General features: G+C 52.5%; 3 protein-coding genes across 9 annotated transcripts in view; 1 reads left to right on the top strand and 2 right to left on the bottom strand.

Moving 5' to 3' along the window:
- The window catches only part of KCNQ4 (potassium voltage-gated channel subfamily Q member 4), a 17661-nt gene extending 14048 nt beyond the window's left edge, over nucleotides 1–3613 (bottom strand). For both annotated transcript variants that reach the window (XM_038160562.1, XM_038160563.1), the window contains exon 1: nucleotides 3236–3613. In XM_038160562.1, the coding sequence (XP_038016490.1) occupies nucleotides 3236–3501 (266 nt within the window). In that variant the 5' untranslated portion in view covers nucleotides 3502–3613. The remainder of the gene's footprint in view (nucleotides 1–3235) is intronic.
- Nucleotides 3614–9861: 6248 nt separating this feature from the next.
- Nucleotides 9862–46487, bottom strand: NFYC (nuclear transcription factor Y subunit gamma). 3 transcript variants are annotated; one of them, XM_038160569.1, is made up of 10 exons: nucleotides 46274–46487; nucleotides 32673–32785; nucleotides 26089–26160; nucleotides 22808–22921; nucleotides 21556–21651; nucleotides 16222–16395; nucleotides 15249–15407; nucleotides 12020–12127; nucleotides 11260–11319; nucleotides 9862–10699 (listed from the first exon to the last, which is right to left on the bottom strand). In XM_038160569.1, exons 2-10 carry the CDS (start codon nucleotides 32775–32777, stop codon nucleotides 10580–10582), a joined length of 1008 nt encoding a protein of 335 aa, XP_038016497.1. In that variant the 5' UTR covers nucleotides 32778–32785; nucleotides 46274–46487; the 3' UTR covers nucleotides 9862–10579. The 3 variants fall into 3 exon arrangements, with proteins under 3 accessions (XP_038016497.1, XP_038016495.1, XP_038016496.1); XM_038160567.1 differs by lacking the exon at nucleotides 46274–46487 and adding an exon at nucleotides 38312–38466; XM_038160568.1 differs by lacking the exons at nucleotides 12020–12127; nucleotides 46274–46487 and adding an exon at nucleotides 38312–38466.
- Nucleotides 46488–51913: 5426 nt separating this feature from the next.
- The window catches only part of RIMS3 (regulating synaptic membrane exocytosis 3), a 17660-nt gene continuing 277 nt past the window's right edge, over nucleotides 51914–69296 (top strand). Inside the window, exons 1-7 of one of the 4 annotated variants that reach the window (XM_038160576.1) lie at nucleotides 51914–52571; nucleotides 63649–63923; nucleotides 65695–65836; nucleotides 65911–66023; nucleotides 67167–67268; nucleotides 67363–67502; nucleotides 68202–69296. The exon at nucleotides 68202–69296 is cut by the window's right edge and continues 277 nt beyond it. In XM_038160576.1, coding sequence (XP_038016504.1) covers nucleotides 63698–63923; nucleotides 65695–65836; nucleotides 65911–66023; nucleotides 67167–67268; nucleotides 67363–67502; nucleotides 68202–68414 — 936 coding nt within the window. In that variant the 5' untranslated portion in view covers nucleotides 51914–52571; nucleotides 63649–63697 and the 3' untranslated portion in view covers nucleotides 68415–69296. Of the gene's footprint in view, nucleotides 52572–53950; nucleotides 54010–60365; nucleotides 60544–60606; nucleotides 60818–63648; nucleotides 63924–65694; nucleotides 65837–65910; nucleotides 66024–67166; nucleotides 67269–67362; nucleotides 67503–68201 lie in introns of those variants that run through there. The other 3 variants (XM_038160575.1, XM_038160572.1, XM_038160573.1) reach the window with 3 other exon arrangements.

Raw genomic sequence — 69296 nt, 5'->3', positions numbered from 1 at the left:
ACACATCCCACTGCCACCATCCCAAACCAGCCGGGATTTCCCTCCGGAGGCCAATCCTGAGCAGGGACAGCCCGTGCCTGGCGTGCCTCGCCCAGCGCCAGGCCTGCCCTGCCACTCTGCCGGGAGCTGCCACCCCTCTGTCCCCACAAGGACACCAGACACCCAGCAGGGACAAGGCTCCCGTCCGTCCCCTCAGGAGAATTCCTCTCCCAGATGGGAAATAAACCCCAACAGCCGCACAGGGAGCTGGGCCTGGCACGGGGGACGCTGCTCCGGGCGGGGGAATGCGGCTGTTCCTGGTGCTGCTGGCTCAGGCTTCCCTAATTTGCTCCAGGTGAAACTGTTGCGGATGGAAACGCTCCTCCAGGAGCGGCAAAAGTGCTGAGCCGAGCTGCTGGTGCACCCAGCAGCCGTTTCGTAACCATCGGCACCAGCACAGCCCGGGAGCCGCCGGGAATTTGGGGGGCCTGGAGGGTGGGCAGGGACAAGCCGCCATGGGGATAGCTGGACTTGGACACCTGGAAAACCTCGTGGAGCAGCTCCAGGCTGCAGAAACCCCCTGGCAGGGCAGCCCCTGCCCTCGGGCACGCAGCCGTGCCCGTGCCAAGCCCGCAGCAGCTTTGCCGGGAGCAGGGAAGAGCCTTCCCGCCCGCTAGCGAGGAGGAGATTGGAAAAAGGAAGTTCTCATTTTGCCTCCTGGCTCTAAAGCCTCTGGCTTAATGCTCCGGGCTCCCTCCCGGATTTGCTCCCTAAGCTCCAGGGCTGGGAATTCTCATTCCAAGCGGGCGAGGCGCGGCTTGGTGAGGCCGGCCAGCGCCTCCCTGCACGGGCAGCGCGGGGCTGGAGGGGCTGGGGACACCTCGGAACCTCGGATTTCCACCGGCACGGGCTGCCAGGTCCTCAGCACCCCCTTCCCGGAGCGTGGGGGACTTTGGGGACATCCGTCAGACCCCAAAAGCGGCTCCGAGCCCTCCCAGCCCCCCGGGCAGAGCTGCCAGCAGGCTGGGGAGATGCAGAAATGATGCAAAACAAAGCGCTGAGCCCAGAGCAGGTGCTGGGCTAAGATTTGGGATCAACGGGATCGATTCGCCGGCAGAATGGGGCTGAAGTCGGTCAAGAAACGCGACGGGCTCGGCCCCGCGGAGGGAAGCGCGTCACTTCTCAGCGGGTATTTCCATTTTAGCAGTTCGCAGCCCTGTCTCGGAGCCAGCCCGCTCGGGGGAGGCAGCGCAGGGGACCCGTTTGTGTCACCAGCGCTGCCCCGACCTCGGGCCGGGGGCTCCGTCCCCTCCCACGCCTCGGGGGGGTGAAGGGGAGAGGGTAACACCTTCCTCCTCTTTTGTTAAAACCCAGGGATTGCGGCACGCAAATCATCCCCGACAACTTCAGAGCCGCTGCAACAGCTTCGCAGCTCCCATCTGCTGCGAGAGAGAGAAAAAAAAAACAACAAAAAACTTGGAAGAAGCCAGAAATGAGCAACGTTACGGGAGAGGCTTCACAGAACAGATGTCTGCACCTTGCACCCACTGCGGCGTCTTCCCACAGGATTCGGGGGGTCCCTGGCAGGACTCTGCCCTGCAGCTGCCTCAGCCCTAAAATTAAGCGAGCAAGTGAACAAAAAACCTCCCCAGCAAAGGCTGGAGACGTTTGGCTGCTGCTGCCGGCGGCTGCACATCTTGTGGAACAAAGCCCAGCGCCCGGGAGCTGCGGGCCAGGCACGCCGGGGTGGCAGGGGAGGGACTGGGGGGGCTTGGGGGGGCTCTGCGAATGGGGCCGCTTGTGCCGTGCGGGTGTTTTTGGGGTAAACCAGGCTCAAACCGCTGGAGGATGCTCAGGGGGGGATATCCCAGCTGGGAGATGGGCAGGGGCACGGCTTTTCCACATCCATGGGTGTGTAAATCCATCAATGCATCCCGGCTACCTGGCCTGGCAGGGGCTTTGGCTGCCTTTTCCCTGCTGGAGAAGCTCTTCCCAGGGTGGGATTTTCCACGCAGGGATTCTGGCTCTGGGAATCCGCTGTGGAGGCGCGGTTACAAATGGGCCCCGGGCTCGTGTCCCGGCTCCCTGGGGAGCTCAGGTGCCCTTTCCTCCAGTGACAAATTCCTGCTGCCAGCTCGATGTGCTAACTTAGGCAAGACCCATTTTCCTGCCTCTTAACGAGCTCCGGCTCCCGCACCCCAGGAACGACGCAGCCCCGCGGCACCGCTCCAGGCGAGAGGGAAGGAGGCAAAATTTTGGCTCATGCCCTCACAGGAGGTCCGTGCCCACACCTGGCACACGCCGGGCAAAGAGGGAAAACGCGTCCTGCCCCACGGCTGCAGCTGTGCTGTCCCGGCGGTGTCCCCAGCAGTGTCCCCAGCAGTGCCACCGGCTCCCGGCTTGGGACAATCCTAAGAATGGAGCCCCCTCTGTCCGTGCAGCCTCCAGGAGTGTTGGGGACCCCCCAGCTCCCTGTCACAGCCCCCCCGAGGCAGCAAGCCCGAGGGGGTGAAGCTGTTCTGAGCCCTGAGCCGAGCCCGCGTGCCAGGAGCCGTGGGATGCTCAGATCCAGCGAGGGAAGCTGGAGCAGAGCTTGGGAAAGCAGCCGGAGCAGGGAAAGGAGCAGGTGTGCTCCGGGAACAGCCCTCTGGCCCTGGAGAGGGATTTCCACTGCCGGGCATCGACCGTGACCCAGCAATGGGCGCAGCTCTCGGGGCGCAGCAGGGACAAGATCACCCCCGCTGTCCCCATCCCAGCCGGACACGGCTCTGGGGTGGCACCTGTGCCTTGTCCCAGCAGCGCTACAGGTACAGCACAGCAGAGGGTCCCCGCTGCCACCCGGAGCTGCCACCCCCGCGGGTGCCCTGCCTTTGAGGGTCCCCCCACGCTCAGAGACCCCGGCCAGGGACGGCGGCAGAGCGGGCCGGTGACGCGGTGCCAGCGGGAAGGGGCTCTGGGCCACCCCGGGCATTGAGTCCCACCCCCGGGGACGCGCTCATCTCCTCGTCCCGGACCCTCCGCCACGGACCCCCGCCCCGGCTGGCGGATCCCGGGACCGGCGGCAGGAGCGGCACCGGCGCGTCCCCCCGCCGAACGCAGCGGAGAAACTTCCCGGTGGAGCCCGGGGGGGCTCGCTGGGAGCCCCGCGGCTCTCCCGGTACCCCCGGCGCTCCTTCGCCGGCAGCGCCCGTTCCCCGCCGGGCAGCCCCGGTGGGGTGCGGGTCCCTGCGGCTCCCCCCCGGTGCCCGGTACTCACATGAAGGCGTGGTAGATGAAAGCCCAGCCGCGGGGCCGCTCCAGCACGTTGTACAGGCAGTTCTGGAGGCGGCGGCGGCAGCACCGCGGGGCCCCGGCGGGGCGGGGGGCGGCCCCGGGGCGCGGCCCCGCCAGCAGCCCCCGGCGGCGGGGCGGGGGCGGCGGAGGGGGGGTCCCGCTGCCGGAGCCGGGGGTCCCCGCGCCCTCGGTCCGCACCGCCGTCAGCGCCGCCCGCCGCTCCCCGCCCGCCGCCGCCGCCCCGGCCATGGCCGCCCCGCTCAGGCCGCCGCCCGCCGCATGGCCCCGGCCGCCGCGGGACCCCCGAGCCAGCCCGGGGCAGCTCCCGGGGCCACCTGCCTTTAGCTGCCCGCCGCCGCCAACGGGCCCTCCCCCGCCGCCGCCCCGCCGGGCCGGCCCGCCCCGCCGTACCTGGCCCCCGCCCCCGGGGCTCCGCGGGACGGGGCGGGCGGGGAAAGCGCCGCGCGGGGCGTGGAGGGGACGGGGCGGCGGGTGGGCTGCCGTCACCCCCGGTCTGGGGACGGGACCGTGCTGGGGACGGGGAGAGCGCTGGGGCATCCTGGGGCACCGCATCCCAATCCGCGTCCGGCACCGCGTCCCAGCTGCGTCCCACAGCTCAGCCCAAACTGCGCCCTGCGCAGCATCCCGAGCCGAGTCTCATCCCAAACCACATCCCAGCCTCATCCCACACCTCATCCCAAATCGAATCGCGTCCCAAACCACGTCACTGCCTCCTAAACCGCATCCCGAATTGCATCCCAGACTGGATCCCACAGCACACCCCAAACAGAGGATGTGGAGCGTCCTGGAGCGAGAGTGAGCCCCCCAGTCCCCACGGGATGGAGCATCCCCGGAGGAGATGGAGCATCCCTGGAGGAGATGGAGCATCCCCGGAGGAGATGGAGGATCCCCGGAGGAGATGGAGGATCCCCAGAGGAGATGGAGGATCCCCAGAGGAGATGGAGCATCCCCGGAGGAGATGGAGCATCCCCAGAGGAGATGGAGGATCCCCAGAGGAGATGGAGCATCCCCGGAGGAGATGGAGCATCCCTGGAGGAGATGGAGCATCCCTGGAGGAAATGGAGCATCCCCGGAGGAGATGGAGCATCCCTGGAGGAGATGGAGCATCCCCGGAGGAGATGGAGCATCCCTGGAGGAAATGGAGCATCCCCGGAGGAGATGGAGCATCCCCGGAGGAGATGGAGCATCCCATCCCCTCCCATCCTCCGCAGACTCAGCCTCGAGCCGGGCTCCAAGTGTTTCCCAAGTGCAGCCCTTTGCTCTTCCACCTCAACCTCCCACCAACACAGCGGGAAACTGAGGCAGGGACAGGGAATTCCCTTTCCGAGCTGGATCCCAGCTGGGTCCGTGTGCTCCCGCACCTTTGGAGAATCCGAGTGCTCCCACCCCACCCCTCCAGCTTCCCCCGGAGCAGAGATGAAGTTCAGGGCTTCGGGCAGTGAATTATTTAGTGGCAGCAGAGATCCTGGCACAGCACGGGGCCCTCGTGAGCACTGCGGGATTTGGGAGGTCTCGGGAATCACACACAATAAATAGACAATTTTATTTACTTGGAGGAAATGATGCTGTTAAACCCACAATCGCCCCCAAGGATGCCACAAAACCCCCACGCAGACGGGGTAAGAGCCGTGGAGGCTGAAACGCTGGGAATCCAAACGAAATTCTCCCCTCCATCCATCTCTAACTCCTGCATCCCCCCAAAAAATGCTTCCCGGAGCATCCCCCCAGCTCGTCTGGCCGCTGCCGGCAGCAGCTCCAGCGGGAGCACCCTGACCTTCATCCCGCTGCCTTTGGAGCGGCGCGTTCCCCTCGCTGGAGGGTTCGGTTTCACCTGGGATTGATTGAAACCTCGGGGCTGCGGAGGGGGCAGGCTTGAGGTGACCTGGAAAGGACTCGGTCGTTCAAGGGGCAGGCGGGAGTTGGGGTCTCCCTGGGGCTGGGGGGTCACCACACGCCGCGGGCAGGTCCCATTCTCACCTTATCACCCGCCCAGACCCTGGGAACCTCCATCGATCTGGGAGCTGGGAGGTTTTGGGATGGAGCCAGGCAGTCTGAATCAACATGGCACCAACCCATCCGTCAGATGGCTGGAGGTTTTGGGAAGGCATCCCAGGATTTGCTGATTTTACCCCACACCTGCCCGGCTTTGGGGGTCCCACAGAGCCGCTCGTGTCCCCAGCCCTGCCGAGACTTTAAAGAGGATTCCAGAGGCCGGGAATGGCGAGGGGGAGGCCTCTGTGCTTGGAGCCTGCTGCCCTCTCGGGATTGCAGCTCGAGTTCCTGGCACGGACCGGCGGCCAGGATTTGCATCCACAGGATTTCCAGTAAGTTTTGCAGGCTTGGAATGCAGCTGCAGGGCTGCGGGGCTGGGGACAGGGGCTGTGGCACCAGGGACAGCCGGGACCCCTCACCGGGACACGGGGACCGGGGCAAAGCCCCAGTTTGGCTCCCTGGGTGGGGGATACTGGGGGGACATCGAGGAGGGGAGGATTCGTCCAGCCCTTGAGAGCGGGGGAGCCTGACTGGGGTGACTGGGATGGGCAGAGCTGGGGACAGCGGCCTCGGGGGTGCCAGGGGTGGCATTGTCGCGGTGTGGGGAGCGCTGGTGACAGCGGTGACAGCGGCGCGGGGAGCGGGGAGGGCAGCGCAGCACCTGCTCCAGCCGGAGGCTTGGCCCCATCCCAGGGCAATTAACTGCTGGCACCGGCGCTGGCACCGCTCGCGGGGACAAAGCAGCGCCTGGGGACAGCCCGGGCTCCTGCGGGATGGGGAACCCCGGGCTGGGGGCTGCTCTGCCCCAAAGCCACCCCACAGCCCGGTCCCGGAGCTGTCCCCGAGCTGGGAGCGACTCCGGCGGCACCGCCCGGAGCTCGGGCACAGCCTCGGCGAGGAGCAGGGAGCGGGACGGGGCAGGGGCTCGGCTCCGCTCCGCAGCTCCGGAGGAGGGGAAGGAAGGGTGGACGAGGACGCCGAGAGCTGCCGGGCTCGCCAGCGCTGGGACCAAACCCCTCCAGTCGTGCCAGGTCCTGCGGAGATGGAGCTGAGCGAAGAGGCAGAGCCGATCCCCGAGGGAAGGGGACCTTGGTGGCGCTGGCTGCAGGTGGTGACTCCAGAGCCCTCACCAGCAGCGCCTTTCCCTGCCCCAGCGTCCCTGGGGGATCCTGGACCCGCAGCGGCAGCGTCACCTCCACCGCAGTGAGTTTTCCTTGGAAAAGGGTGGCCGGAGGTGGCAGCTTTGGGGGTGGACAGCAGCCCTGGAGGGGACAGCAACCCTGGAGGGGACAGCAGCCCTGGAGGGGACAGCAGCCCTGGAAGGGACAGCTGTCAGCAGCCAAGCCCGCAGCAAACCGAGCGTGGCAGTGCCCGATGCCAGCGGCCGGTGCTGAGCTCAGCACCCCGAGGAGAAACGGGATCGCGAACCGCTCCTTGGCAGGGAAGCGCTGCCTCCTCCTCTTCCTCCGCCTCCTCCTCCTCCTCAGCTTCATCCCGGGTCCCCGGGGGTGTGACCAGCTCTGCTCCTGTCGCACTTGCCCGGCAGGGAGGTGGCACTCTCCGCGTCACCCAGAGAAGGGCCGATGTGCCCCCCGCGGGTGCCACGCTCGCCCAGCCTCTCTCTGTTTGCCTCTGTGCCACCCCACGGCAGCCGATCTGTCACCGCGGTCCCCTCGGCGGATCAAAGGAAGCCGTGAGTCCTTGCAGGGAAGGTCTGGCTCCTGTCAGTGCCCGGGGTTCCAGTCCCTGTGACAAACGACGTCCCCAAAGCACCCATCCTGTCCTCTGGGAGAGCAGGCAAAGCTTTACCTCTGCTATCACCGAAATAAAAATAACTTTTGCCCCATTAAGGTTTATTTCAATATTTAAATCCACATCTTGTATATGCTAATGAGGTTAATTAAATACACTCTCACATCCATGATTATTACTCAGCTCTTTGCCCACGTCCGTGTCCGAGGAGAAGATTCCATTCTGAGGCTCTTCCCGTGCCTTCAATAAACCCTATTTTTGTGCATCTGATCGAGAAGGGTTTTATTGAACATGACCACATTTTCCCGCCCAATTCCACACAATCAGGAATTAAAATAATCAGCCCGGCCGCCCCCAGCCCCTCTGATGCCTCAGAACTCAACAGGGTTTATTTCCAGCCGAATTTCATTCACTTCATGCAACAGCTGGAGACGCCCTTGGGGAGCAGCATCTCCCTCCCGTTTTCTGTCCTTTTAGTGATTTATTCCCATTCAAATTTAACCAATTTCCAGCAAACCCGGCTGCTGTGGGTAAAGAGCTTTTCCTCAGCAGCCGGGGGCTGATAAAGGCGAGCAGCGCCTGTTCCGCTCTCCAGCTCTGCCTTCCAGGTCCCTCTCCATCCCCACAAGCGGATTCCCAGCTCTCCAAACCCGAGGGATGCTTTTTGGGGGGCACAGGAGGTCACTCAGCCCCTCTGGCTGCGGGAGCGCGGTGGGGCAGCCCCCGCCGGGTGGGATCAGCTGTTGGGATCGGAGATCCAACCCCCCATCCTGGCTCTCCCATCCCGCTCCAGCCCTTCCCGTGGCAGCCTGGAGCAGACACAGGGATGCGGCTGCCGGGAGAAGGGACCTCCGAGACCTCAAATTCCAGGGAAAGGGATCTCCAAGCCCCCAGTTCCAAGGAAAGGAGGGACCTCTGAGCGCCCAATTGCATGAAGGGTCCTCTGAGCCCATGGCTCCAGGGGAAGGACCTCTGACACCCCAGTTCCAGGGAAGGCACCTCCGAGCCCCCATCTCCGCCTATCCCATCCCCCGTGTCCCAACCCGCCTCTCCCATCCCCGCTGCCCCATCCCGACTGTCCCATCCCCGCTGTCCCATCCCCTCTGTCCCATCCCGCTGTCCCATCCCGGCTGTCCCATCCCGCTGTCCCATCCCCGCTGTCCCATCCCGCTGTCCCATCTCGCTGTCCCATCCCCGCTGTCCCATCCCGGCTGTCCCATCCCGCTGTCCCATCCCCAGTGTCCCATCTCGCTGTCCCATCCCGCTGTCCCATCCCCGCTGCCCCATCCCGCTGTCCCGTCCCGCTGTCCCATCCCGCCTGTCCCATCCCCGGTGTCCCATCCCGGCTGTCCCATCCCCCGTGTCCCATCCCGGCTGTCCCATCCTTTCCCACGGGAGCCCTCTCGTGGCCGATCCCTCGCTCGGAGCTTTCCCGAAAAGATCCTTTTCCACCCCAAATCCATCTTTTCCCAGCCCAGGGGATGCCGCTCCAGCCGGGCACATCCCGGCTCTGCCCCGCACACCGGCGATGCTCCGGGAGCTGCAGCCCTCCCTCCTTCCCTCCCTCCTTCCCTCCCTCCTTCCTTCTCTCCTTCCCTCCCTCCCGCTGTTCCCAGGAATCACGGGGTCTGGAAAACCTCGGGAATCAGGAAAAAATCCGGATGTTTACAAAGCCCAGGAGAGCCGAAGGCTGAGGCAGAGCTTTGCTTCCCGCTGGGCCTGGCAAGGGGCACCGGTGCCAGGGTAAGGGGACATCTGTGATGGGGTAAGGGGGACACCTGAGCCAGGTAAAGCAGGAAAACTGTGGCACAAGGTGGCACCTGTGCCAGGAAAAGGGGGACACCTGTGCCAGGTAAAGGGGGCAAACTGTGGCACAAGGTGGCACCTGTGCTGTGACAAGGGGGACACCTGTGCCAGGTAAAGGGGGCACCTGTGCTGGGACAACAGTGCCAGGAAAAGGGGGTCACCTGTGCCAGGGTAAGGGGACATCTGTGATGGGGTAAGGGGGACACCTGAGCCAGGTAAAGGGGGAAAACTGTGGCACAAGGTGGCACCTGTGCCAAGGGGGACACCTGAGCCAGGTAAAGAGGGAAAACTGTGGCACAAGGGGACACCTGTGCCAGGAAAAGGGGGTTCCTTGTGGCAGGGACACCTGAGCCAGGTAAAGGGGGCACCTGTGCTGGGACAACAGCGCTAGGAAAAGGGGGGCACCTGTGCCAGGGTAAGGGGACATCTGTGATGGGGTAAGGGGGACACCTGAGCCAGGTAAAGAGGGAAAACTGTGGCACAAGGTGGCACCTGTACTAAGGGGGACACCTGTGCCAAGTAAAGGGGGAAAACTGTGGCACAAGGGGACACCTGTGCCAGGAAAAGGGGGTTCCTTGTGGCAGGGACACCTGTGCCAGGTAAAGGGGGAAAACTGTGGCACAAGGGGGCACCTGTGCCGTGACAAGGGGGACACCTGAGCCAGGTAAGGGGGTTCCTTGTGCCAGGGACACCTGTGCCAGGTCAAGGGGGGCACCCCTGCCCAGGCTGGGGGACACCTGAGCTGGGACAAGGGGGACACGTGTGCCACACCAAGGGGGCACGTGTGCCAGGTAAAGGGGGCCCTTCTTTCCAGGCAAGGAGAACTGCACCAGGGGGACGCCTGCGATGGGACAAAGGGGTGTCACAGGATAAGGGGGGGCAACTGTGCCAAATTCCATAAATTTACCCCCAAATCACCTGAGCTCTCAGCCAAGCCCCCGTCCGGGCAGCTGTGGCTGAGTGCCCTGCTCCAGGTGTAACATTTCCAGGGATTCAGGCTGCTCCTGGCCCTGCACCTCACGGACAGCACACACAGCATCTGACAAAAGCAAATTTATTTCCTTTTATGAAGCTTATATTACATGCACGGACCAAAGCCAGGACAACAGGTAACGGCAGGGCTGGGGTTTTGTCCAGATTCCATCAGTTCTTCTGGAATCCAGAGGCCAAATTCGAGGATTTTTTTGGTCTTAAAAAATACAATCATAATATAAGGAATGTTTTTTTTTTTTAAATTTATTTTGTTTCATTTCAATTCCTCCTCCTCCTATTCCCTGCATACAGCAAATGCTCCAAAAAAGGAGGCAGGAGGGAAAAATCTAAACCACACACACTTCCCCCCCCAATCCCTAAAAATTCCCTAAAACCCACTGAGATGGGAGGACCAAACCTAGTTCTATCCAGAGGAAAAAAAATACAAACAGAACATCGGGAACAGAGCTCTGACAGGAGCAGTACCCTCAGGATTTTCCTAGAAATAAAAACATTTCCCACATTTGTTCAATGAGATGCTCCAAATCCCTTCGGATCGCTTCTCTCGGGGTTTGGAAAAGCAGCTGGATACGCAAAGATCGGTTTGGAAAATCAAAATATCGCATTCTTGGCAGAGCCTGCTGGATATTCCAGATACTGCCACGGCCAGCAGAGCGAGGTGGAGATGGCAGAGCCCACAGGCTGCTCTCAGCTGTGCTGCTGCGCCCACGGGGGCTGGCAGAGGCGCTCGGGGTTGATCTGGGGACTTGTCACCAGGTCCCTGTCAGTCCCCTGTCACCTGCGTGGCCTGGGTGTCCGAGCTCTGGTTGGTGGACTGGATGAACATGGGCTGGGTGATGTCCTGGCCCGCGGGCATTGTCACCTGCTGGATCTGGTACAGCTGCTGCAGACACAGAAGGCGACAAAGGAACTTCTGTTAATGCTCAGCACACCCGGAACCCCCCCCCCCAGATTTGGTCCCTCTGGGGTATCCCAAACCCACCATGAGCTGCCACCAAATCTGCTGCTAACTCCCACCAAAGTCCTTCTGGGAATTCCTGATGCCCAGGATCACATCAGGGCCCCTCTGCCCATGGATCTCCCAGAGCAGCTGTCCCAGGATCCCTGGGAAGTTCCAAGGCCAGGCTGGACAGGACTTGGAGCATCCTGGGATAGTGGAAGGTGTCCCTCACATGGTTGGAAGTGGATGAGCTTTAAGGTGCTTCCAACCCAAACCATTCCATGGAACTTCCAGATGTTCAAACCTTTATTCCTGAATTAGGAATTTAGGATTTCACTCGGAGTGCCAGGGACTGGATTAATTCAGAGCAAAGGCAGCAGAACTTTAAAAATCCACTTGAATTTAGAGTGGCACAACATTCCCTTTCCCTTAGCAGTGTTTTATGAGGAGGAACACGTGGATTTAGGACAGTCCCTGCGCCCCCTGTGCCCCCCAGTTCTTACCTGTCCATCCGTGAACTGGCTGAACTGCTGCTGCCCCTGCTGCACCTCTGTCTGCGTTATCTACAGAGATAAGAGCAGCTGATCACTGCCAGCCCTTCCCGGAGGGTCACAACCCCACCAACACCATCCTGCTGCTGCCTGCGGAGAGGTTTTTAACCTCAGCCAACTTTGCCAGCACCCCAACCGCGAGAGGGACGGCAGCCACGGACACCTCCAGAGCAAACACCACCTTCCAGACCAACTCCAGGTCCTTCCAGACCAACACCAGGTCCTTCCAGACCAACACCAGGTCTTTCCAGACCCCAAGTCAGGTCCTTCCAGACCCCAAAACCACGTCCTCTCTGCTTCCCCCGAGGAGAACGTGGCCTCCAGGCAGGGAAGGATCCCTCAGCCTCAGCGCCGCTCCCGACGTTCTGCCTTTCCTGCGCGGCTCCTCCCTCACCCAGGCAAGAAGGAGAAGGAAAGAGAAGGTTGATGAGCCCAAAATGTTACCTGCAAGCAGCTCAGAAGCAGCGGGAGCTTCACCCAGAGCCACACACACACACACAGACAAGCTCTGCATGCACCTCTCACGGACACCTAAAGGAGGTTTCCGCTACGCTCCTTCATTTTTAAATTTTTTTTTGGTAACAAAACCTCTGACAAACAGGAAGAAAAGAAAAGTAGGAATCCTAACCCAAGAGGTGGTTGAAATCCCCTGGGATTCGCAGCTTCAGGAGCTAGGGAAGAAGCCTTGGAGGCAGCTCTGTGGAGTGCATACCTGCTGTGCATTGGTTGCAAGCGTCTGGATCTGCCCCTGGACTACCTGGGTGCCTGACACGGGTTGGGCTAAGCGGATATACTGCAGCTGGCCAGCATTCAACTGGACCTGGAGACAGGTGGAGGGGGGGCAGGGAAAGAAAACGAAACAGGTCACTCTGCACCCTCAACACACAGCAAAATTCCCTGCTCGATTCCACCACGGGAGCTGGAGTTACGGGGGAGCTTTCCCCTGGAGCTCCACGGAATTCTGAGGGGTTCCCAGCAGGAATCACCACGAGGGACCCTAAAGGCAAAACCCCAGGGCACAGAGCTCCTGGATATCCCTGAGGCACCACATTCCTCCTTTTTTTTCCAGGCTGGGAAGGGTCAGTTAGTAGCTCAAGCATATTAATGGCTCGGTTTCTCAGGGATTTGGAAGCAGTTTTGGTTACGAGGATTAAGTTTGACTCCTTTGAGGCAGAATTTCACATCAACTGTTAGGAGCTGGCAGCACCAAATCACACCCTACACCTCTATCATATCCTGCACCCCTACCAATCATATCCCGCACCCCAATCAATCACATCCTGCCAAAAGTTAAGGAATAAACAGGATTTTCCCCCACAAACAAAGCCAGCAGAGATGGCAAACCCCAAAGATATTTTTGGAGGCTTTGAAGGCAGCTCTCTGCCAACACCTGTCAAGTCCCACCTGGCACAAGCTCAGCTTTTTGGTGTCAGTGATTCATGTGAGAGATTCAACCCCAGATTTATTCCCTGAATCCCCTAATTTTGGACGCTTGGGAATGTGGCACATGGAGAAAATACAGTTAATACACACCTGAGAGCAATAAAAATGTCACAGATAGCACTGCTGGATTTTCCTTCTGCTGTTTAACTTTACAACATTGCAATTCACAGCTTTAAGGGTAATTTTATACCAAAAAAATCAGGTTTTTTTTTCCTTTTTAAGAAGGGGAAAGAACACACAGAACACTCTAAAAAACTGCTGACTGATCAAGAAGTGCCTGGAACGTGGTCCTGGCATTTCCACAAAAGCCACCAACTCCCTCATTTGTATCTGAAAGCTCCAAAATTACTTCAAGAGCAAATAAACCTCTCATGAGCAACAAAATTTAAATCAAGAATTGGTTTCTGCCTTGAGATCAGCAGGGAGGTCAAGTTTTCCATGCTGGGGGAATTAGGTTTAATTACATCATTAAATGATGGTGGAAGAGATTTGGGAAAAGTTCTTCCAGCAAGGAGAGGAAGCTCCAAAGAACATGCCCAGAATGAGGTCTGGGTAAGACAAAGATTAAATTAATCATCAAATTCAAACAATTATCACTTCATTGATGGATTCACTTCCAGTTTTTCTCTGCTGAAAATTCACTTTTCTATTTCATTTCTGGAATAAAGAGCAACAGGGAGTGTGCACAGCACCAGGAACACGTGGGAAACCAGGAGTAACCAACACTCCAGAGGCATTTCCAGTTTCAGGAGAGAGTTTCCAACTCTATTTGGGTGATCCAAGATGCTCTGCTGAGCCCTCAGAGCTGTCAGAAGATGGCTCTGACTGTGCCAAAAGAGAAAGGAAATAAAAGGAAAAAAAATCAGACAAGCAAAGCAGAAGAGCAGAACAGAGCAAGGACTGGAATTCTGTGGAGCCAAATCCAAGTTTTTCTCCAAGTTTTATTTTATTTCACTTGGCTGGAAGCTCCTTCAGCACCAAGTGTGGTTCTTCAACAGAAGAATCCTCCTGGTTGCAGCCAAACAGGATCTCTGCTGGGAATTGGGATTATTCCATCCCACATTGCTGGTTTGCAGTCGTGGAGCTGCCAGAGATCCAGGCATTCCCAAAAGGATTCCACACTCCAGCCCCTGAGGAGCAGCCACAGCTCCCTGCTCTCCCACAATCCCAAGAAAGAAGGAGGAAGAAGCAAATTCTTGGTCAAAACCAGACCCTAAAACCCCTGCAGTCTGTCCACAACCACAGGATCACTTCCCAAAGGATTCCCCTGGATTTTCTTCAGGAGGTTTTGGCCCTGAGCAGCTCCTTTGCAAAGAATTCTTTCTCCCAAGGGATCTCCAAGCCCCTTCCTGTAGTTCCAGCATTCTCTGGGGACAAATCTGAGCTGCTCTTTCTTGCTGAAGATTCACTGGAGATCTCCTTCCACAATTCTTTGAGGAACAAATCTCTCAGAGAGATTTTCACAAGGAAAAGAAGAGAAAAAAGAAATGGAAAAGAAAGAAAAAAAAAAAAGAAACGGACAAGAAAATGCAGAGAAGAAAAAGGGTTCCTTGTAGGAAAAAAGACAAATTGGGAATTCCTTCCTTCCTGATCAACATCTCAAGGCAGCAGCAATCAGCTGAAGACTCAAAAGATGAAAAGAGCTGGAAAAATCTGGCAGCTCCCCCCAAGCCAAACCCTTTCCAAGATGCTCTGACCACGAGCAGAGGGAAGCTCAGCAAGGCTGGAAAGGCAAAACCTGTGTGAAAGCTCCAATTTCACAGCAAAACTGAAACCCAAGTGAAAACGCCTGGCCCTGGGTGACCTTTGGGTCCTGGAACACAGAACTGGCTGATTTTTATTTATTTTCTTCCTCTACCAGGTGTGATATTTTCCAGCTGGGAACCAAAAGCCACAGCTTTGTTGTCATTTTAAGTTAATGTGACTTTTTTGACCTCTGTGTTTACTTAGGACACATTTCAGAAAGTTTGGGTGATATTGGGCACCCAAAATGCCATTTTTAAGGCTGATGTAAAAGCGAGGAGGTATCTCCTGGTTCTGCAAAGCCATTCCTCCAACCAGCTCCAAATATTTTGGAGAAATATTTCTTTTAACATCAAAGTTTATTAATAACTCCCAGATGGCAACTTTCCCACTCAGCCTGCCAGGTCACGACTTCAGATTGCAGAGGCACAACCAAGTAAAGGCAAAAGAAATGAATTCTCTTTTATTCAAAGCAGGCTCTGGTGAAGAACTGAGGTTTAGCCAGGAAATATTTGATTTATTGCTTCCTAATCACAACTATTTCACTCAGGGGAAAGTGTTTGGGGTGGGCAACGAGTCTGGACTAAACGAGTTAAGATTTATTTCCCCCTTCATGTTGGTTTTCCTAAGTGCAGGATCCACACCACTCAATCCAAACTTCCTCTGCCAGTTAACGAAGCAAACAGAAACAAGCCTCATGCTCACAAATTTGCTCAGGGGGAGCTTTTCCACCTTTCCTCCTGGCCAAATCTTACCGGGATCTGCTGGATTTCTCCCGTGTTGGTGATGATTTGCTGCATCACTTGCATGGTTTGTCCTGTGCCGCTCTGAGCCTGCTGGCTCTGGCCCTGGGGCTGGGCCTGCACGATCTGGACCTGCTGCCCCTCTCCCACCTGCATTGTCACAGGGGTGGTCTGCACAAAAAAAACAACAGGGATGAGAATCAGGAGGTGGAAAATCCATGAGATGTCAGGATTGGGGCAGACCCAGCCTGTCCTACACCCACTGATCGTTGCTGGGGTTGGGCCAGGCCTGTCCTACACCCATAAATTGTGGGGATTAAACCACCACAGATGGAGCTCGGGCACTGTCCTGGAGGATCCGACCCAGGAACAGGACCAGGAACCACATTTGGCCCAGGAGAGCTGAGGTTGTCCCACAGCAATGTCCAAGGTAAGGCAGGACAAGGATTGGAACAACTTGGGACGGTCCCTGGAACACTTTGGAAGGTCCCTGATCATGGAACAGGTGAGATTTCAGTTCCTTCCCTCCCAACCCATGGATTAAACCCACGATTCCCATGCTGTCACTGATGTTCCTGAGCAATCCATCCCTGAGAACTCTCCTGGCTCCCTCAGGCCTGGCTCAGCTGGTCCTGCTCATTGCTGGGGTTGGGCCAGGCCTGTCCTAGACCCAGATTAAACCACCACAGATGGAGCTCAGAGCCTGGGTGAGGCACTGTCCTGGAGGATCTGACCCAGGAACAGGACCAGGAACAACATTTGGCCCTGAAAAGCTGAAGTTGTCCCACAGAAATGTCCAAGGTAAGGCAGGACAAGCATTGGAACAACTCGGGACACCGGAAGGTTCTTGATTATGGAACAGGGTGAGATTTCAGTTCCTTCCTTCCCTCCCAACCCATCCCAGGGGTTAAACCCATGATTTGCACACTGTCGCTGATGTTCCCGAGCAATCCATCCTGGAGGATTCCCCTCAGGCCTGGCTCACCTGGCCCTGCTGGGGCTGGGCGATGATGATCTGGCCCGGCTGGATGGTGGTGGTGGCCGTGGTGGTCTGCTGGCCCTGCTGCTGGCCCTGCACCTGCACTGCTGCTGGCTGCTGGGCCAGGGTGAAGTAATACTGCACGGGCTCGGCCGGGGTGACAGCCTGGCGCACCTCCTCCTGCAGGGAGACAGCGGGCATGGGCACGGGAACATGGCACCCGCCTGCCCCGCGGCCAAACACAACCCCCAAACACATCCAGGGCTTCAACAGCTCCCTCAGAACACTTCAACGGGTCAGGGTGAGCGGGTAAAAGCTTGGTTGTTCAGGTGGAAATCAGGTGCCTGGTGCACTCCTCCTGCAGAAGGACACCGGGAATGGGAACATGGCACCCGCCCGCCCCACGGCCAAACATCCCCCTCAGACACATCCCCTGGCAAAGGGGATTCAACATCTCCCTCAGAACACTTCAACAAGTCAGGGTGAGCTGGTAAAAGCTTGGTTGTTCAGGTGGAAATCAGGTGCCTGGTGCACTCCTCCTGCAGGGAGACAGCGGGCATGGGAACATGGCACCCGCCTGCCCCATGGCCAAACACAACCCCCAAACACATCCCCTGGCAAAGGGGCTTCAGCAGCTCCCTCAGAACACTTCAACGGGTCAGGGTGAGCTGGTAAAAGCTTGGTTGTTCAGGTCTGTGGAAATCAGGTGCCTGGTGCACTCCTCCTGCAGAAGGACACCGGGCATGGGAACATGGCACCCACCCACCCCATGGCCAAATACAACCCCCAGACACATGCCCTGGCAAAGGGGCTTCAACAGCTCCCTCAGAATACTTCAAATGAGGTAGTGTGAGCTGGTAAAAGCTCCATGGTTCAGCCCTGTGGAAATCAGGTGTCTGGTGCACTCCTCCTGCAGAAAGACACTGGGCATGGGAACATGGCACCCGCCTGCCCCACGGCCAAACATCCCCCTCAGACACATCCCCTGGCAAAGGGGCTTCAGCAGCTCCCTCAGAACACTTCAAGGGGTCAGGGTGAGCTGGTAAAAGCTTGGTTGTTCAGGTGGAAATCAGGTGCCTGGTGCACTCCTCCTGCAGGGAGACAGCGGGCATGGGAACATGGCACCCACCCACCCCATGGCCAAATACAACCCCCAGACACATGCCCTGGCAAAGGGGCTTCAACAGCTCCCTCAGAACACTTCAAATGAGGTAGTGTGAGCTGGTAAAAGCTCCATTGTCCAGCCCTGTGGAAATCAGGAGGGTTCCCAATAAAGTGTGGATAATGTGGAGTCGCTGCTGAGGTGCAGTCATGGTGAGGAGGAGGAGGAGGAGATGAATAAAACCACCAGAGCTGAAAGCCATGGAACCCTCATGGGTGAATTCCAGCACAGGAGCAATTGCCAATGCTCCAGGAAATCTGACAGAGCCTCCTCTGCCACCCAAGCCCTCTCCTGAGCTGTGTTCCCCACCCTCCACCGAGCTCTGGTGTCATGAAGTCAGGATTTGATGCTGGCTGTCGTGCCCGGAGTTGTTCATTTCAATCCAGCTTTTCCAGGCTGACACCCATTCCCTCAGCAGTGGGAAGAACCAGAGGCTCTGCTCTGCCTCCCTGGCAGCAGCAACGCTGCTTTCTTTCATCTCAGCAGAGAAAAGCCCCTCATGATCAAGGATATTCCAGGATTTGCAGAGATGATGGGATGTCAACACTGCAGGATCAGAATTCCCGAGCTGCCCAGAGCAGCTGGACGAGGGCAGGTGCAGCTCCCAGACGTTCACTCCATGGCAGAAGGCGTAAACAATCCTCTCCCAGCCACCTCGAGTTCACAGCTGAGAGTGTAGGATGTTTACACGTGCTACAACATGGGACATTCCCACCTCCGAGAGCCTGCTGGAATCCCTGCTTTTCTCAGGATTCCCCTCCAGTTGATCCAGCTGGGCAGGAAAAGGAAAATTCACATTAAACGGGAGCATGTCTGGGCGAGCAGAGGGCTGGAGCGAGGAGTTTGTTGGCTTAGAAGCTGTTTTTTTGGAGAGCAGAACAACTCAGGAGTTACTCCTGGGAGGTTTCCCAGAGTAAGAATCCCAAAAATTCAACTGATCCCAGCTGGTTGTAAAAAAAAGATCAACTTTGAGCCTGGCTCTCAGGGCAAACATCATCACAACCACACCAAACACAACATTCCCTACTCCCTGTAATTTCCATTCCCCTCATCAATTCCTCTGAAGGAAGGAGTGATAATAGTCAATAAATTCAAATATATTTTCACCAGGGCAGGCCTGCAGTGAACCAGCAACCCCCGAGAGCTGGGGCTGCTCTCAGCCCAGTCCTTAGGTTATTTTTGGAGTGCTCCAATCCCCAATTCCAGCTGAATCCTGAAATAATGGAGGCCACTGAGACCTCCTCCTCTGAGCATCTATTCCAGGAGGCTCAATCCTGTTTGCAGGAATGGCTTTAAATCCAAATCTGCTTCCACTCCCTCCTACCCCTAAAATAAAATATGAAATACAATAAAATCTTAATCCTAAAATAAAATCTTTTCTTTCCAAGCCACAGAGCAACACAACACCAGGATTTCATTCCCAGTTCCTCCAAGAACCAACACTGCCCTGGTCAAAGATAAATTACAGATTGTAACACCAGGCAAAAATAAAAAATATTTTAAAAAAAATCCAGGCACAGGCAGCTTTTCCATAGGATTTTTCCTGTAAATCCTTAACCTACATTCCTACATTCTCCATTCAACTTTTCCCAGTTCCTCCAAGAACCAACACTGCCCTGGTCAAAGATAAATTACAGATTGTAAAACCAGGCAAAAATAAAAAATATTTAAAAAAAAATCCAGGCACAGGCAGCTTTTCCATAGGATTTTCCCTGTAAATCCTTAACCTACATTCCTACATTCTCCATTCAACTTTTCCTGCTGGAAAAAGCATTCCTGGTGATCACAGATGGCTGAGGAACATCTCCCCAGGCTCATTTGCACCCAGAACCCCCCAGGATTTCCTGGCTGGGATGGATCAGCAGTGATCCCCGATGCTGTGACACATTCCTCAAGGGCTCCAGGAGAAATTCCTTGGATTCCAGAGCCTGGATGTTCTGGAATCACAAGGTCCTGATGGGATTCGAGCAAGGAGAAGACACAGGGAATGCTCTCCCCTCCCAAACATGGAGCGCTGCTAAAAATAGAAAGGTAAAGGAATGAGGCACCTCAAGGATTAAAAAAAAAAAGAAAAAAAGTGGATTTCCAACGCCAGAATGGAAATTTGAGTGATTCCAACTGTAAAAGAAGTTAAGGAAGAGCAGCTGTGGGAGCTGTTTTGTCTTTTAATTAACACCAAACTAATGAGTTTGGGAGAAATCGTGAGGATTTATGTAGATATTTCTGTTTTATGTCGAGCTCCCAGCACACCTGGCACGCTGATTTTAACCCCAGGAGCAGCAGGATGGACTCTCCCAGATTTTGGGACATGGAAAAATGTTTTCCTTGTTTCCTAGACCTTCATGAAATCGGGATGGGGAGGTAAAGCCAGCTCAGGGCACCGTCCCAAAGGAAGAGGTGTGGATTCTATTCCCTCCCTTCCCTGTCACTCCGTTGTCACCACCAGGACACTTCCAGGCACAAAACCAGGCAGCAGCCTCCAAACTCCAGCTCCAGATGGGAATGCTGCTCCGCACACTCCGAGCAGACACAATTTTCCATGCTAGCCAGGATTTGGAAGGGAAAAGGGGGAAAAAAAATCAATTTTAGACACAAACTTCCAAGCCAAGACGTTCCCAAATTCCCCATTTTTTTTGGGGACAACTTATCCACACCGCAAACCTTCAGAAAGGTGTTGTTCCAACAATAATTTGAATTTTTTTTTTTTTAAATTGCAGGAGGAAGGAGAGGAATTATCCAAAGAGGGGCGTGAGGGGAACGCAGAGTTTTTATCCAGCAGGGAAACTGGCAGGAGAGGGAAGAGGAATCCCTGCAGCTGAGCTGAGAGCAGCAGCCTGCTGCTGTAAACATCCGACTGAAAGCTCCTTCCAGCACCTTCCAGCTTCCAGTCAAGGATGTTTACAGAGGCACTGACTGCCCCAAAGGATGCAGGAAGGGCATTTTTCAACCCAAAATGCACGTAAATTCTTTTTTTTTTCAAGTTAAATTTTCCCTGCTGGCACCACCCAGGAGTGGGTTTGGTTTGCTGGTCAGACTGCTGTGATGTTCACTCAATTTCTATTTCCACAAAAACCCCGTGGGTTTTGGTTTTATTCAGCAATTTTATTTCTATTGAAGAATTTAAGAAGCTGAAATTAAAGAATTTAAAAAAACCCCATGAAAGTAAAGAGTTTAAAACCATGAAATTTAAGAATTTAAGAAGCTGAAAGTAAAGAATTTAGGAAGCTGAAAGTAAAGAATTTAAAAATATGAAATGAAAGAATTTAAGAACTTGAAATGAAAGAATTTAGAAACATGAAATTAAAGAATTTAAAACTGCAATTAAAGAATTTACAACCATGAAATAAAAGAATTTAAGAACTTGAAAGAACTTAAAAACTTGAAATGAAAGAATTTAGAAACATGAAATGAAAGAATTTAAGAGCCTGAAATAAAAGAATTAAAAACTTGAAATTTAAGAATTTAAGAAGCTGAAAGTAAAGAATTAAAAAATATTAAAGAATTTAAAGATATGAAATGAAAGAATTTAAAGATATGAAATGAAAGAATTTAAAGATATGAAATGAAAGAATTTAAAAATATGAAATGAAAGAATTTAAAACCATGAAATTTAAGAATTTAAAACTGCAATTAAAGAATTTACAACCATGAAATAAAAGAATTTAAGAACTTGAAAGAACTTAAAAACTTGAAATGAAAGAATTTAGAAACATGAAATTAAAGAATTTAGAAACTTGAAATGAAAGAATTTAGAAACTTGAAATGAAAGAATTTAGAAACTTGAAATGAAAGAATTTAGAAACTTGAAATGAAAGAATTTAAGAACATGAAAGAATTTAGAAACTTGAACTGAAGAATTTAGGAACATGAAAGAATTTAAAAACTTGAAATGAAAGAATTTAAAACCATGAAATTTTAAAATTAAAAAACGGAAATTATAGAAGTTAAAACTTGAAATTAAAGAATTTAAAACCATGAAACTTAAGAATTTAAGAACCTAAAATTTAAGAATTTAAGAACTTGAAATTCAAGAATACAAAAACCTGCAAGCCACAGGAAAGACAAGAGCGAAGCACAAACCTCGTGTCTAAATCTGCGTTGCTTGATCACCTCTGTTTCCACCAGAGGCTGAAACCACGCCGAGGAAAGGAGAAAACGTGCAGAATTTTGTGTCTCACCTGCCTTTTCGGAGGCTTCAGCTCATCCCTGGGCACGATATCGATCAGGAAATCAAACTGGTCAAACTTGGTGATCGCCATGGCGATGTCGTTCCTCTGCAAGGACAAAGGGAAAAGCATTCCTCAGCTCCAGGGGGCTTTTGGCACTGGAGAGAGGAAATCAGAGCTGTTTGAAGTGAGGGGGAAAAGAGGAAAATGTCTCCTGCAGCTCCCAGCTGGTGGAAATTCAGTTTTGTGCTGAGCAAAGCCTCCGAGATGCGCAATAAAAAAGGGTTTTTAGCAATTTTAGCAGCTTTAAGGGATACCAGTCATGGGTGCCTGCCCCCAGATCAGCAATTCCTGCCAGGACACAGAGCTGACGTGGGCCTGAAAATCCCAATCTTCCCCTGACCTGAAGGCCTGAATTAATGGTTGGTGCATTGTCCAGTAGTTCTGCTCAAGATGGAAGACCAGAAGTGAAAACCTCCTCTTTTTCCCCATAAAATGACCTTAAGAGTTAGATTTTACTCTTTACTTAAGAGTTATATTTTACTCTTCCAACCATTTAAAATTATTATTATTATTATTATTATTATTATTATTATTATTATTATTATTATTATTATTATTATTATTATTATTATTATCATCATCATTATTATGATTATTATCATTATTATTATTGAGGAAATGGATTCTCTCCAAGAGCCAATAATCTGAATTTTGTTGTAGTTTGATTTTCACCTCCACACTTCCATCACCAACAAACCAAACCTACATATACAAATTAAAATTACCACTAACAACAACAAAAATCAACCAGAAATTCAACAGCTGCAGTTGTTCCAGCAGGTCACAATCAGCCGAGAGATGGAGATTTGTGTTTGGGTAAGTTTATTTTAATTAAATTAACAAAAAAATACCTTTTAACTGGGCAGTTCTGTGCTTTGCTGTGGACAAAACATTATATTTTACTCTTCAACCATTAAAAAAAGGGTATTACTGAGGAAATGGATTCTCTGTGAGACTAAATAATCTGAATTTTGTTGCATTTTGATTTTCACCTCCACACTTCCATCACCACAAACCAAACCTCTCCAACCAAGAACAAAACCAGCCAGAAATTCAACAGGTCACAATCAGCCGAGAGGTGGAGATTTGTGTTTGGGTGGGTTTATTTTAATTAAATTAACAAAAAATCCCTTTAAACTTTGCAGTTCTGTGCCTGGAGTTACGGAAACAAGGAGGAGGAAGGGATTTGGGAGCTCTCTACCTGCAGGGTCCTGCGTTTGTTGTCCTCTGTGTGGATCCAGGCTCGCAGGGTCAGCTCGGTGATGAAAATCTGAGCAGCTTTTGCAAACAGCACGGGGGCTTCTGCACTGATCATCTGGCAGAAAATCAGATTATTGTCAGCTCTGCCCCTCAGTTCCAGCAGCACAGAGAGGAATTGCATCGCCTGAGTGGGTGCTGGGTGGTTAAATGGGAATTTGGGGGAGTTTTCACCTCAGGATTTCCTCGGGTGTGGTTCAGTTGAGATCGTGGAAGAAGAGTTTTGGGTAAAAAACATTCTCTGAAGAGAATTACTTTGTCTTTTTTCCACCAAATTTCCTTAATAAATACCTGGCTCAATTTTAACTCAAATGAAGCAGTTTGGTTCTCAGCTGCCTTGGCATTAATGCTTATTAATTAATCTTGAAATATGAATATTCCAGACAGGCCATTCCCTGCCTTAAAATCTCATTTTCCCCTTTATCAGCACAAATTTGGCTTTTTTTTTTTGGTTCAGACACGGAGTTGGAGAGGTCTGGGATCCTTTTGCAGGGAGTGTGAACACAGAATTTTCAGGATCTCATTTAAATTAAGGGCTGTCCTGACAGGAGGACGGTGTCGCACTGAGGGGAAAATAAAAAAGAAAGAAAAAAAGGACAAAAAAATTCTCTTTTCCCTCAGGAATTAAGTGATAGTTTTCCAAATAAAAACCAGGGATGAGTGAAGCAGCACGGAGTCAAAACCTGCAGGTGATTCCTTTTTCCTTCTTTATGTTTCAGGGAATTTTTCATCAATTTGTGTGTCCTTGTCATCAAAATCCCAAATACTGGGATCAAAGCCAGGTTATCCAGCTGAATGTTGCTTCTTTTTCCATAAAAAAATAAAATAAATGGCACAAATTCATGGGATGGCAATCTATTGGGATCAAACCCACGTTATCCACCTGAATTGTTGCTTGTTTTTCCATAAAAAAATAAAATAAATGGCACAAATTCACGTGATGGCAATCTACTGGGATCAAACCAATGTTATCACCTGATTTGTTGCTTGTTTTTCCATAAAAAATAAAATAAATGGCACAAATTCAAGGGATGGCAATCTACTGGGATCAAAGCCAAGTTATCCACCTGATTTGTTGCTTCTTTTTCCATAAAAAAATAAAATAAATGGCACAAATTCATGGGATGGCAATCTACTGGGATCAAAGCCACATTATCCACCTGATTTGTTGCTTGTTTTTCCATAAAAATAAAATAAATGGCACAAATTCAAGGGATGGCAATCTATTGGGATCAAACCAATGTTATCACCTGAATTGTTGCTTCTTTTTCCATAAAATTAAAATAAATGGCACAAATTCATGGGATGGCAATCTAGTGGGATCAAAGCCAGGTTATCCAGCTGAATGTTGCTTCTTTTTCCATAAAAAAAATAAAATAAATGGCACAAATTCACGTGATGGCAATCTATTGGGATCAAAGCCAGGTTATCCACCTGATTTGTTGCTTCTTTTTCCATAAAAAAAATAAAATAAATGGCACAAATTCATGGGATGGCAATCTATTGGGATCAAACACAGGTTATCCAGCTGAATTGTTGCTTGTTTTTCCATAAAAAATAAAATAAATGGCACAAATTCACGTGATGGCAATCTATTGGGATCAAAGCCAGGTTATCCACCTGATTTGTTGCTTGTTTTTCCATAAAAAATAAAATAAATGGCACAAATTCACGTGATGGCAATCTACTGGGATCAAACCCACGTTATCCACCTGAATTGTTGCTTCTTTTTCCATAAAAAAATAAAATAAATGGCACAAATTCATGGGATGGCAATCTACTGGGATCAAACCAATGTTATCACCTGAATTGTTGCTTGTTTTTCCATAAAAAAATAAAATAAATGGCACAAATTCAAATGATGGCAATCTACTGGGATCAAAGCCAGGTTATCCACCTGAATTGTTGCTTCTTTTTCCATAAAATTAAAATAAATGGCACAAATTCAAGGGATGGCAATCTACTGGGATCAAAACCACGTTATCCACCTGAATTGTTGCTTCTTTTTCCATAAAAAATAAAATAAATGGCACAAATTCAAGGGATGGCAATCTATTGGGATCAAACCAATGTTATCACCTGAATTGTTGCTTCTTTTTCCATAAAATTAAAATAAATGGCACAAATTCAAGGGATGGCAATCTACTGGGATCAAAGCCAAGTTATCCACCTGAATGTTGCTTCTTTTTCCATAAAAAAATAAAATAAATGGCACAAATTCAAATGATGGCAATCTACTGGGATCAAAGCCAGGTTATCCACCTGAATTGTTGCTTCTTTTCCCATAAAAAATAAAATAAATGGCACAAATTCATGGGATGGCAATCTACTGGGATCAAACCCACGTTATCCACCTGAATTGTTGCTTCTTTTTCCATGAAAAAATAAAATAAATGGCACAAATTCATGGAATGGCAATCTACTGGGATCAAGCCCAGGTTATCCAGCTGAATTGTTGCTTCTTTTTCCATAAAAAAAATAAAATAAATGGCACAAATTCAAGGGATGGCAATCTACTGGGATCAAACCAATGTTATCACCTGAATTGTTGCTTGTTTTTCTATAAAAAATAAAATAAATGGCACAAATTCAAGGGATGGCAATCTAGTGGGATCAAAGCCAGGTTATCCACCTGAATTGTTGCTTCTTTTTCCATGAAAAAATAAAATAAATGGCACAAATTCATGGGATGGCAATCTACTGGGATCAAAGCCATGTTATCCACCTGAATTGTTGCTTCTTTTTCCATAAAAAAATAAAATAAATGGCACAAATTCAAGGGATGGCAATCTATTGGGATCAAAGCCAGGTTATCCACCTGAATTGTTGCTTCTTTTTCCATAAAAACGGAATTAGGTGGCACAAAAATCCCTCTAAATCTTTGTGAGAGTGGAGAAAAACAAAGAGGGAGCTTGAGAGGAGACAGTTAAGCACCAGGGAAAACAGGAAATAGCCAGCATTATTTTTGTATTTATTAGAGCCTTCAAGTGGTATTTATCACAAGAAAACAAAACTGCAAAATGCAACCCAAAATCCCAAACGTTTCTGCTTTTCCAGCCCAGTTTAACTACGCAAGGCCAAGGGAATTTTGCTAAAAAAACACTTTAAAAATAAAAAGAATGAGAAGATTCATGAATTTCAAAGAATAATGGGTAACATATCCAGGAAAAGGATCATAAATCCTTTTCCAGGATCATAAATCCCAGGTGAAAATGCTGAATATACCTTCACATCCTCATCCAGCTTCATGATCTTCTTAATCCGAGCCAAGGGCAGCTCCTGAACCCTGAAGTCTTTCTGCAGAGAGATTTGAGAGACTTTTTACTGATATGGAACTCAAAATCAAGGTGAAAAATGTTAAACCAATCAGTGATTTCTAGAATTGAACTGGTTAAAATCAGATTTATTCTCTTTCAGGTGTGGCAGCTCTTCCTGAAGGCTGCAAAATCTCTTTTTTTTTTGGTGTTTTATATTGATTTATTTCTTCTGTCAGATTATTTATATTCATCATTTCACTTCCAAGCTGAAGTTTTCCTGAAGAACAGAATGTTTCTGATGTCACCCATTTATCCATCTATTTATACTGGAAACAAATCCTTCAATTCTGTTTCCTGGGCCCCAGAAACCATTGGAATTTACAAAAAAAATCACAGGAAAAAATGAAGGTGAACAAGAGCTGGATCAAATCCTGGCTTTATTTGTATTTCTCTGTCACCAAATCCCAATTTTGGTGTTAAAAACCTTGCAAGAACCTGGTTTAAAAGACGAGTTTTATGTTTTTGGGTGGATTTTTTCCCTGTTTTCCAGTCAGGAATGGTGGTTTAGGAATGTGGATTATCCCTCTGAGCCCAAATTTGCACCCACACATTCCCTGGAGAGAATTCCTGGGCTCAAGAGGCTTCTCCCTTCCCTGAAGACAAAAAGTGGAATTAAAATAAATAAATTAATTCAGTGTATTCCTGACATGAACCTCTAGAAAAAAGAGAGAAAGGCTGAGGCTACATCCCACTGCATCAGGAATGCAGAATTCACAAAAGACTTCTTAAAAGAAATAAAATAATAATAATAATAATAATCTTCCCTTCTTAACAGAAATGTCACAGGGAAATAATGGGAAAGTCATTTCTCTGGGGAAGAAGCACTGCAGGACGTGTAAGGGAAACAAAAGAGGGGGGAAAATGCTGAAAATGCTGGGTTTTATTCAGAATTTCTCTTCTTCCCAGTAAAGAAAAACGTGGATGTTGTGCATGGCCCAGCCAGCTCTTCAGCAGGGGCATTTAATTTAATTAATACCCAGCACATTTATATACATTTATATACATTTATATACATTTATATACATTTATGTACATTATTTTAATATTTATATAAAATTAAAAAGCATTTTGTGCTTTTCATTCTGCAGAGAAACCCGAGCGTGGTGCTCCTGCTGCAAACCAGAATTCATTTGTCGTGGGGCTGTCCCGTCCTGATGGAAAAAGTGGAATTTTGGAAGGATTTTGGGCAATAAAAGGGCTGGGACCTGTCCTTAACACACACCACACCCAGCACCACATAAACAACTGAAGGGGTGGCTAGGACATGAAAAAATACCCCAAAAGGGTTTTTTTGTTGTTATTCTTTATTTTTTTACTATTTTTCCCCTCACGTTTTTCCTTTTTAAAGGGCCTCGTGAGCTTTGAGCATCACAGAAAGCTGAGGGGAAAATTTTTCATCTGCACCACTTAAGACTTAAATTTAACTTTTATGAACTGTGAGGAGACACAAGCAAAATAATAAAATAATAAATATTAAATACAATAAACATTAAATATAATAAACATTAAACTATATTAAATTAAATATTAAACTAACATTAAAAATCAAATATTAAAATATTTAGATGTACAAAAAAAATTTAAATTAAAAAAAATAATTAAAATGAAAACTTTTTTCTTGCTTTAAGGCAGCCAGGCCACATCCCAGAAATCAGCAGGAGCAGCCCCAAAGCAGCAGGAAAAGCCTCAGCCACCAATTCCTCATCTTTGCTTTTCTCCAAATTTGGCCTCCTTGTCTCCAGAGCCTCTTGTGGAGCTGAAATGCTGAGCTCAGCCTAGGCCTGGCTCTTATTTAGATCTATTTATTTCTATTTTTTTATTTATATATATTTATCCTGCTTCTCCAGGATTCTGCTGCATCCTTCCCCCTTTCTTTAAACAGTTTATTCTTGGTTTTATCCTGAATTTTAGCCATCAAAAAACCCACAGAATCAGGCAGAAATAGCCCCAAAAAAATCAGGGGATCAACACAGCTTTTACACCCATATTAATGGGAACAATTTCAAAAATAAACAGAATAAATTTCAGGATTTGATGATCCCACAGTGCTGGGATCTTTTCCTGTTATTTCTTTTCCCTCCCTGCCCTCAGTCCCCAAAAATCAGGGACCAACACAGGAGCAATTTTAATGATAAACAGAATAAATAAATAAATAAATAAATAAATTTCAGGATTTGATGATCCCACAGTGCTGGGATCTTTTCCTGTTCTCCCTTTTCCTTCCCTGCCCTCAGTCCCCAAAAATCAGGGGAAAATCCACAGCAGCAATTTCAATAATAAACAGAATAAATGTCAGTAAATTGCAAGAAATTGATGATTCCAGTGTTGGGATCTTTTCCTGTTATCCCTTTTCCTGCCTTCCCTCAGTCCCCAAAAATCAGGGTCCAGCAGAGGAGCAATTTTAATGATAAACAGAATAAATAAATAAAATAAAAAAATAAATAAATGAGTGAATTTCAGGATTTGATGATCCCACAGTGCTGGGATCTTTTCCTGTTATTTCTTTTCCTTCCCTGCCCTCAGTCCCCAAAAATCAGGGACCAACACGGGAGCAATTTTAATGATAAACAGAATAAATAAATAAATATAATAAATAAAGAGAATAAATTTCAGGATTTGATGATCCCACAGTGCTGGGATCTTTTCCTGTTATTTCTTTTCCTTCCCTGCCCTCAGTCCCCAAAAATCAGGGGAACATCCACAGAATAATTTCAATGATAAACAGAATAAATAAATACAACAAATAAATAAATTTCAGGATTTGATTATCCCACAGTGCTGGGATCTTTTCCTGTTATCCCTTTTCCTTCCCTGCCCTCAGTCCCCAAAAATCAGGGGAAAATCCACAGCAGCAATTTCAATAACAAACAGAATAAATGTCAGTAAATTCCAATAAAATGATGATTCCAGTGCTGGGATCTTTCCCTGTTATCCCTTCTCCCCCCCTGCACTCAGTTCCCAAAAATCAGGGGAACATCCAAAGGAGCAATTTTAACAATAAACAGAATGAATTTCAGGATTTGATGATCCCACAGTGCTGGGATCTTTTCCTGTTCTCCCTTTTCCTCCCTGCCCTCAGTCCCCAAAAATCAGGGGAACATCCACAGAATAATTTCAATGATAAACAGAATAAATAAATACAACAAATAAATAAATTTCAGGAACTGATGATTCCAGTGCTGGGATGATTTCCTGTTCTCCCTTTTCCTGCCTTCCCTCAGTCCTCAAAAATCAGGGACCAGCACAGCAGCAATTTCAATACCAAACAGAATAAATGTCAGTAAATTGCAAGAAATTGATGATTCCAGTGTTGGGATCTTTTCCTGTTATCCCTTTTCCTGCCTTCCCTCAGTCCCCAAAAATCAGGGTCCAGCAGAGGAGCAATTTTAATGATAAACAGAATAAATAAATAAAATAAAAAAATAAATAAATGAGTGAATTTCAGGATTTGATGATCCCACAGTGCTGGGATCTTTTCCTGTTATCCCTTTTCCTTCCCTGCCCTCAGTCCCCAAAAATCAGGGACCAACACAGGAGCAATTTCAATACCAAACAGAATAAATGTCAGTAAATTCCAATAAATTGATGATTCCAGGGCTGGGATCTTTCCCTGTTCTCCCTTTTCCTGCCTTCCCTCAGTTCCCAAAAATCAGGGGAACATCCAAAGGAGCAATTTTAACAATAAACAGAATGAATTTCAGGATTTGATGATCCCACAGTGCTGGGATGATTTCCTGTTATTTCTTTTCCTCCCTGCCCTCAGTCCCCAAAAATCAGGGACCAACACAGGAGCAATTTCAATACCAAACAGAATAAATGTCAGTAAATTGCAAGAAATTGATGATTCCAGTGCTGGGATCTTTCCCTGTTCTCCCTTTTCCTGCCTTCCCTCAGTCCCCAAAAATCAGGGGAACATCCACAGAATAATTTCAATGATAAACAGAATAAATAAATACAACAAATAAATAAATTTCAGGATTTGATGATCCCACAGTGCTGGGATCTTTTCCTGTTATTTCTTTTCCTCCCTGCCCTCAGTCCCCAAAAATCAGGGACCAACACAGGAGCAATTTCAATAACAATCAGAATAAATGTCAGTAAATTGCAAGAAATTGATGATTGCAGTGCTGGGATCTTTCCCTGTTCTCCCTTTTCCTGCCTTCCCTCAGTTCCCAAAAATCAGGGGAACATCCAAAGGAGCAATTTTAACAATAAACAGAATGAATTTCAGGATTTGATGATCCCACAGTGCTGGGATCTTTTCCTGTTACCCCTTTTCCTGCCTTCCCTCAGTCCCCAAAAATCAGGGGAACATCCACAGAATAGTTTCAATGATAAACAGAATAAATAAATAAATAAATTTCAGGAATTGATGATTCCAGTGCTGGGATGATTTCCTGTTCTCCCTTTTCCTGCCTTCCCTCAGTCCCCAAAAATCAGGGACCAGCACGGGAGCAATTTCAATAACAAACAGAATAAATGTCAGTAAATTCCAATAAAATGATGATTCCAGTGCTGGGATCTTTCCCTGTTATCCCTTCTACCCCCCCTGCACTCAGTTCCCAAAAATCAGGGGAACATCCAAAGGAGCAATTTTAACAATAAACAGAATGAATTTCAGGATTTGATGATCCCACAGTGCTGGGATCTTTTCCTGTTATTTCTTTTCCTCCCTGCCCTCAGTCCCCAAAAATCAGGGACCAGCACAGGAGCAATTTCAATACCAAACAGAATAAATGTCAGTAAATTCCAAGAAATTGATGATTGCAGTGCTGGGATCTTTCCCTTCTCCCTCCCTGCCCTCAGCTCCACTCCCAGTGCCTCCTGAGCTGGCAGAGCAATAAACAGATCCCACTGGCAGTTGAAAATGGAGCTGCCCATCCTTGATAAGCTCCATAATAAACTCCTTTCATGTGGAGATGAAACTCCAGCTCACAAGAATTCTCCGTGCTGCAAGAGGAGAGTAATTAATTCTGGTTATGCATACCAATTTCTACATCTGTTGCTTTAATCAACTATCTGCACACAGAAAGAAAAAAAAAATCAGCTTATCCTGGGCCTGGTGGATTTGGGGATTTTTTAACTTTGAAAAGCCTGGCTTGGACTTGAAGTTCTTTTGTTTTCAGCTGCATTAAAAGCACCAAGAGTGATTTTTGGGTGATAGGAACGCATCAATCTCCCTTTAAAAGTCATTTTTGTTATGTGCCCTCGTTCCCACACCTCTTGAGGGGATGCAAAAAGGAGAAGTTGCTTAGTCCAGCTGTTATTCTCAGCCTAGATGGGATTTTTTAATCCAATGTCTTTAATTATAACACACCTGCTAAGGACACACTTGGAATTTGAGTGAGTTCAGCACTCCAGGGCTGTCAGAGGAGGTGCTCTGGACTAGGGCAGGAGCCTGAACTGAAATTAACTCCCAAAATTGGAATTTAGGGAGGAGGGCAGCGTCTAGGCCGTATTTTGCCAGTAAAACCTTGCTGTGGACAAGGCTCCTCACAGGTTTATGACTCAGAACAGCAGCAGCACAATGTGAGGCTCATCCCAAATCCCCTCCACCTTCTGGAACCTCCAAGAGCTCCTGGCTGCTCCTTTCTCACCCGGGGCTGGTTCAGAACCCCACCTCCTTCCCCTCCCAGGAGAATTCCCCAGCCATGGCATGCCCTGAGCCTGACCAAAGAACTTTTAAATCACCTTTGGGATGTTGTTTTAGCCCAGAAGGAGCTGCAGGTTTGGCTGTTCCACCCCAGAGAGGGAACATTCCCTGGGATGCTCCAGGCCAGGCTGGATGAGGCTTGGAGCCTAATTTTTCTCTAAATCGAAATATTTTAATTGGGATTAGTGGAATTCCCAAGGAAGACTTGGAGTGGGTTCTATTTTAATTCCACGCTTCCCAAGGAATTTAATTCCACGCTTCCCAAGGAATTTAATTCCACACTTCCCAAGGAAGACTTGGAATGGTTCTGTTTTAATTCCCAATTCCTGTGCCCAAAGTACAGGGATAACCCTGAAGATCTTTTCCAAGCTAAACCATTCCATGATTTTATAATTCTGCTACAATTCCATTTCCATTTTTTTTGGAGGTTTATGACTTAAGGATTATTCCTCACTTCCTAAACCACCTTATCCCACAGAAACACCAATTTCCCAGATCCCAGAGCAGGAACAGGTTCAACAGGAGCTTTGACAGGAATTTCTTCTGGGAATATCCCAACCCTGGGGGTGGCTCATGGTTCTATTTTCATTCCCAATTCATTCCCTGTGCCCAAAGGACAGGGATAATCCTGGAAATCTTTTCCAAGCTGAACCATTCCATGATTTATGACTCTGCTACAATTCCATTCCTATCTCCCCTGGCTGAGGGATTATTCCTCACTTCCTAAACCCCCTTATCCCACGGAAACACCGATTTCCCAGATCCCGGAGCAGGAAGCTGAGCTCTGGCAGGGATTCTCCCCGTTTTCCTGGGAATATCCCAGCCCTGGGGACGCTCACCATGGTGAGGTTGCGGATCTCCTCCATCACCCGTGGCCAGAAGCTCTGCAGGCTCTGCTGGGCATCGCTGTTCCCTGCCGTGCCAAAGCCACCATCCGTGGACATGCTGGCACCTGGGAGAGGGAACAAATACAGGAATGAGCAAGGAGGGGAAAAACCAGGAAAAAAACCATAAAAACAGGAAAGAAACAGGATAGGAGCAGGAGAAAAACCAGGAATGGCTTCAAATCGATGGGTTTAGGGTAAAGATTGGGAAGAAATTCCTTCCTCTAAAGGGCTGGGATGGTTTCCCAGAGAAGTTGTGGCTGCCTCATCCTTGGAAGTGTCCAAGGCCTGGTTGGAGTCATGGATCCATGGATCCACCCATTCCTTTGTCCATCCATCTATTCATCCATGGATTGATCTATGGATCCATCCATCCTTCCTTCCCTCTCTTCACCCATCCATGCATCCATCCCTTCCTTTGTCCATCCATCCATCCATGGATCTCTCCATGGATTTATCCATTCCTTTGTCCATCCATTCATGCATCCCTCCATGGATCCATCCATTCCTTTGTCCATCCACCCATGGATCCCTCCATTCTTTTGTCCATCCATCCATCCATGGATCTGCCCATCTCTCCATGGATCCATCTCTCCAATGTCTTCATCCATCCACACATCTGTCCATCTCTCCATGGATCCGTCCATCCATCCCTTTGTCCATCCATCTATGGATCCCTCCATGGATTTATCCATTCCTTTGTCAATCCCTCCATTCCTTTGTCCATCCATCCATCCATGGATCCCTCCATTCCTTTGTCCATCCATCCATCCCTTTGTCCATCCATCCATGGATTTGTCCATTTCTCCATGGATCCAACTCTCCATGGATCCATCTCTCCAATGTCTTCATCCATCCATCCCTTCGTCCATCCAAATATCCATCCATCTCTCCATGGATCCGTCCATCCATGGATCCCTCCATTCCTTTGTCCATCCATCCATGGATTTGTCCATTTCTCCATGGATCCAACTCTCCATGGATCCCTCCATGGATCCATCCATCCCTTTGTCCATCCATCCATGGATCCCTCCATGGATCCATCCATCCCTTTGTCCATCCATCCATGGATCCCTCCATGGATCCATCCATCCCTTTGTCCATCCATCCATGGATCCCTCCATTCCTTTGTCCATCCATCCATCCATGGATCTGCCCATCTCTCCATGGATCCATCTCTCCAATGTCTTCATCCATCCACACATCCGTCCATCTCTCCATGGATCCGTCCATCCATCCATGGATCCCTCCATGGATTTATCCATTCCTTTGTCCATCCGTGGATCCGTCCATCTCTCCATGGATCCATCCATCCCTTTGTCCATCCATCCATGGATCCCTCCATGGATTTATCCATTCCTTCATCCATCCACCCATCCATGGATCCATCCATCCATCCATGCATCCCTCCATGGATTTATCCATTCCTTTGTCCATCCATCCATCCATGGATCCCTCCATGGATTTATCCATTCCTTCATCCATCCACCCATCCATGGATCCGTCCACCCATCCATGGATCCATCTATCCATCCTTCACAAATTCCAGCTCCTTTTTGTACAAAATTCCCAAAGTTCTGGGGAAATCCCGTTTTTTCCTGTGGAAAAAGCAGCAATTCCTGCCCCAATCCCGTGGGGAATCCACCGCCCCGAATCTCTGGAGCCTGAGCGCTCCAGATTTTTTTTTTTCCAAGGAATATTTTGGATTTTTCCACCTTCAAAGTCCCCGCGCTCGCAGGGATTCGGATCCCAGCTCTCAGCTCCTCGTTCCGGGGAAATTCGGGACAAATTAATGATTTTATTCCATGATTTTGATGCCTAAAAATTCATTTATTTCCCTATTTATTGCAAAATATCCTATTATATTTAATATTCTTATTGTTGTCTTGGCTGGGTTTTAGAAATGAAATCGCCTAAATTAAAAATTAATTCTTTTTAGAGAAGTTTTTGTGGGTTTTTTTAGGGAATAAAGCTAAAAAATCCAACTCATCTAGAGAATAAAATTTAAAAAAAAAAAAAATCCGAATTTTAGAAAACAACAATAAAGAAATCCCGGGAGATTTTGGGAGCAGGAGGGCCAAAATTCACTCCTTAAAATGGCACCATCCTACCCCTCCACAGGAAAAATCCAAAATAATTGGAATAATAATAGATAATTTATATAATAAATAATAAATATATCAATATATAATAAATATATAATAATAAATCCAAATGTATTGGTTAAAATAATAAATATATCAATATATATTATATAATAAATCCTAATTTATTGGCTAAAAATAATAAATCTATCAATATATAATAAATAGATCATAAATAATAAATCCTAATTTATTGGTTAAAAATAAATATATAATATATAATAAATAATAAAGCCTAATTTATTGATTAAAATAATAAATATATCAATATATAATAAATATATCATAAATAATAAAGCCTAATTTATTGATTAAAATAATAAATATATCAATATATCAATATATAATAAGTAATAAATCCTAATTTATTGGTTAAAATAATAAATATATAAATATAGAATAAATATATAATAAATAATAAATCCTAATTTATTGGTTAAAATAATAAATAAATCAATATATAATAAAATAAATCCTAATTTATTGGTTTAAAAGAATAGATATATCAATATATAATAAATATATCATAAATAATAAATTATAATTTATTGGTTAAAATAATAAATATATAAATATATAATAAATAATAAATAATAAATAATAAGTCCTAATTTATTGGTTAATAAATCAATTTGCAGATTTCTTGCTGCTCTTGACCTAAAAAAATTCGATTTTTCCCCACAAAAAGGCATCAAAATATCCCAATTTTTGGCTGGAATCAAGATTTCGGGGGGATTTTTATTCGGGTTTTTTTATTCTGCAGGTTGGTCTCGTGTGCTGGCAACACTGAAAAGCCGGATAAATCCTGATTTTTGGGGAAATCAATTATTCTGGGGGAATGATTTCAAGGAAAAATCAATTATTATTAAGGAAATAAATGAAATTATTTCAAGATGCTGGCAATGACCTTCATGCTCACGGGGAATTCTCCAATCCTGGCTCCGGGAGTTCCTCCAACATTCCCTAAATTCTTCAAATGGGATTTTTGGGGATATTTTTTCCTTTTATTCCTTTTTTTACCCAAACCGTGCCGAGGCGAAAGAGCTGAATAACCCCGAGGTGAGGGGCTGGGAGCGGGAACTGGGAATTAAAGCACCCCAAACGACAGCTGGAAAAAAGCTCAAACCCCGAGAGGAGCAAAGCCCAGCTCCAAAGCCCTGCACCCGCATCCCAGAACCATCCCAAGAAGTTTTATTAATTAATTATCAATAATTTCCCAATTAAATTAGGAGTTTTAAGGTCAATCACCCAGCAGAGAAGGGAAAAAGGTGAATTTTCCCCCTGAGGAGCAGGAACAGGAGGCAAAGCTCAGCTCCAAAGCCCTGCACCCGCATCCTAAAACTATTCCAAGAACTTTCACCAATTAATTATCAATAATTTCCCAATTAAATTACACTTTTAAAACTCAACAGTCACCCAGCAGAGAAGGGAAAAAGTGATCTTTTCACCCTGAGGAGCAGGAACAGGAGGCAAAGCCCAGGTGCAAAGCCCTGCACACTCATCCTAAAACAATTCCAAGAAGTTTTACTAATAATTTATCAATAATTTCCCAATTGAATTAGGATTTTTACGGTCAATCACCCAGCAGAGAAGGGAAAAAGGTGAATTTTCACCCTGAGGAGCAGGAACAGGAGGCAAAGCCCTGCACCCTCATCCTAAAACCCTTCCAAGAAGTTTCACCAATGAACTATCAATAATTTCCCAATTAAATTAAGATTTCTAAGGTCAACAATCTAAAACCAGAGAAGGGCAAAAGGTGAATTTTCACCCTGAGGAGCAGGAACAGGAGGCAAAGCTCAGCTCCAAAGCCCTGCACCCGCATCCTAGAACCATTCCCAAGAAGTTTTATTAATTATTTATCAATAATTTCCCAATTAAATTAGGATTTTTACGGTCAATCACCCAGCAGGGAAGGTAAAAAGGTGAATTTTCACCCTGAGGAGCAGGAACAGGAGGCAAAGCCCTGCACCCTCATCCTAAAACCATTCCAAGAAGTTTCACCAATGAATTATCAATAATTTCCCAATTAAATTACACTTTTTAAACGCAACAATCACCCAGCAGAGAAGGGAAAAAGGTGAATTTTCCCCCTGAGGAGCAGGAACAGGAGGCAAAGCCCAGGTGCAAAGCCCTGCACCCGCATCCTAAAACCATTCCAAGAAGTTTCACCAATGAACTATCATTAATTTCCCAATTAAATTAGGATTTTTAAGGTCAACAATCACCCAGCAGAGAAGGGGAAAAGGTGAATTTTCACCCTGAGGAGCAGGAACAGGAGGCAAAGCTCAGCTCCAAAGCCCTGCACCTGCATCCTAAAACCATTCCAAGAAGTTTCACCAATGAATTATCAATAATTTCCAAACTGAATGAAGATTTTTAAGGTCGACAATCACCCAGCAGAGAGGGGAAAAAGGTGAATTTTCACCCTGAGGAGCATCTCGGAGGAGCAGGAACAGGAGGCAAAGCCCTGCACCCTCATCCAAAAACCCTTCCAAGAAGTTTCCCCAATGAATTATCAATAATTTCCAAACTAAATGAAGATTTTTAAGCTCGACAATCACCCAGCAGAGAAGGGAAAAATGACATTTTTCCCCTGAGGAGCACGAACAGGAGGCAAAGCTCAGCTCCAAAGCCCTGCACCCTCCTCCTAAACCCCTTAAGTTTTATCAATCCATTAATTTCCCACTTAAACGAAGCTTTTAAAGCCTAACAATCACCCAGCAGAGAAGAGGAAAAATGACATTTTCCCCCCTGAGGAGCAGCAACACCCCCGGCGCTCCCAAACCCCAAATTACCCCGAACCCCGGACCATCCCCGGTGTCCTTGATGCCCTCGCCTCCGGTTTTTTTTTCCCCTCCTCTTTGATTTTCTCTTTTATTTATTTAATTTTTTTTTTCTTTTCGGTCCAAAGTGCCGCAAACAAACTTTGTCCTTCAGAGCGGCGGCTCGCAGCGCCGGCATCTCAAGGTCACTCGAGCAGGCCCCGCTCCGAGCCGGGCTGCGCCGGGGCCGGGGCCGGTCCCGGAGCCCCGGGACCCCTCAGCTCCGCCAGCCCCCGCTCCCCCCGTGACCTTCGGCGCCGATTTCCCCACAAAAACGACAACAAAGAGCCGCCAGCACCGCCGGGGCTCCGGGGGTGTCGCGGCGCCGCTGTCGCCCCCCGGCCCCGCGGGGTGATGGCGGCCGGGCCAAGGGCACCGCGGAGCCCCCGCCGCGCTCGGGGCACCCCCGCTGCTTTGTCCGCACCCCCCCTCCGCGCTGCCCTCACGGCGTTAGCGGCGCTCGGCGGGGAGCACCGGGGGTTTAACCCCGACCCGCAGCCGGCGCCTCCCGCCGCGCCCCCCCCTTCCCGCACCGGCACGCACGAGCATCCCCAACCGCCGCGGCCTGTCCCCGCCGCACGGGCCGCCCTCCCGCTCCGCCGGCGCGGCGGCGGCGGCCCGGACTCACCGGCGGCCGTGGGCGCGGGCGGGGGTTCCCCGCCATGGCTTTGTCTTTGAGTGACCCCGGGAGCCGCGGGGGCCCCCCCGGGCCGGGCCGTGCCCGCGGCCCCTTTAACGGCGGCGGCCCCGCGCGCCCCGCTGCGCGCGCCCGGCCCGCCCCGCGGCGGCGCCCATTGGCCGCGCGCCCCGCGGCCGAGCTCCCCCATTGGCCGCGCGCCCCGCGGCCCCGCGCTCCCATTGGTCGGCGCCGCGGCGCAGCCTCGCCGGCCGCTTCCTGCTTTAAAGTTACCTTGAGCGGCGGCCGCAGGGGTCAGGCAAGCCCCGCCCCTCAGCCCCGCCCCGATTGGCCGCCTCGCCTCCTATTCAAACGCCTGAAGAGGCCGGCTGGGCCTGCCGCTGATTGGTCGGCGCGGCCGTCAATCACGGCGGTTCCCGCCACACCTTCCCGGCGGGGCGCGGGGCCGCACGTGCGCGAGGCGCGGCGGGAGCGCGCGCGGCCCGAGCCGCCGAAATCCCGGGATTTTGGGAACTTTTGGAGATGAAGCCGCCCCCAACCCCCTGGCAAGGCAGGGACACCCCGAGCAGGTGACACGGGTGGCGTCGGGAGGTCCCCGCAGCTGCTGCAGGGCCCTGGCAGCCCCTGGGGTGAAGCGCTCCCTCAGCGTGAGGGGAGCCCGCTGAGGTGTTTGATTTGTGCTCCTCGTCCTGGCCCTGGGCAGAGCCCGGCTCCATCCTCACACCCTTCGGGGGCTTTTTAGTGTTGGGTTTTAGTGTAGGGCCCCCAAAATGAATTCGGGGTTCTTATCTCCCCACAAATAAACCCTTTATTGCAGAACTCCCCAAAATTAATTTGGGGTTTTTACCCCTGCACAAATAGACCCTTTAGTGTAGGGCCTCCCAAAATGAATTTGGGGTTCTTATCTCCCCACAAATAAACCCTTTATTGCAGAACTCCCCAAAATTAATTTGGGATTTTTCCCCTCACAAATAAACCCTTTATTGTAGAACTTCCCACAATTAATTTGAGGATTTTTGCCCCCACAAATAATCCCTTTACTGTAGAACCTCTCAAAATTAATTTGAGGATTCTTCCCCTCACAAATAAACACTTTATTGCAGAAATTCCCAAAATTAATTTGGGGGTTTTATCCCTCCACAAATAGACCCTCTAGGGTAGGGCCTCCCAAAATGAATTTGGGGTTCTTATCTCCCCACAAATAAACCCTCTATTGCAGAAATTCCCAAAATTAATTTGGGGTTTTTACCCCGCACAAATAGACCCTTTTGTGTAGGGCCTCCCAAAATGAATTTGGGGTTTTCATCCCCCCATAAATAAACCCTTTACTGGTTTTTTCCCCCCACAAATAATCCCTATACTGTAGAACCTCTCAAAATTAATTTGGGTTTTTTCCCCTCACAAATAAACCCATTATTGCAGAACTTCCCAAAATTAATTGGGGTTTTTTTCCCCTCACAAATAAACCCATTATTGCAGAACTTCCCAAGCTCTGATTTCCTACTGACAGGATTATCCAGGGGAAAAATATTGGGAAGCACAGCCAAGTGATCAAATCACTCTGAATCTGATCATGAGGAGAGATTAATTTAAAAATAGATATTCCTGATGATTTGGGGGAATAGAATTGGTTAAATAGAATTTGGGAATGTTGTGGGTAAAGAATGGGAGTGGCCCAGAATAAAAAAATTGTGGAAATCAGGGGATGTTTGAACCTCTAGATGCAGAAATCCCAGTTTTATCAACAGCACCACACTGAATTCGAGCTGTAATTCCAAACTATGACAGGATTATCCTGGGGGAAAAATATTGGGAAGCACAGCCAAGTGATCAAATCACTCTGAATCTGATAATGAGGAGAGATTAATTTAAAAATAAATCTTCCAGATTATTTAGGGGAATAAAATTGGTTAAACAGAATTTGGGAATGTTGTGGGTAAAGAATGGGAGAGGCCCACAATAAAAAGTTGTGGAAATCAGGGGATATTTGAACCTGTAAATGCAGAAATCCCAGTTTTATCAGCATCACCATGTGGATTTTGAGCTGTAATTCCAAGCTCTAATTTCCTGCTGACAGGATTATCCAGGGGGAAAATATTGGGAAGCACAGCCAAGCCCTGGATTAAATCACTGAATCTGATAACGAGGAGAGATTAATTTAAAAATAAATCTTCCAGATTATTTAGGGGAATAAAATTGGTTAAATAGAATTTGGGAATGTTGTGGGTAAAGAATGGGAGAGGCTCAGAATAAAAAGTTGTGGAAATCAGGGGATGTTTGAACCTCTAGATGCAGAAATCCCAGTTTTATCAACAGCACCACACTGAATTTGAGCTGTAATTCCAAACTATGACAGGATTATCCAGGGGGAAAAATATTGGGAAGCACAGCCAAGCCCTGGATTAAATCACTGAATCTGATAATGAGGAGAGATTAATTTAAAAATAAATCTTCCAGGTTATTTAGGGGAATAAAATTGGTTAAATAGAATTTGGGAATGTTGTGGGTAAAGAATGGGAGAGGCCCACAATAAAAAGTTGTGGAAATCAGGGGATATTTGAACCTCTAGATGCAGAAATCCCAGTTTTATCAGCATCATGATGGATTTTGAGCTGTAATTCCAAGATATAATTTCCTACTGACAGGATTATCCAGGGGGGAAATACTGGGAAGCACAGCCAAGCCCTGAATTAAATCACTGAATCTGATAATGAGGAGAAATTAATTTAAAAATAAATCTTCCAGATTATTTAGGGGAATAAAATTGGTTAAATAGAATTTGGGAATGTTGTGGGTAAAGAATGGGAGAGGCCCACAATAAAAAGTTGTGGAAATCAGGGGATGTTTGAACCTCTGTTTTATCAGCATCATGTGGATTTTGAGCTGTAATTCCAAGCTCTAATTTCCTACTGACAGGATTATCCAGGGGGAAAAATATTGGGAAGCACAGCCAAGCCCTGGATTAAATCACTGAATCTGATAACGAGGAGAAATTAATTTAAAAATAAATCTTCCAGATTATTTAGGGGAATAAAATTGGTTAAATAGAATTTGGGAATGTTGTGGGTAAAGAATGGGAGTGGCCCACAATAAAAAAGTTGTGGAAATCAGGGGATATTTGAACCTCTAGATGCAGAAATCCCAGTTTTATCAACAGCACCACACTGAATTCGAGCTGTAATTCCAAACTATGACAGGATTATCCTGGGGGAAAAATATTGGGAAGCACAGCCAAGCCCTGGATTAAATCACTCTGAATCTGATAACGAGGAGAGATTAATTTAAAAATAAATCTTCCAGATGATTTGGGGGAATAAAATTGGTTAAACAGAATTTGGGAATGTTGTGGGTAAAGAATGGGAGAGGCTCAGAATAAAAAGTTGTGGAAATCAGGGGATGTTTGAACCTCTGTTTTATCAGCATCATGTGGATTTTGAGCTGTAATTCCAAGCTATAATTTCCTACTGACAGGATTATCCTGGGGGAAAAATATTGGGAAGCACAGCCAAGTGATCAAATCACTCTGAATCTGATAACGAGGAGAGATTAATTAAAAAAGAAATCTTCCTGATGATTTGGGGGAATAGAACTGGTTAAAAAATGGCCTTAAAAAAATATAAATACACTCTGTTCTCTTCCTGTGGCATTGCTCAGATAAAAAGCAGGGCCTGGAAGCTGTGGAATTCTGACTATTGGAATTATGTGAGGTACTTGGGGTGGCAGGAAAAACAAAGCCAGCACCTTTCCTGCAGGACAGAGGAATGCCTGGCTGGAATTGTGCAATTCCGAGGGGTTCTGACCGGCCAGACAATTCCCAAGGGTCCTAAAGCTGCTCACGGAGCGTTCAGTGGTTCCTCGTGACAAAAAAATGGGGTCATTTTGGGAAGTTTTACAATATAGGGTTCATTTACGGGGGGGATAAAAACCCCAAATTAATCTTGGGAAGTTCTACAATAAGGAGTTTATTTGTGGGGGGAAAAATCCCAAATTAATTTTGGAAAGTTCTGCAATAAAGGGTTTATTTGTGGGGGGCAAAAACCCCAAATTATTTTTGGTAAGTTCTACAATAAAGGGTTCATTAGCAGGGGGATAAAAAACCCCAAATTAATCTTGGGAAATTCTACAATAAGGAGTTTATTTGTGAGGGGAAAAATCCCCAATTAATTTTGGGAAGTTCTGCAATAAAGGTTTTATTTGTGGGGGCAAAAATCCTCAAATTAATTTTGTGAAATTCTACAATAAAGAATTTGTGGGGGGAAAAACCCCAAATTAATTTTGGGATGTTCTACAATAAGGAGTTTATTTGTGAGGGGAAAAATCCCCAATTAATTTTGGGAAGTTCTGCAATAAATAATTTATTTGTGGGGGGGAAAAACCCCAAATTAATCTTGGGAAGTTCTACAATAAAGGGTTCATTTGCAGGGGGAAAATCCTCAAATTAATTTTGAGAGGTTCTACAATAAAGGGTTTATTTGTGGAGGGATAAAAACCCCAAATTAATTTTGTGAAGTTCTCCAATAAATAATTTATTTGTGGGGGGAAAAACCCCAAATTAATTTTGGGAGCCCTACAGTAATGGGTTTATTTATGGGGGGATAAAAACCCCAAAATAATTTTGGGAGCCCTACAGTAACAGGTTTATTTTTGGGGGATAAAACCCCCAAATTAATTTTGGGAGCCCTACAGTAATGGGTTTATTTGTGGAAAAAAAACCCCACTAGATTAATTTGGGAAGCCCTAAAGGGTTTATTTCGATCCTTGCAGCTGTTGTTGCTCTGGAACCCCAGAGGGTTCGCATTCATTTTGGGAAAGAATTCTCTCTTGGGATGCAATTCCCAGGGAAGCTGGGGTGCCCCAGGGCCAGGGGTGACACTGGATGGGATTCGAGGTCCCTCCCAACTCCAACCATTCCATGAATTACAGAGTTACTGGGAAAACAAGGGGAGAAAGGAACGTGCCGAGCCCTGTGGCTGTCACCTGCCTCTCCCAGGCACTTCCAGGAATCCAGCTCTGCCCCTGAATCCCAGAATCCCAGAATTTCCAGGTTGGAAGAGACCTTTAAGATCGAGTCCAAGCCACGTTCCAACACCTCAACCAGATCATGGCACCCAGGGCCACATCCAGGCTGGTTTTAAACACATCCAGGGATGGTGACTCCACCACCTCCCCGGGCAGATGATTCCAGGGTTTGCCCACTCTTTCTGTGAAAAACTTCCTCCTTAATTCCAGCCCGGATCTCCCTTGGTGCAGCTGGAGACCGTGTCCTCTTGTTCTGTTATTGCCCGGAGAAAGAGACCGACCCCAGCTCGGCACAGCCACCCTTCAGGAGGCTGAGGAGAGTGACAAGGTCACCTCTGAGTCTCCTTTTCTCCAGGCTGAACACCCCCGGCTCCCTCAGTTCTTCACAGGGCTCGTGTTCCAAATTCCTGCTTCCTGTGGGGCAGCAAAAGGAGCTTGGGCAAACAGGATTTATCTTGATGGAGCACAAACTAACGAGGGACAGAGCGGCCAGGCAGGAAAAACGCCCGGCTCAAGGTCACCAGGAACTGCTGGGATCCCACCTGGAATGAGCACGCGGGGATCCTGCTGGATCCCAGGATATCCTGAGCTGGAAGGATCCCCAAAATCATCCAGTCCAACCCCACCATCCCATCCCTGGGAGCGGTGTCCAAACGTTCCTGGAGTTCTGGCAGCCTTGGGAACGTTCCCATTCCCTGGGCAGCGCCCCAGCACCAAAAACCCCAAAACTTTTCCCTAAATCCCCCCTGGAACAGCTGCAGCCATCCCCTGGGATCCTGTCCCTGGCTGTGCCACAGCCGGGTGTGACACTGCTGTCACCACGGTGCCCTCAGGTGAGCTGAGGCTGTCACAGAGCAGTCCAAAAACAGGATCTCAACTCAGGATAAACCTAACCAGGGAAGTTTGTAGGGCTGGAGGAAAAGGTAAAGAGTTCAAAATTGTCCACGCTCAAGCAGCAATGGAGACAGGGAAGGTTGATTCCCAAATCCATGGCAAATACTCCACTCTGAGCCAAGAGAAACGGCTCAGAAGTGCTTTGGAAAGTCACATTCCAGAAGCAGCCAGGGCTGTTGTTCCTTCCTCTGTGACAGCCTGGAATCTGCCAGAGCTCCAGGGCCTAGAGGTGGCCCTGGGACAGAGCTCAGGCACCCCAGAGCTGCCCTGACACCCCTCAAACACCTGGGACCTGAACGGAATGCCAGCCCCAAGGAATTCCAGGTTATCCAGGCCACAGCCACACTGCTGGGATTTAGCAGCTGCCTGGTAAATCCCAACCTTCTTTTATTCACTCAGCTTGGGAAAAAGCAGGATTTAGGGAGCCCAGAGGTGTTCGCACAGCTCTTGCTGATTTTTGAGCACAGATTAAAAAACGCCCAAGAAAACACCAGAAACCCTTGCCTGCCTTGTCACAGCCCTGCCCAGTGTTGTGGCAGAGCCTGAAGAAGATTCTCAAGGCTTGGATGGCAAAAAAAATCCCAAAGATTGGTAAAACAGAATCATGACAGAATGTTAAGGGTTGGGAGGGATCTTAAAAGTCACCAAGTGCCACCCGCCAATACCTTCCACTGTCCCAGGGTGCTCCAAGCCCCATCCAGCCTGGCCTTGGGCACTTCCAGGGATCCAGGGGCAGCCCCAGCTTCTCTGGGAAACCCATTCCAGCCCCTCACTGCTCTCACAGCCAAGAATTTCTTCCTAAAATAAAATCTAAACCTAAACATCCGAGCTTCTCCCTACCCGCTCCCTTCTCAGACAGGTCAGGGTCACAACCCGCCTTGGAATCAGAGAGACACCCTAAAGCTCATCCCGTCCCACCACAGCACGCTGCTCAAGGCTTTATCCACCTTGGTTTGGACCCTTCCAGGGATGGGGCACCGCAGCACACCCCGTGTGGCGGCCCGGCAGATCCCACCGGGAAAACACCGGGAGGCCTCCGCGCTCTGTTCTGCCCGCCGGCCTTAAGGCAGCGCGATCCCCCGGGCCAGAATCCCGGCTCTCCGGCCGGGGGGTCCGGGGCTCATCCGGCCCCGAATCCCGGCACTCCGGGCGGAGGATCCGGGGCTCATCCGGTCCCGAATCCCGGCTCTCCTCCGGGGCCCATCCAGCCCTGAATCCCGGCTCTCCGGCCGGGGGGTCCGGGACTCATCCGGCCCCGAATCCCGGCTCTCCGGCCTGAGGGTGCGGGGCCCATCCAGCCCCGAATCCCGGCTCTCCGGCCGGGGGGTCCGGGGCTCATCCTGCCCCGAATCCCGGCTCTCCTTGGGGGCCCATCCGGCCCCGAATCCCGGCTCTCCTTGGGGGCTCATCCTGCCCCGAATCCCGGCTCTCCTTGGGGGCCCATCCGGCCCCGAATCCCGGCTCTCCTTGGGGGCTCATCCTGCCCCGAATCCCGGCTCTCCTTGGGGGCCCATCCGGCCCCGAATCCCGGCTCTCCTTGGGGGCCCATCCGGCCCCGAATCCCGGCTCTCCTTGGGGGCCCATCCAGCCCAGAATCCCGGCTCTCCTTGGGGGCTCATCCGGCCCCGAATCCCGGCTCTCCTTGGGGGCTCATCCAGCCCCGAATCCCGGCTCTCCTTGGGGGCTCATCCGGCCCCGAATCCCGGCTCTCCTTGGGGGCCCATCCGGCCCCGAATCCCGCCTCTCCTCCGGGGCTCCCGGGCCTCGCCACCCCCGCCCCCCCCCACCCCGTGCCCGCGCGGGACAACGGTCCGCTCGCTGTCCTCTCCTCGGTCCGCGCCGCGCCAGCCAATCAGCGCCCTCCTCCCCGCGCCCGCCTCCCCCGCGCGGGCCAATCAGCGCGCGCGCCGCGGCCCGGCCAATGGCAGCGCAGCCGTTGCTGAGGGGGGGCCGCAAGGACCCCTCGGGCCGCCCCCGCCCCGCGCCCCCTCACGGGCCGCCGCCGCCGCCTCCCCCCCGCCGCGCTCCCCGCGTACTCACCGGGGCGGCCGGCGCCGCGACCTCCGCCTGCTCCGCCCGCTGCCCGCGCTGCCTCCGGCGCGGCCGGCGGGAAGCGGGGGGGAAAAAGGGGGGGCGGCCGGAGCGGAGTGAGCGCCGAGCGGCCGAGAAACAAGATGGCGGCGGGGCCGTGAGGCGGCGGGGCGGAGGCTCCGCCCTTTTTTGTCGTTCCCCCCCCTCCGCTCTCTTCCCCTCCCCGGGCTGGGCCGCGGCGGCGCGCGCGGATGCGTGATCCGGCGGGGATCTCGCGAGATTTGCGGTGTGGGCGGGGGCACCGTGAGGGACGGGGACGATCCTGAGGGACCGGGGCGAACCGTGAGGGACAGGGACAAACCTGAGGGACTGTGAGGGACCAGGGCAAACTGTGAGGGACAGGGACAAACCTGAGGGACTGTGAGGGACCGGGGCGAACCGTGAGGGACAGGGACAAACCTGAGGGACTGTGAGGGACCAGGGCAAACCGTGAGGGACAGGGACAAACCTGAGGGACTGTGAGGGACCGGGGCAAACCGTGAGGGACAGGGACAAACCTGAAGGACCGGGACAAATTGGGACAGACCTGAGGGACAGGGACAAATCTGAGGGACTGTGAGGGACAGGGGCAAACCGTGAGGGACCGGGGCAAACCTGAAGGACAGGGACAAACCTGAAGGATAGGGACAAACTATGAGGGACAGGGGCAAACCTGAGGGGCTGAGAGTGACAGGAACAGGGACAGACTGTGAGGGAGGGGGACAAACCTGAGGGACTGTGAGGGACGGGGACAAACCTGAGGGACCAGGACAAAGTGGGAGACACAGGGACAAACCTGAGGGACAGGGACAAGCTGTGAGGAACAGGGACAAACCTGACGGACTGGGAGGGACAGGAACAGGGACAAACCGTGAGGGACGGGGACAAACATGAGGGATTGTGAGGGACAGGGACAAACCGAGAGGCATCTCAGGGGTGACCATGCCTTGAGGGGCGGCCAAGCTCTGGCTCTGTCATAGATCAGCCCTGTCCTAAACCCCCACCTGTCCAGCTTTAGGCCTCACGTGGGGAGCCTCCCAATGTTTTTGCTGCTTTATTTTAAAAAAAGGAATGCTGTGATGTTTTCCAAGCTTGTTTGCTTCTCTGTCAAGTATCCTCAAGTAATAAATTGTGTGGTAAATAAACTTGTTGAAAGATGTTGGATAAAAATGCTTTTAGGTGTGTGAGTTGCAATGAACTTTTTTCACACCAGGGTTTGGCATTTTCTGGGAGTTTTTTTTTTAATAGGAGTTGGTTTGGAATGGAATTGAAATCCATCCAGTGTTCCTGGGTTGACTCACTCCCAGAGTCCCATTATGTAGCTTAAGTATATCTGCCCACAAAAGAAGAAAAAGAACTATTTTACATATCTGGGAGGCCGCAGAGTCCTGATTGTTCACATTGTGGGAGAAAAATATTCCTGAAATCCACTTAAATAAAGGAATTAGAGATGATTTTTCTCTCTGAGTGGAGACTCGAGGCAGCTGATAAAAAAAAAACCCCAAAAAGCAGCACCAAGGAGAGGGGAAGCAAGGGCTGCCTTGACATTCCCCTCAAATCCATCACTTCTGGAACAAGATCCAATGGGAATAACGAGGGAAATTGCTGAGGGGATTTGTATTTCCACCAGAGGTGGATTTTTACTCCTTTTAAACTTTTCCCTGAAGCCGCAGAGAGCTGGAGCTGCCCCAGGAGCTGCTGCCTCGTCCCCAGCCCCTCACCTGGGAATGGCCATCTCCTTTCCTGCAGGGATCCCATCCCAGAGATCCTCCGGGACAGTTTCATCCCGTGGATCCTCACAATTCCACGGAGGAACCCAAGGAATTTATTCCCACCCGTATAAATATATTTGTGTGTTATTATCCATGGTAGGAATCTCTGCAATTCTGCTTTCATTGATTCATTATGTCAATTAATACATCACTAAAGTAGCTTTTTGGGATATCCCTGGCCGTGCAATCCCAGGGATCATCCAGGGACATTCCAGTGCATCCTCCCTCAGCACAGCGAGATTTTCTCCTGCCATCCTGGAGCTGCTTCGAGCCAAAGTCTGCGCCCTGCTCCTGCCAGCTCTCCCAATTCCCAGATTTCCTGGCTGCAGGACACACTGAGAGGTGATTCATGCTTGCCTCTCCCGTGGAAAAAAATCCCCTTTTCCTTAGGAGTGACTCCATCTTTTTGCCTCCTCATTGTCCTTCTGGTGGCCCAATTTGCAGCCTGGCCAAGTTTCTTTTTTTAATAGCGTTTTTAATATCGTCGCTCAGGTTATAAAAATAAACCCCTTGAAATATTGTTTGGGATGAGAAAGGAAAGTCAGATCCCACGGGGCTGCTGCACTTCCACTCACCCTTCCCAAAGCTGATGGCTTGGTCTGCCCTGCTAGAGGACAAAATCCCGTTCCCCGCAAGCACGGGGATTTGGGATTTGTGGTTTTTGTGGAAGAAATGGAGGAAATGGGACAAATTTCTGTGTCCTCCGTGGGCTGGGAGCTCGGCTGCCCCGGAGGCTCCGTGCTGGCACTGCAGTGGGAAATGTCTCGCCGCGAAATTCCTGCAGTTTTATTGGAAGTCTTGAGGCTGAGGCCGCTTGCAAGGCAGCCAAGAGAAATAAAAGTCGGGATCATGGAGCGGTTTGGGTTGGAAGGACATTCGGGATCATCCAATTCCACCCTTCCCACTATCCCAGGCTGCTCCAGCCTGGAACTGAACCCTTCCCAGGATGGGGCAGCCACAGCTTCCCTGGACACCCATTCCCACCCTCACGGCTGCTCCACTTTGGGGTTTTTTTGGTTTTTTTTTTTTAATTCCCAAATTTCTGAGCCATTTGCTTCTGTTTCAGCACCGAGGCCGACGATCCATCCCCACAATTCCCTGGAAAACGCCTCATTTATTAATTAATTACCCAGCACTGCTGCTGCCGCCGCCAGGCCCAGCTGTCGGAGCACCCAGCTTGGATCCAGCCCCTCTCCAGGGATTTCTGGACAATCCCCCCTTGCTCCTCCTCCTCCTCCTCCTCCTCCTCTTGCCGCGGATCCTTTTGTGCGGTTTCCTCCCCACCTGCTCCCTTTCCCAGCAGCAATGGATCCATTGTCTGGAGCTGCTCGCCTTTTCCCACAGGGATTGCAGCTCCGCAGAGCTCCCTGTCAGCCTGCCCGGAACGTGGAGGAGCCAAGGAAAACAAGAAACAGGGAAAAAAAAAAAAAAAAAGGAAAGGAGAAAGTGCTTTTGCAGGAATTTGGTGGCGCTTTGATGAGTTTGGACTCATCCAGCACCTTCCACCTGCTCATCCCATCCCTCCCGTGCTTCCCACTGCACCCCAGAGCTGGATTTGGGAGCCGTGGATTCGTTTGGCACCGAGGAAAGTCAGCTCCGAGCAGGCTGGCCCTTCCCAGCTCAGCCCCCGCCATCCCCCGGGATTCCCGTTCCAGCAGCGCTCTGGATTTATCCCAAACAAGCTGTTGCTTTGGGGCAGAAATCCACAGGCACGGGAAAACCTGGAGATGAATTCTTTCTGGACATGGACACGCTGCTTTATGGATCTGCAGGGAAAAGGGGCCATTTAGGGCCAGGTTTTGGGGCCTGACCCTTTGTGTCACATTCCCAGCTGGAAGTGCCACCTCCCACCTGGTGCTTGTCCTAGCTGGGATGATCCATATAATATTTAAGGATATTTAAGGATATTTAGGAATATATCTGTGCCTGGACAGTGATTTTTTTTTAACCCTTCTGCTTTGAAATGAAACCCCTGGGAAGATAATTTGACCTATGGGTGTTGCCAGAGGATTCCCGGGGAACCCAAAATTCCTGAGGGATGACCCAGGGTCAACTCTGGCCTTGTGGGTCCCCTTTTGTGCTCAGGTTTGAGCCTGTGTCCTGGGAAATTTTACCTTTTCTGCTCCAGATGGGAATTCCCAAAGGAATTGATTCTCTCCCTCAATCTCCCAGCCCTCGTTTCCTAAGGAAGAGCTGACAGGAATCAGGAAATCCCCCCAAAACTTTAGGATCAGCACTGGGAGCTGACTGGGAGGCCTCATTCCCAACATTCCCACTTTGCTGGGGAGAGGATTTCCCAGGAAAGCTCCTCCTGCCCAGTTCAACCCCCTGGCTGTCCCAGTATCCAGCTGGCGAGCGCTGGTGACCCGATTGCTCCTGCCAGGAGATTTCCCAGCGGCTCCACACGGCTCCTGCTCCTGCCAGAAGTGGGACACGGCCTCCAGCAGGGAGCAGGGAAGGAGCTGACCCAGCTCCAGCAGCTCATCCCACTGGGCACTTCCAGAGGGGCCAGGGCAGGGACTGGGACCACCCCAGGGCAGGGTTATTCCCCACTGGGGTTCCCAATCCTGCCCCTTTCCATAACCCTTCTCCAGGTGCAGCTTCTCCTTCCCTGAATGCAGCTGCGGGACCTCCAGAGCAGCCTCAGAGCCTCCAGGACAGCCCCAGGATCCTTCTGGGAAGCCTCAGTCCTCTGGAGAACTCCAGGAACATCCTGGAAAGTCCCAGGATCTCTTGAGGACACCCAGGATGCCTCAGAACAGCTCCAGGACCCTTCTGGGAAGGGTCAGTCTTTTGGAAAGCTCCAGGACACTCTTGGGAATCCTCAGCAGCCTCCTGGGAAGCCCCAGGATGCCCCAGGACAGCTCCAAGACTCTCCAGAGCAGCTCCAGGACCCTTCTGGGCAGCCCCAGAATTCGCTGGACAGCCCCAGGATGCCCCAGGACAGCTCCAGGATCCTTTTGGGAAGTCTCAGTCCTCTGGAAAACTCCAGGATCCTCCTGGGCAGCCCCACCACATCCCTGGAAAGCTCCGGGATGCCCCAGAGCAGCTCCAGGACCCTCCTGGGAAGCCCCAGCACCTTCCTGGGCAGCTTCAGGACATTCCTGGCAAGTTCCAGAATGCTCCAGAGCAGCTCCAGGACCCTCCTGGGAAGCCTCAGTCCTCTGGAAAGCTTCAGGACCTCCCTGAGAAGTCCCAAAATCTCCTGGGAAGCCCCAGGACTCCCAGAGCAGCCCCAGAGCCCCAACATCCCCTCCCTTTCCCTGTGTCTCCATCCCCATTCCCTCCCCCTCTCTCCAGGATCCATCCATGGGCGTTTTCCACCCTATCCCGAGGAATGGCAGCTCGGGGCACCCACGGGGGCTGCAGATCCCGGGGTCACCCTCAGAGGCTCCCCCACATCCAGCAGGATCATCCCCGGCCCCACCCTGAGCCGAGCCTGGCAATCCTCTTAGGGCAGTTTGAGCGGGATAATCGCGTTAAGCCGCCCCGTGGTGCCGGCACAAACCCAAAAGGGAAAGCAGAAGGTGCCGAGGAGCCGGCAAAGCCGAGCTCCTTAAGGAATTAAGAGACATCGGAGATGGGAGAGCTCTGATGGGATCTCGGGACAAGGCTGAGCTTTGGGGTTTGTCCACCCAGGGAAGCAATTCCCAGGAAATTGGTGCCTGGAATCTGCAGCACCAAAGCCTTCCCGGTGTGAGGTTGGTGATCCCAAAAAAACCAAAGGAAGCAAAAAAAACTTCCAACGGAACTGAGAACTCCATTGCTGCGAAACTTCCTATCATCAAAAAGCAGCTGGGAGAAAAAATCCCACAGAGAATCTTTTAGGGACGTTGTTGTTGTTATCTCTTCCCCCCCGACAATGTGCTCCCAGGAGTGGCACTTCCTCCACAGAGCTGGAAATTTCATGGAATAGCCTTCCCTGCTGGGAGAATTCCAGCCGGTTTTCCAAACTCTTCCTCACCAAGGCCCCTCTGGACAACCTCCCTCCTCCCTGAGTTTGTTTATATGCTTTGAATCCCGTTAGGAAACCATCTCCCTCCTTCAGCGCTGGTTTATCCAAGTTTCCATATTTAGTTCTTTCAGCTATTCCTGTTCCTGAACCAGCTTTCCTGCCGGGACCTGCTGCATCCCAGTTTTTCCCTCCAGCAGCTGCCACGGGAGGGAATTATCCCACATCCTCCCTGCACCGATGGATGCTTGCACTCACTGAGCCACCCCGATCCCAAATCTCTCCCCAGGCCCTAATCCCGAGATTTGGGATGGCAGCCCGAGGTGCTGCCCATGGGATGGGGAGCTGGGAATTGCGGGATTTTAGGGAGGGACAGAGTTAAAGGCGGTGAAGGAGGCTTTGCTCCTGGCACGTGGCTCCATGTCAGCCGGCAGAGGCAACGCAGGGAGAGCGCCGGGAGGGAGGAATTCACCCCGGAGGAATTCACCGGGAGCAGGGAGACGCTGCCTGGAGGGAAATCGGTGCTTGGATCCCGGCAGCCAAGGTGAGTCCAAGGGCAGCACTGGAATTGGCACCTCCGCGCCCAAACCTCCTCCCTCGCCGGGATCCAGGGCACCCCAGTGTCCCCACGGTGTCCCCATGGTGTCCCCACGGTGTCCCCATGGCTGCTCCAGAGGGATGGAGCTGGAGGTTGGAGCTCAGCGGGATCGGCCGCGGCGCTCCGGCTCAGCCCCGAGGTCCCGGGGGTCTGGCTGGGGACTCTTGGGGTCCAGGGCACAGCAGAGGGGTTGGCAGCTGCTCTTGGGGTCCAGCTGGGACAGAAGGGGCGGGTGGCAGCTCCAGAGTCCAGCTGGTGGCTGGAGGGTCCAGCTGGAGGGTTTTGAGTTCCAGCTGGGGGGTCTGGCTGGGGGCTTTGGGGTTTGTTTGATGGGTGTAGGGTCCAGTTGTTGGATGTAGGGTCCAACTGGAGGCTCTCGGGGTCCCGTTGATGGCTGTAGGGTCTGGCTGGGGGCTCTTGGGGTCCGATTAATGGGTGCAAAGTCCAGTTGATGGGGGTAGGGTTCAACCTGAGGCTTTTGGGGTCCAGCTGGTGGGTGTAGGGTCCAACTGGAGGCTCTCGGGGTTTGGTTAATGGGTGTAGGGTCCCATTGATGGGTACGGGGGGCAGCTGGAGGCTCTTGGGGTTCAATTGATGGCTGTAGGGTCTGACTGAAGGGTGCAGGCTCCATCTGGTACCTCTTGGGGTTCAATTGCTGGGTGTAGGATCCATTTGGTGGCTCTTGGGGTTCAATTGCTGGGTTTAGGGTCCAGCTGGTGCCTCTTGGGGTTGAATTGCTGGGTGTAGGATCCATTTGGTGGCTCTTGGGGTTCAATTGCTGGGTTTAGGGTCCAGCTGGTACCTCATGGGGTTCAGTTGCTGGGTGTAGGATCCCTTTGGTGGCTCTTGGGGTTCAGTTGCTGGGTTTAGGGTCCAGCTGGTGCCTCTTGGGGTTCAGTTGCTGGGTGCAGGCTCCATGTGGTGCCTCTCGGGGTTCAACTGCTGGGTGTTGGGTCCAGCTGGTGCCTCTTGGAGTTCAGTTGTTGGGTTTAGGATCCATCTGGTGGCTCCCAAGCTCTGATTAACGGGTCCAGACCCCGGCTGAAGGCTGTAGGGTCCAGCTGGAGGTTTTTAGGGTCCAGCTGCTGCCTGCAGGATCTACTCGAAGGCTGCAGGGTCCAACTGGAGGCTCCTGGGGACCGCCCGCTCCTTCCATCATCCCTTAGGCTCCACCTGACGGCTGCACGGTCCCGCCGCTGCCCTTTGGGGTCCGGCCGCCCCCTCCCCTCGCTCAGCTCCCGGGCCGGTCCCCCGGGAGGTGCCGGTGCCTCTCCGCTCCGCCCGGACCGTCGGGGCCGGGCCCGGGGCTCCCCCGCCCGCCGCTCCCAGCAGCCCGCCGGGGCCGGGGGAGGAGCGGGCACGGGCGGCGGCGGCGGCGGCAGCGGTGAGTGCCCGCGGGGTGCGGCGCTCCGGGACGGCGGCGACAACCCCTGGCTGGCCCCGCGGCCACCGGGCCCGCACCTGCCCCGGAGCATCCCCGGCCGGCGGCGGGGGAGCGGGGAAGGTGGATTTGGGGATGCCCGGCGCGGCTGCGCTACCGGGGAGCAGCGGGATGCGCGCTCCGGGAGCTCCGGGAGGAGGGATGGAGGGAGACGAGGGGTCTCGACCGCCGTGGGGACAACGCCGGGGGTCCCCCCGTGCCCCGCGGCTGCCGGCGAGGCGCGCCCGACACCCCAAAATCATCGCCCAGGCTCTGAGCCGGGATGCGAACCCCCAAAATCATCGCTGCGCCGAAAGCGGGGGAGCTGCGGCCGCGCTCCCCCCGTTCCCGGCGGCTCCCCGGAGCCTCTCCCGGTGCGGGGCGGGCAGCGCTTCCCGGCCGGCGGCTCGGCACCGGGAGCGCCTTCCCGTGCCATCCATCATCCCGCTGAGAGCCCGTTGACGTCAACCCCGTCCCGTGCCCGCCGGTCCCAGCGCCGGGAAAACCGGGATAGGGACCGGGAGAAGCGGGGAGGGTCCTGGCGAGGGTCTGCCCCGGGACATCGCACCGGGCTCGGCTCGTCCCGGGCTTCCCGGCGGCTCCAGCCTGGGGTTTGTGCGTGGATTTGCCTCTTCCTCGATCCAGAGCCTCCTCCGCCCTCCGTGGGGCTTGGGGCAGGTGCTGGGGTCGGTTCCGGAGGGAAAATTGTTCAGGAAGGGGTGAGGAAGAGTGAGGCCATGCCCTGGGATGGGCAGAGCTCCTGTGCTGCTCCCCTGTGCCGCAGCCGGGGGGACGACAAGTGGGGACAGCCCGAGGGCAGCGTGGCCATCACCCTGGCACCCCAACGGGCTCAGGCCTGGCTGGCCACAGGGTCCCCTCCGTGCCCCAAAATGGTCCCCAGGGCCACTGCGTGGGAGCTGGCTTTGAGGGAGGCCCTCACGGGAGGTGGTGGCTGTGAGGGGCTCTGTGGTGGCAGTGCCCATTCCCGGGGGTCTGAGGGGCTCTGTGGTGGGCAGTGCCCATTCCCGGGGGTCTGAGGGGCTCTGTGGTGGGCAGTGCCCATTCCCGGGGGTCTGAGGGGCTCTGTGGTGGCAGTGCCCATTCCCGGGGGTCTGAGGGGCTCTGTGGTGGGCAGTGCCCACCCTCAGGGGTCTGGGACCCACAGGCAAGGGGCTCCCGAGGCTGAACCCCATCTCTGGGTGCCCAGGGAACATCCCGGGGCTGCGCTGCTTGTTTCCATTGTGAGCTGGGGGTGGGAGGCTGCGGATCCTCCAGGAGCACGGGATGGGCTTTGCTGCCAGGCACGGGAGCCTGGGGCTGTTCTTCCACCACAGGATGAGGGAGCACCTGCCCAAACCTGCCCTGGCTGCATCCCCCCAGCCATTCCCAAACCATCCCTGCCTGGTCTCCTGGCTGCTCCCAGACCATCCCTGCCTGATGTCCTGATTTCTCCCAAACCATCCCCGGTTTCATCCCCTGGCTGCTCATGAACTGTCCCTGCTTTCATCCCCCAGCCATTCCCAAACCATTCCTGCCTGATCACCCTGACCATTCCCAAACCATCTCTGTTTTCATCTCCCACCCGTTCCCAAACCATCCCTGGTTTCATTCCCTGGCCATTTCCAAACTGTCCCTCTTCTCATTCCCTGGCTGCTCCCAAACCATCCCTGTGTCCATCCCCTGGCTGCTCCCAAACCATCCCTGCGTTCACCCCCTGGCTGCTCCCAAACCATCCCTGTGTTCACCCCCTGGCTGCTCCCAAACCATCCCCGGTTTCATCCCCTGGCTGTTCCCAAACCATCCCTGTGTCCATCCCCTGGCTGCTCCCAAACCATCCCTGTGTCCACCCCCTGGCTGCTCCCAAACCATCCCTGCGTTCACCCCCTGGCTGCTCCCAAACCATCCCCGGTTTCATCCCCTGGCTGCTCCCAAACCATCCCTGTGTCCATCCCCTGGCTGCTCCCAAACCATCCCTGTGTCCATCCCCTGGCTGCTCCCAAACCATCCCCGGTTTCATCCCCTGGCTGCTCCCAAACCATCCCTGGTTTCACCCCCTGGCTGCTCCCAAACCATCCCCGGTTTCATCCCCTGGCTGCTCCCAAACCATCCCCGGTTTCACCCCCTGGCTGCTCCCAAACCATCCCCGGTTTCCTCCCCCATCCATTCCCAAACCATCCCTGGTTTCAGCCCCTGGCTGCTCCTCAGCTCTCCTCTCCAGCCCCAGTTCTCCGTGTGCCCGTTTCTGCACCGACACCTCCCCAGGGCCGCTCCCGCTGTGCTCACACCTCTCTCCCTCTGTTCCATCTCCGACATCCCTTTGTGAGGCCAAACTCCTGCCACCTCCCACACTCCAGCCTCTCGCTTTGTCCCCATTCCAGCCTTTGTGGGACAGGGACAGAGGGTGACATTGCGGCAGCTTGGCCCCAAATCCGAGGGTCAATCCCTCCCTTCCATCCCCCCCGAGCTGCTGCCATCCCTGGAGCTCAGCTCTCCGTGGGCTCCCAATGCAGCACAGCCCTTTGGGAAGCCTCGCACGGATACAAAATGCAGTTTAAGGTGATGAAAATCCCTAATTTTCCTGCTGATTAAAACTGGAGCTGTGTGACAGCAGCTCTTGGCGTCCCTGTCAAGGCGCTTCAAATGTTTTGTCACCACATCTCCACGAGCAGGGAGAGAGCCTCGGGTAGGAATTATTGGGAAGGGATTGACAGCCCCGCTCCTCTTGCTGCCTGCCAGGATCAGGAGCTCCTTCCTCACCCTGGGATGCTCTGCTGGGAGCCTCCCCAGGCTCCTCATCCTTTCCACGGACAAAAAGACTCCAGGAGATGGAAGTTTCACCCTGGACATTGGGAATTGTGCAGATTTTAGTTGTTGGGTGGTGAAGCAACACCAGAGCTTTTGGCCTCCTCTTCTCACCAGGGCTCTGGGGAGCAGCACCTTGCTGGGATCATCCCGTGTCCCTCATCCCATCCTGTTCCTCCTCCAGGGATGCAGGGGCTGCTGCCACCCCCGGAGAGCCACCCCAGCTCCCTGTGCCACAGCGAGGGGTGTTTGCCGCAGGCTCTGCCCCCTCCTGGCATCGCTCCGGCTCCCAGAACTCTTCCCAAGTTTTCTGCTGATCCCCGAAGAAGCTCGGCAATAATTGTGCAGCCTTAGCAGTTAAAAAAGCAACTTTTTCTGCAAACAAAGCTGCTCACCCCCGGCTCCTGCTGGGCTCGGGAGCCAGCTGGGATCCGCGGGATGGATGTGGCTGGGCAGGGAATGTCAGATCCAGCCAGGCTGTTGGCACATCCCTCTGCTGGATGTAGATTTGGGGACGTGGTTGGGTTCAGTGACCCATCCTGGAGCTGGTGGCTTTTCCCTGGAGAACTCAGGAGCACTGGGCAGGTGCCAGCAGCCAAGGGTGGAACCTGAGGGATTTCAGGCTCCGGAGCTCCTGGAAGGCAAAGGGGTATTTGCCAATGTGGGATGGGGAGCACCAGGGCGATCTGCTGGGTGCTGCTGGAAGGAAATCAGATGTTCCCTGCTGGTAGGAGCAGCAGAAAGCCGGAGCTGAGAGCAGCCCTTCCCCTGGAGGAAGCAGCTCCATGAAATATTGATGGGATTCACACACAGCAGCCGAGCCGTGCGAGCTGCATTGCAGAGCTGGGAGCCGGAAAGGCAGCGGCAGCCGGAACGGGAAAAGCTCCTCTCCACGTTCCTCTGTGCCAGGGAGACCAGCCCCAGCCCTGGCACGGCCCTGCCAGCCCTCGGTGCCACCGGGACGAGGGTTGGGATCTGAGTGGGGTCATCCCATTCCAAGCCCATCCCAGGTTTCTTGCATCCCCATGGAGCTGCCCCAGTTTTTGGGGCCACACAGCTGCAGCGTCCCACTGCCCACGGTGGCAGCTCCTGCGTGTCCCCAGCGAGGTCCTGCTCTGTCCCCGAGGTGGCCACAACCAGCACCGAGGTGCCACCAGAGCAGATTATCCACAGGCTGTTCTGGATTATCCCCAGGATGAGTGGGACCATCGGGAATGCCCGGTGCTTGCCGCAGTGTCCCCGTGGCTCTGGTGGCCACTTGGGCTCAGCGGGCGCTGGCTGTCCCCCAGCCTGGCCATGCCGGGTGCCTTTTGCTCCTCGGATTCCTTGATGTTGCCAAGGAAACGCTGGGATTCAGCACAGATCTGATTTAACCGGGCGCAGACGTCACGCAGGGACACGGGGGACAGGGACAGCGTGGCCAGGGCGCAGCCTCTGCTGTCCTGCAGCCCCTTCCCCTCCGGGAAGGGCTTGGGCACGGATGGCCTGGAATTCCACTCCTGTCCCACCTTCCCAGTGGCAGATGGGCACAAAGTGGCTGCAGGAGGATTCTGTGTCACGCTGGTTCCCCATGGAGGATCCCACTGGATCCTCCTGGAGCTGTGGCATCCAGAGATGGACACATCCTTTGGGATTGGGCATGGAAAGGGAATTGCCACGAGCAAGGTGTGTTTGGACACAGCAGGACTCAGGAAGATTCCCATGGGACATTTCTCCTGTGTCGCTGCTGCCTGGAGACCCCATGCTGGGCTGTGGCTCCCAGTTTGGATCCCACTGGTGCTCCCAGCCTGGGTCCCACTGGTGCAATGGATTCCACTGGTGCTCCCAGTTTGGATCCCACTGGTGCTCCCAGCCTGGTGCTCCCAGCCTGGATCCCACTGGTGCTCCCAGCCTGGATCCTACTGGTGCTATGGATTCCACTGGTGCTCCCAGCCTGGGTCCCACTGGTGCTATGGATTCCACTGGTGCTCCCAGTATGGATCCTACTGGTGCTGTGGATCCCACTGGTGCTCCCAGTTTGGATCCCACTGGTGCTCCCAGCCTGGATCCCACCGGTGCTCCCAGCCTGGATCCCACGTGCAGGGGCAGATGGAGGCATGGAGAGCACCTGAAGGAACCCCAGCTCTTTCCAGGCTGGAGGAATGCCATCCCACAAGAGCCATAGCCAGGTCACTGGAAGAGCTGAGCCCTTGGGGACATCCCGGGTCGGTGTCACCGCCATGCCATCACACCCCGAGCTCTCCACCCACACCACGGCCACCAGCGCTTCCCATCCTGAGGAAAAACCAGTCCAGGCTCCCATCCCAGCACCTGCCCTTTGGAAAACCATCCTGAGCAGAGCCACCGTGTGGGATTTGCTCCAGGACCTTCCTCCTCTTCCTCCTCCCTTGCTCAACCTCGCTCATCCAGCAGCCAGGCCTTTTCCAGAGGCTGCTCCTGTGGGATCCCTGAGCACAGCCCCATCCAAACTTCCCAACTTTTCCAAGGAATGGAGCGCATTTGGCTCCATCCTTTAATTTTAAGCTGATGCAGCAGCAATAACGCTGCACCTGCAGCAAATCCCAGCCAGGACAGAACTTTGCTAACCTGCCTGAGCCAGGAGAAGCTGAATTCCAGGACCTGGAGTTCCTCCCAAATTCCCAGCTCACGTGCACCCAATTATAGCCCTTGTTGGGCAATTAAAATTATACAAGCAGCTGCCTATCAAAGCTGAAGCAATTAATTAGAATGAAATACTTTTAGGGGAAATAAGCCTTGCCTTATTCCCCAGTTCCTGGAGGAGCAGGTGTGTGGGAGCTGGGATGCTGCAGCTTGTCCTGGTGTGCAGGGCCTCAGAGGGGCAGCTCTGGCAACCTTTTTATTCCCAAAAAAAGCTGATTTTAGGACCTACCTGCTCCAGACATCCACAGTTTTCAGTGCTCTCCCTCCAGGCTCGAGGCAGCCCCAGCCTCAGCAGGGGACAGGAAGAACCTCCTGCCCCACTGCCGGGAGTTTCCAGCCCCGTTTTTCCCTTGATGGTTTTGAGGGAGCAAACAGCTCCCAAAATCCCTCTGCCTCCTTCCCTGGCAAGGCAGCATTCCCAGCCACCCCCACCGTGCTCATTTAGCACCTTCCTCCTCCTCCTCCTCCTCTCCCACCTGTGTAGGGGCACCTGCAGGGCTGCTCCCTCCTCCTCCAGAGCTTTTCCCAAGGCACCCATTTTTCCTACCAATATTTTGCCCCTCATTCCTGTTTCTGTGCCGTATTTGGGGCCAGCACTGCCTCCCAGCCCCGGGTTGTCCCTTCCCACACCTGCAGCCCCCCTGGCACTGCCCGGTCACCGAGCTCCATCCCCTCCTGGGGTCACCTGTGACCCCCAGTCCTGCCTAGAGCCCCGCTTTTCCCATCCCTGCCATCCCCACGGCATCTGGAGGGATCCAGGGGGGTCATCAGCTCCCTGGGTGCCAGCCCGGGGATGCTCCCAGCACATCCCACCCCGCTGGACCACTGTGGCCCTGCTCGGGGCTGGGAGGAGAACTGGGTCAGCCGTGTAACCATGGAGATGCTGAGGGAGATGCTGAAGCAGCGCCAGCACAGCCCCGGCTCTCCAGAACCCTGGAAAGATTCACCCGCCCTGGCACCCTCCGGATCCGGCCGGGATGGGGCTGGGAAGCTGAGCCGAGCCTCCTCCTCCTCCTCCTCCCCGGCGCAGGGCCGGTAAGACGCCTCCATCTCCTTTTTTCTTTGAATATTTTTTTGGGGGTGCCACGAGCGGGGAGGGGCAGAGCTCGGCCCCCGCCATCCACACGCAACAGGGATCCCGATTTTCCTGCCGCTTGTGCTCATCCATCGGGGATGCTCCAGCCATGACACGGCTCCCGGCGCTGTCCGCGGGCTCCGTGCACCCCTCGGGCTCCGGGTCTGGCTCGCCGGGGAACTTCCCGGCGCTGCCGGTGGTCGTTGTTTCCCGCAAGGACGGAGCGTGGTGGCGGTGAGCGCTGCGGGGGCTGCGGCGCTGCCCCGGGAGCTCGGAACGCGTTCCCGTGGCACGGCTGGGATGCGGCGTCACGGTGGATTGCTCGGAGCATCCCCGCTTGGGGATCCGGGGATAAAGCCACGGAGGGGAAGGGGAAATGGGTGTTGGAAGGGAAAGCTGCTGCGGTTCCCCGGCTCCCCCCGCGCTGCCGGGAAGGGGGAGCCGGGGTTGGGGCAGCAGCGGGCTGAGGGGGCTGTGGTGGCATCAGGGGGGCTGTGGTGGCATCGAGGGTGCTGTGGTGGCATCAGGGTGCCGTGGAGACATCAGGGATGCCACGGCCATGCCAGAGATGCTGTGGCCATGCTGAGGATGCTGTGGTGGCACCAGGGATGCTGTGTTTGTACCAAGGATGCTGTGGCTGTGCCGAGGATGCCGAGGCATCAAGGGTGCTGTGACCATGCTGAGGGTGCTGTGGTGGTGCTGAGGATGCTGTGGCCATGCCAACGATGCTGTGGCCATGCTGAGGATGCTGCGGTGGCATCAGGGGTGCTGTGGTGGTACCAAGGATGCTGTGGTGGCATCAGGGGTGCTGTGGTGGTACCAAGGATGCTGTGGTTGCATCAGGGGTGCTTTGGCTATGCCAGAGATGTTGTGGTGGTGCTGAGGATGCCGTGGCCATGCTGAGGTGGCACCAAGGATGCTGTGGCTGTGCCAAGGATGCTGTGGCCATGCTGAGGGCACTGTGGTGGTGCTGAGGATGCTGTGGCCATGCTGAGGATGCTGTGGCCATGCCGAGGGCACTGTGGCCATGCCAAGGATGCTGTGGCCATGCTGAGGATGCTGTGGCCATGCTGAGGGCACTGTGGCCATGCCAAGGATGCTGTGGTGATACTGAGGATGCTGTGGCCGTGCCAAGGATGCTGTGGCCGTGCCAAGGCCAGCTCAGCTGTGGCAGCCACAGTCTCCAGCACTCAAACCCAGTCTCCAGCCCAGCTCATCCCAGCACCAGGCACCCCTGAACCCCCCAGCCAGCACCCGCTCTGGGCAGAAACAGATTGTGCAGAGAGATACGGGGTAAAATCACGGGCAGGGGAAAGCAAATCCTCCCTTCGGGCTGAGGAGCCGCTCGGCTTCCTTTGCAGTGGATTATCCCTGTGTGTGTTGCATTGGAAATGATCCCATTAGCGCTCTGCTCTCCTGATCTAATTTGCTCCCACCAGAGCCTGGTGCTCTCCGGGCGGCTGGAGCGGCGAGTGGGGAACAGCAGCAGGAGCCCTTTGTGTTCTCCTGGCCCTACGGGGGTGCGTTGTCACAGGGATTTCTCACCTGGAGCGTGGAGGGGCCTGGGCTGGGCCTGGCTGAGCCCTCGTGCAGAGGGATTTGTGTTTGTTCAGGCACAGCCTAAGCCAGGGTTGCTGGTGGGGAAACTGAGGCACAGGGCGCAGCGGGAAGTGTTTGGGATCCATTCCCTGTGTCAGGGGCATCCTAAGGGAAAACTCAGGGATTGCAGCAGGTTTGGAGCCTGAGAGCGGCGGGTGGCATTGGGAAGTGTCATCCCAAAGATCCCCAAGGCAGCAGATCAGCCCTGACCCCTCCTCGAGGAGGTGCTGGACGTTGGCACGGGGCTGTGATGGGGCAGATCCAGAGCTGGGAATGCACCTGGTGCCAATGGCTCCATCCCTCTGGAGCTGGGATCCATCCCACACCGATGGCTTTATCCAAGGCTCCATCCCTCTGGAGCTGGGGGTCAGTGCTGAGCCCCCCCTGGGGCACCAGGAGTGGGGGCAAGGCCGTGGGTCAATGCCTGGGCACAGCCAGGAGGGAAAACCCCAGCCAGGAGAGAACTAATTAATGATATTAATGACTAATCACCCAGTCACCCCTGCAATTGATAAATGCACGAGTTCAGCGGTTCTGGAGCTGATCCCACGGCTCCTGCCAGGTCTCATCCATGATTCCCATCAGGTCTCATCCCAGCCGTGGAGCAGCAGAGCTCCCACCCTGCCCCACTCCCCATCCCTCTCTCCTGAAAGGGAAACATTTTTCCAGGCGCTGCCTCCATCCATTATCGCAAAGTGGCTTCACTTGGCCTGCAGTTAATAATTCACCTTTCCCTGGAAGATGGATGCTCCATCCCGCTGGAATTTAAATATTCATGGCCAAGGGAAGGCAGCAGGGCCGTGTGGGAGCTCTGGCATCCCCCCCTGGTGCTGCCATCCAGGGATTCCCAGCCCATTGTCTGCAGCAGGCTGACCTGGACACGCTTTGGAGAAAGGGATGTGCAGGGAAAACGTGGCTGGATGGGATTTTGGATGTCCTCAGGGGTGGATGGGGCTGTACCCAAGGGACCCCTCATCCCTGGCCGGGCAGGTTGGTGGCACTCAGAGCCTTCTGCCCATCCAGGTGTCTCCTGGATGTTGGGAGAGGCCGGATCCTGCAGGGCTGGATGTTCACCCCAGGGGTCCTGACCCCTTCCTGCTGCTCCCACCGGTGGGGAAAAATCTTGGAATATACTGAGATGAAAGGAACTCACCAGGATCACCCAGTCCAACCCCTAGCCCTGCACAGACACCCCAAAATCCCACCCTGTGCATCCCTGGCAGCGGTGTCCAAACCCTCCTGGAGCTCTGGCAGCCTCGGGAATGCTCCTGAGGGAGCCTGGGGCGTTCCCAGCGGGAAAAACCTTTCCCTAATTTCCAGCCCTCAGTGGGTCGTGCCACCTGAATTTCCGGGATTTGCCAACACTTCGATGGCACCACCCATCCCCGCGGGGACGCGCCAGCGGTGCCACAACCTCTGCCACAACCCCTCAACGTCCCCAACTTGTCCCCAACTTGTCCCCGCAGCTGATCCCGGGCAGCAGAGCCGGTGCCGGTGCCGGCGGGCGCGCTGACCATGTTCAACGGGGATGCCAGCTCCTCATCTGCCAGGAATGTGGTGCGCAGCTCCAGCATCAGCGGCGAGATGTACAGCCTGGAGAAGAGCGCGCGCGGCAGCGCCGACTCCGTCTCCGTCACCGTCACCGCCAGCAAGAAGCGACGCTCCAGCCTGGGCGCCAAGATGGTGGCGATCGTGGGGCTGTCCCAGTGGAGCAAGAGCACCCTGCAGCTCAACCAGACCGGTGAGAGGCCGCCCTGATCCCCTCCTGGGCTTTGAGGTGGCCACCAGTCGTGCTTTGGTTGCCCGCGTGTGGTGGAGGCGTCTAAAAAATGGCACCTGAGAAATGGCGCCTGAGAGTGATACCCAAAAATGACACCCCAAAAATGGCGCCTAAAAATGACACCTGAAAATGTCACCCAAAAAAATGGCACCCAAAAATGGCACCTGAAAAGGACATCCAAAAAAACAACACCCAAAAATAGCAGCTGAAAAATGGTGCCTAAAAATGACACCCAAAAAAACGACAACCAAAAATGGCACCCAAAAATGGCACCCAAAAAAAGGACACCCAAAAATGGCACCTAAAAATGACATCCAAAAAAACGACACCCAAAAATGGCACCCCAAAAATGGCACCTAAATGTTTATATTATAATAAGGCATATTATATAATATATATCTATAATATAATATAATATATAATATATAATATATAATTATATTATATTATATATGTATATTATACGTTGTATATTATATACTATATATTATATGTATAATATAAATACATATAATATAATATATAAGGCATATATTATAATATTATAATATAATAATAATAATGATATACATGATATAATTCTAACAGCTTCAATCACTCCCCAGTTAATATTTCCCTGAATTTTAAGGCTGTTCCAGGGAGCTGCCAGGACCGGGCAAACCCTTGCGTGGGGACAGCCCCAAAGGAGCAGGACAAAGCTGGCGATGCCACCGCTCACACATGGTCACACAGCAGGGCCTGGGGACAGTGCCAGGGGTGGCCGCTCGTGCCACCCTCCTCCTCCTCCTGCTGCCATCTGCCACCGCCGGGGACACGTGGCGGGGAGGGGGGTGGAGGAAAGGGGACATCAGGTGGTGCTGGGGCTGTGCCCACACCTGTGGCACTGCAGATTGTCCCCTCTGGCATGGGGACAGGGGCAGAGAGGTTTTGGAGGCCAAGGGGTTGTGCCCACACCTGCGGGTTCTTGTCCCCTCTGGCATGGGGACAGGGATTTTGGAGGACAAGGGGACGGAGAAAGGGGACGTCAGGAGGCTCTGATATCGTGGATTGCTGTCCCCTCTGGCATGGGGACAGGGGCACAGGGGGGTTCTGGAGGCCAAGGGGACATCAGGTGGTGTTGGGGCTGTCCCCACAATGTGGCATTTTGGGTTGTCCCTTCTGGTATGGGGACAGGGACATGGCAATTTTGGAGGCCAAGGGGACATCAGGCAGCGTTGGGGTTGTGCCCACACCTGCAGGTTGCTGTCCCCTCTGGCACGGGGACAGGGGCACAGGGAGGGTGGAGAAAGGGGACACCAGGAGCGTTGGGGCTGTGGCACTGTGGGTTCCTGTCCCCTCTGGCGCGGGGACAGGGGCACAGGGAGGGGACATCAGGAGCGTTGGGGCTGTGGCACTGTGGGTTCCTGTCCCCTGTGGCGTGGGGACTTTGGAGGCCACTGCACGGTGCCAGCTCCTGTGGGGTGAGAGGGGCAGGTCTCGGCTGCAGAGGGGACACTCAGCCATGCAAAGCCACGGTGACATCGGGACAGAGCGAGGCTGTGGCAGATGGAATGGGGACACGGGGACACGGAGCCAGCCCGTGGCTCTCTCCTGCCGCACCGGGGAGTGTCCGTGCAGCATCCCGTGGGAATTCACCCAGGGAACGGCGCAGAACCGCCTGGAATGATGGCAAACAGGAAGGCAGGGAAGGGCTGGGGGCAGGAGCTGGAGCTGATCCCCTCTCCGGTTCCAGAGGGGGGCCCCAAGAAGCTGCGCAGCACCATCCGCAGGAGCACCGAGACCGGCATCGCCGTGGAGATGAGGACCAGGGTGACCCGGCAGGGCAGCCGGGAGTCCACGGACGGCAGCACCAACAGCAACAGCTCCGACGGCACGTAAGGAACGGGGCAGGGATCGGGAAGGGCGCCGGGACCGTGTCCGAGGGATGCTCCATGAAAATCCGTTGCAGGTTCATCTTCCCCACCACGCGGCTGGGAGCAGAGAGCCAGTTCAGCGATTTCCTCGACGGGCTGGGGCCGGGGCAGCTCGTGGGGCGGCAGACCCTGGCAACCCCCCCGATGGGTGAGCAGGGGCAGCGCCCAGGGAGCTCCGCAGGGAGGGAACGGGGTGGGGAGAGGCCGCGTTTCTTCCCAGGGCTCCATCCCAGAACATCGCGGGATGTTTGGGAATGCTCTGCCCTATGCGGGGGAGCAGGGCTCAGGGCAGGGCATCCCTGAGAAGCAGCAGCTCTGCCTTTTCCCGAGGCTTCCTCTCCCCAGGGCTTCCGTTTCGAGCATCTTGGAGCCGAACCCTCACCTTTTGTCCCTCTTTTCCCCTTTGAAATCCCAAATGAGGATCAAAAGTTGCGCCCTAAGTCTGAATTCCCAGGCAGCAGCAGCGTGTCCCCAGCTGGGGACACACCCCAAGGTGGCCCCCTGATCCTGCCGGGCTGGAGATGCTGGGAATGGGAAGAGCTGCCCGGTGTCCCCTGTCCTGTCCCTGTCCCTGTGGTACTGGGAGCTGGTCCTGAATAAACCCCAGAAGGAGGGAAGTTCAGGAAAAACGAAAGGGAAAAGGGGAAAGGAAAGGGGAGAGGGGAAAGGGGAAAGAGGAAAGGAAAGGAAAGGAAAGGAAAGGAAAGGAAAGGAAAGGAAAGGAAAGGAAAGGAAAGGAAAGGAAAGGAAAGGAAAGGAAAGGAAAGGAAAGGAAAGGAAAGGAAAGGAAAGGAAAGGAAAGGAAAGGAAAGGAAAGGAAAGGGAAAGGGGAAAGGGAAAAGGGGAAAAGGGGAAAAGGGGAAAAGGAAAATGGGAAAGGGGAAAGGAAAGGGAAAGGAAAGGGAAAGGGGAAAAGGAAAAGGGGAAGGTGTGGTTCGACCCCTCAGAGTTCCTGGCTCCTGATCCCTCCTGTCCCAGCCTCTCCTTTTCCTGGGGATCACCCAGCCAAGGCCCAGCCTGGGTCAATCCCAGCCTTATTCCCATCACGAGGGATAAAACCCCAGGGACAGGGACGGAGCTGATGGGGAGGAGGGTCTCCCAGCCAGATCTCTCCAAGCTCCTTCCCATCCACTGAGCCCGCAGTTCCCACCAAACCAGGCATCCAGTGGGACGCTGGGTGTGAGGATGGGGGTGCCCAGTTCCCGCTGGTGATGAGGGCACGGGGCTGTGGCTGTCCCCAGGGGCAGGTGACCATCAGGCAGGGCCCTGAAGGCGTGTCCCCCCCTCGCAGGCGATGTCCACGTCGGCATGGCTGACCGCAACGGGCAGCTGGAGGTGGACGTGATCCAGGCCAGGGGACTCATCCCAAAGATGGGCTCCAAGTGCATCCCTGGTAGGTGGCTGTGGAGGAAAGGGGGCGGGTGCCGTGCTGGGATCGTGCCAGGATCCCGCTCCATGTCCCTGCTTGTCCCTGTTTCCCACGGCAGCCACCTATGTGAAGGTTTACCTGCTGGAGAACGGCGTCTGCCTGGCCAAGAAGAAGACCAAGGTGGTGAAGAAAACCTGCGACCCCTCGTACCAGCAGCCCCTGCTCTTCGAGGAGAGTCCCCAGGGCAAAGTCCTGCAGGTGGGCAGGGACACCTTCCCCTATCCCAGGTGGCTTCAAGCTCCATCCAGCCTTTCCTTGGGCACTGCCAGGGGTGGGGCAGCCACAGCTTCTGTGGGCTGAGATGCCCTCCTTGGAGCTGGGATGTTCTCCTTGAGGTCTGGGTGCCCTCCTTGGGGTCTGGAATGCCCTGCCTGGGGCTGGGATGCTCTCCTCAAGATCTGGGATGTTCTCTTCAAGGTCTGGGATGCCCTGCTTAGGGTTGGGATGCTCTCCTTGGGGTTGGGATGTTCTCCTTGAGGTCTGGAATGATCTCCTTGAGGTTGGGATGCTCTCCTTGAGGTCCGGGACATTTTCCTGGAGGTCTGGAATGCCCTGCTTGGGGTTGGGATGCTCTCCTCGGGGTTGGGATGGTTTCCTCAAGTTTGGGATGCTCCCCTCAGGGCTAGGATGGTCTCCTTGAGTTGGGGATGTTCTCCTCGAGGTCTGGAATGCCCTGCTTGGGGTTGGGATGCTCTCCTTGGGGTTAGGATGCCCTCTTTGGAATGCCCTGCGCCAGGACCTCCCCACCCTCACAGGGTGAGGGGAGCAAGGCCAGGGATCCCCAGAGCCCTTCCTGCCAACCCTCAGACCTTCCCAAGCCCGACCACAGCAGGGTTTTTCCACCTGGGCACGATTTCCCCAGCACCCCCAGCTCCATCACCCCTTCCCTGCCCGCAGGTGATCGTCTGGGGCGATTACGGGCGCATGGACCACAAGTGCTTCATGGGGATGGCCCAGATCATCCTGGAGGAGCTGGATCTCTCCAGCGCCGTCTCGGGCTGGTACAAACTCTTCCCAACCTCCTCCCTGGCCGACTCCAGCATCGGACCCCTGACCCGCCGCCTCTCCCAGTCCTCCCTGGAGAGCTCCACCAGCCCCTCCTGCCCGTAGAGGCTGGGATTGGGAAGGAGACATCCAAGGAGACCTTGCAGAACTGGTCGTGGAGAGCTGTAAATATCCTTTTTTTTTTTTTCTTCTTCCTTTTTTTTTTTTAATTTTCAATCTCCTTCCCCCACAAAAAAATCTGCCCTGGACGCCCTCCCTGGGAAGGGAGAGGGAGCGAGGACCGGGTGTGAGGCAGGGGGGAAGGAGAGGTGAAAATTCCCTCCGAGGGCTGCGACTGCCAACGACCCCAGACTGTTCCCAGACCTCGTCCTGGAAGCTCCCAGCTCTCTCCCAACCCTGCTGGGAGCAGCCCAGTCTGGCTGAGGACGAGGTTCCTTTTTCCTGCCACTCCCTTTCCCTGCCTCCCAGGAAAAGGTGGCTTTCCGAGGGGAGAACCCCACCGAACTCAGAACAAATCCAACTCAGCACTATTTTTGTTTTCCAAGGAATGTAGCATCTTCTCTTATGTAGCTTTGCCACGTGCTAACAACACACTCACTGCAATATCCAAGAGAACTCCGGATGGACCGGGAACATCTGCCAGTCTCATCCCGTTTGGTCGCTTTCCCAGCACTTTTGGTGGCCATTTCCCTGCCTTTTTTATATTTTTTTCCCCAATTTTTTTTTGGTTTTTTGGGTTTTCCCGGGAGCATGTAGCCTGTGACCATTGCCAAAGCAAGAGGGGACAGGGAAAGGGGCGCCGGCCTCCCCTCGGTGTCCACCGGGCTCCTCCTCGTGTCTCGTCCGGCCAAAACCAGACCCAAAGGACAAACTCTGGGAATGCCTGGTGGGAGGCGGGAGAAGGCGACCCAACGGAGCGGGAACACCGGGATCCTGGCGGATCAGCTGCCTCCCAGCCCCCTCCTTCCCAGCTGGAGGGCTGGGATG

Source organism: Motacilla alba, chromosome 23, assembly GCF_015832195.1.
Source record: "Motacilla alba alba isolate MOTALB_02 chromosome 23, Motacilla_alba_V1.0_pri, whole genome shotgun sequence".
Taxonomy (NCBI): domain Eukaryota; kingdom Metazoa; phylum Chordata; class Aves; order Passeriformes; family Motacillidae; genus Motacilla; species Motacilla alba.
The sequence above is the reverse complement of the archived record's forward strand: the minus strand, read 5'-3'. Positions and strand labels throughout refer to the sequence as shown.

What these genes read in the sequence shown, in the direction of transcription:
- NFYC (XM_038160569.1), bottom strand. Translation starts at nt 32,777, where the DNA reads ATGTCCACGGATGGTGGCTTTGGCACGGCAGGGAACAGCGATGCCCAG. An exon ending in AGCTGGATGAGGATGTGAAG is followed by an intron (nt 22,922 to 26,088) that starts GTATATTCAGCA and finishes ATTTTCTGCCAG; the next exon opens with ATGATCAGTGCAGAAGCCCC. An exon ending in GCCAGTTCACGGATGGACAG is followed by an intron (nt 10,700 to 11,259) that starts GTAAGAACTGGG and finishes CTGTGTCTGCAG; the next exon opens with CAGCTGTACCAGATCCAGCA.